Source organism: Nuphar pumila, chromosome 13, assembly GCF_984573655.1.
Source record: "Nuphar pumila chromosome 13, dmNupPumi1.hap1.1, whole genome shotgun sequence".
NCBI classification, from domain to species: Eukaryota; Viridiplantae; Streptophyta; class Magnoliopsida; order Nymphaeales; family Nymphaeaceae; genus Nuphar; species Nuphar pumila.
In genome coordinates, this window is record NC_143261.1 from 49,445,804 (window position 1) to 49,517,892 (window position 72,089).

Below are 72,089 nucleotides of genomic sequence, written 5' to 3' on the forward strand. Positions count from 1 at the left end.
TACACATGTAAAATGAGCTAATCTCCCAATTCCCTTTATTACCTTTGATTTAATGAATATGAGAAGCCGGGATCTCTGAAAATAGAGGGTTGTTCTTTCCCTATTAACAAGTTGCATAAATGCATTGATATCATTTAGTCAGGGTAAAAACTAAGGTATAAAACTATTGAACTAGAAATCATAGGTGCAAGTTTTATTGACTCAATCCGATTGAGTAGATATGTTCAACACGGCTTGGTTGCTAAGTGTCAAACTTTGGATGACTTTTTTTTCAATGTAAGAACGTGTTTCTTTGAGTCATGGAATTTTGGCATATTATGAGCCATTGATTTTTGAAGTCCTTGGAAAACCTACTTATATGTTGTGAGCACATAATTTAAATCTGTAAGGTTATATCTGCAAAAGAAATCGACAAAAATATGAAAATAAGGTGTTCTTATTCACTCAATAATTTTGTAACTTGGCCATGAAGACGTCTTTGGAATGATTTGTCAAGTAGATCAACATGCTTTGGATCTAGACTTTTGATGTAACAATCTATTTTTTTTGCTGTGAAATTTTGGTGTATTGTGTGCCATGCATTGATTTTTAGGTTTCTTTGAAAAACTTGTTTATTATTCTTAAAAAAAAAAGAAACAGAAACCCTGTTTATACATCAAAACCTCCTTATCTGATACATAATATTCCATGAATATATTAAAAACTCAATGGCTTACTTGAGAGTACGTTATCCTCGAGCGTTCAAAGTTAATCTTGACCGTGACAAGAACCAAGACTGATTTTTGGGTTTGGATCCAAGCAGGTCATCTCGTGGATCTTATCTTGACCGGTACAAAACCATGTTTGAGACAACAAGTGGGGAACAATGGACCAAAAAGAAGATGAAAAAGTTGAATTGTTTTCTTTCAAAACCTAAGCCTTCCTCTTCTTTTTTGTGGCCACATCATGGTTTAACGGTTATCTTTTCTCAAAACTAGGGCTCTTGACAAAGTTGGGCCTCTCTCTCTCTCTCTCTCTCATTAGTGTCAACTTAGTGGGTTTGGGCTCGTTTCACACCAATGAATTCGTGAATGAATGAGGTGGTTTTCCCCAAGTTTTCAGAAAAAGAAAATTTGCATGGAAGAGCCTTTCATGAAAATCAGCTACTTTGAAACTCTGTCGGTTCTTGTTCGACTTAAGGAGTGCACAAGCCATTAATTAGGGTTTTGCATTTACCAAGTTTTTTTTTTCCGCTATTCTGGTAGGAGCAGCTAGTTCACGTCAACTTGTGTTGGGACGTTGCAGGTTCAAAACCCTATATAACTGCAGGGTCTGCCTAACCCAGCTTGCCTTTAAAAAAAAAAGTTTTTTTTTTACGTATCATTTAATTTTACTTTTGTTTGCTTTTCTTGGTCTGCATTGCTCAAGTTTTGTTTTTTTGTTATTCAAATTTATTTTTCTTTTCGCTTTTCTTGGACCCTTTTTACTGGCACATGACAAGGAGTCAGGCTAACTGCATGAAAATCCCACGACATCTTGAAAAATGACTCCCGTATCCTTGTTTTGAAACTTTTCATGAAATCTAGGGTATTCTCCGTACATTGTTAAAAAAATATATTTTCTGCCGTACGTTAGCCAATTTTATATTTTGAAATTATAAAAGCCCTTTCTTTCAAAAAATATATATAAATAAAGGCCCTTAAGCATCATGGTCAAGCCTCTTTGCGACTCTTGTTTTTCTATTTGTGTTCCACCTAAGGCTTTAATACATAAATACATCTAATCTGGCGTGCCACCTCAATATTAAGTCTTTTATTGACAGTCTTTTATATATATATATATATATATATATATATATATATATATATATATATATATATATATATATATATGAGTGTGAAAAGAGGATGGTCCACCCACTAAATCGTTCACCCCTTCTCCACTCTTATTTTTTTGGCAAATCTGACCCTATAGATGTGATCTCTATGGTTGAAAACATATGCTTAGATCAAAGTTTTTTTAATGTGTATGGCTTGTCGTTTAGTTTGTTTGCTAGAAATCATACTTTGTTTTTTTTTTAATAAAATCACGGTCTTAAGATTTTATGCATTTTAAGCCATTTATTTATTACACCCTTGAAAATCGTTCTTATATATCGCATGATATGGTCTAAAACCATGTAGATCATACCTGTGGAGCTTTTTTGACCATCTAATCATTTAATTGGACAGTTTAGTGAGCGGGCATAACAAACCTTGAGGCACGTCATCCTAACATATATATATATATATATATATATATATATATATATATATATATATATATATATATATATATATATATATATATATATATATATATATATATATATATATATATATATATATATATATATATATATATATACCCTTTAATGCATTTATGTACATAAAGGGTATATACCAAAAAAAAGAATGTACATAACATGGTCAATCTACTAAGAATCCACACCTGGATCATGTGTTTTCTTTAAAAAAAATGATGTTTGGAGACTCAAAAATTTACAAAGATTTTGGACCATTGATTTTTCAAACTTTATAAAAACCAACGCATATATTGGAATCAAACGCCTCACAGCTGATTCCTATAAAATCAAGTACTTAGATCACATCTGTACCCTCATAATTTAAAAAAAAACCCCAAAAAACTCATTTAGCATGTGGTTTAGCACCGACCCATGCAAGGCAGTGAAAATGGAGTATCCGTGTGACATGGACTTAAAACACAAAAGATATGAAATCCTCTCTCCAATTATCATGATGGCTTGTGGTTTCAAAAGGCCAATAATGTTGCCATGCATAACTTATGAACCAATGACTTTTTGCCACTTGTCATTGCACCATTGGAGGAGAAAAAAATAGTGGTGGACTTTATTTTGAACTGGTGGGAGTAAGGAATCACCTTCAAGACTTTCGAGTCCACCTTTAGCTCAATGGCAGCTTCATACTTTAATCTGTAGCACATTGTGATTAGCTATTATCAACCTCTGCAATTAACAGCTAACATGTTTTCGACAGAGTGCAACTCATAATAAGCTATAATTAATTACCTTAATTAACAAGGGACTCGTGTGGTGAGAGTACTAAATCGAGATGACCCACATAATTAATTGCCCTAATTAGCAAAGTGTGTGCCATCTTGCAAGCTCGAGTGCATGTGCTGATATTGGCCCATAGAGACAAGTTTGAAAAGGGATCCCAATTTTTTTTGTGAGAAAAATTATTGTTTCTTGCACTTTTATTGATAAGTATGCCGTAAATCACGATCTTCATATTTATACGAATTTTCACAATATTTGCTAACCCTTATGGGTAAGGAGCCCTCTAGTGAAAAAATATAATTTTTTTTTTAGTTTTTTGCACTTCTGACCTTCCAGATGTGATATACATATTAACTTTAGTAGAAACTAACATGTTTTTCTGACTTATCTATAAGATTTTACGAGGGTTGAAAAATAAATGGCCTACTCACCTACTCTATCAAATTTTCAAACCTAGAAAACATTCTTACCATCCAAGAGTCGATTCCTACTATTTTGACTATGCTGAACACATCACATGAGGTCAGATTTGGTCAAAATAACCTTTCCTTGTGAGTTTCAACTAGACACAAATCAAGTCATTCGACCTCATGGACCGTCGATCTGAACCTGCTCACCACATGGCAAGCATCATTCATTCAAGGTTAACGTTGTTCCTCAATGCTGTGAAGAAAACAAGGACATGTCCTGGCGGTCTCTTCATGCTCTTCCGGCAGGCACTGGGAAGCCCTGGCGGGCTCAGTGGCACTCATGTACATTGGTGTGCGGGAGGGGTCGGAAAGGGGGGCAGCCGGCGGGAGGATGGTGCCCACCAGCAAGATCAAGAGGGTGCCCCAGCGAGCACAGGGCCACTGAGGAAGGCAACTGCAGGGTCCTGTCGCCAGTGAAGAACAGCAGCAGAGGGCGGCAGCAGTAGAGGAAGGCCCTCAGGATTGCCCCAGCGAGCACAGGGCGGCCCGGAAGAGAACGTGAGGGTGTAGCTAACTTCACTCCCAGCACCCATTTTCATCTTCACTCTCATCATCACCATTCCAACATTGGCTCCAAAAGAAACTATTTAATGATGGAGCATGTAATTATTCTGAAATAACCCGTTCCTAGCAAGTTATTGTCATATGGAGAAAGGAACTAGTTAGTAATCTTTCTTTTTTTTATCTTGGCAAAGTTGTCCATGTTTTTAGGGATAAAACATTTTCCAGGATTTTTATGCATCAAATACAAAAAAAAAAGAGAGAAATTTCACATGCATACTCTTTATATATGTCAAATGCACAAGTCCAAGCAGTAGATTGTTCAATCACATTTGAAATTCATAAGATTAACTTGCGGATTTGGAAAGACCTACAGATCTGGCATCAATAAGTTGGCCATCTCTTTTTGAAGTTTCCACGGAAAGGCTTGAACTGATCCAACCAAGCTATCCATATCCTTCTTAAGAGAGAGACGCTATTTTCCAGCTGGTCATATGCTTTCATAGGCAAGCTGGGGTTAGGCGGGTCCCTACCAGTTTATTTAATTATAAAGCAAATTACATAAAAAAAACTCCTTAAGAGGGTGCCAATCGGGGGGATGATCCTTCCAAAATTTGATCATTCCCCGCCTAGCTAATGTAGCTTGGTTCCTGGCCAAGAAATTCGTGTGTTTTGAAACATATACTATTGTATCTACCCCTTTCCACTTTTTTCCAAATAGCTCTGTTTTCCTACTAAATGGCATTTAGGGTACGTTTGATGGCTTATCCATGAAATTATAGAACAGAAAACAAATCAAACCTAGTTATGATCGTTCCTTAACAACTTTACCAAGTCTAACATTTGTTTGGACTGTACTTAGATGGTGTCCTAAAGTTTTACGTTTGTTTTACGTTGTGCGCAGACAATATGGACAAACATAGATAATGAGTAGAATTACTTTGTTTTGAATTGTATGACCTGATCCCGGGGGAGCAGGTTATATGTTACCCCCCCCCCAACAGGGCCGGTAGCTACATCTCATGTTCGGAGGGTCCCAATGAGCGCCACATATAAGATACAGACCGGCTAATATCCTCATGTGTGTTCGCATCACATAGCATCGTAATTTGGTGCCGTCGCAAAGACTTAAGTACCCTTTACCGCCATTCTCTTCCTTTTCCTGAAACGGACATAAATGCCCTCCATCTAAAAAATGAAAATGGCGGTTCATAAAGAAGACAAAACTGCCCTCTATCGTGATCGCGCCAAAATTTCCAGCAAAGTTTGCGTATGTAGCAAGCTTTATGTTGTAGGATTTAAATAGTTCAAAACAATTCATTTTTGCCCTAAGCAGAAAAGTCTACCGGAGCATACTTTGCCTTCATCTGTTGTTGTCGGATCATTCGTTGCCTTCTTCTGTTGCCGCCGGAGCATTCTTTCTTTTGCTCTGCTACCGCCAGAGCATCCGTTTCCGTCTTATGCGCAGTCGCAGCATCGTTGCCACCATCTGTTGCGTATACGTTCTGACTGTTTCTCACTCTACAGTCGAACTACCCAAAATCCTATCGTTTCGGTGAGTTTCGTTATGCAATCTGAATGTTGCGATTTATACAACGCTTTGTAAGTTTGAATTGACGACGATTTATACATTCAAAGCAATAGCGATGTGTGTTTATTAAGATACCTCGATTTGTACATAAGTTTGTTAAATCTTACAACGATGTGTACTTATGAAGCCAAATATTGCGACGATTTGTAATCATGATGATCGTTTAATGTGTTGTGCATGTTAGCAATGTCTGCGGCTCATCAGAGAAGAAATACCCCATCGTTCTATGGGTTGTGTATTAGAGAAGTGATCTGTCAGTCTCATCTATCTCAGTTTTTTGAAAGGTACCAAAATATACTTAAGATTGAGAATGATAAAGACAGAGAACAAGCGTTGAAATTGTATTATGCGGAGGATTATCCATCAGATATCGAGGTTGCGGACCAAAGGAAGAATGCAGAAGAACTAAAGATGCAGAAGAAGGATGACTAAGAGAAGGCAAAGCAAAAAAATAAGGAGGAGAATGAAAAGAAAAGGCAAAGGAAGAAGGCTGATGAGAGAAAAAGGGAAAAAAAGAATGAGAAGGAGAGGGAAAGACAATTGAACAATATAAAGGAGGATGCTAAGACGGAAACGCAGAAGTTGTTGTTGGAGTATATAGCAATGCGAAACAAGGTAAAGCTACTGAAGGAGGCGGAGGAGAGGTGGAGGCAATTGAATAAGGAGGAGGAAGAGAAAGAACGGAATAAGCTTCAGGATGAGGAAGAAAAGGAAAGGCGAAGAAGGGAGAAGGAGTTTGAGGAAGAGAAAGAAAGGCAAAAAAAGAGGAGTTTGAGGAAGGGAAGAAAAAGCAAAAAAAGGAGAAGGAGGATGAGGAAAAGAAGGAAGGAGAAGGAGGAAGAGGAAGAAAATGAAAGAGAAAGGAAGAAGCAGAAGGAGGAAGTAGAGGAAAGAAGGAAACAACATGAGAAAGAGAAAGAAATGCGGCGGGAGGAGAAGGAGGACGAGGAAAAGAAAGAGAAATGAAGGAGAAGGTGAAGGAGGAAGAGAAGAAAAGGGAAAGGAATGAACAAATTAAAAATCAGACGATACCGGTGATAGAACTAGGGACGATAGAAGTGGAAAAGCAGTGGGAGGCAGTGGACCAACCAGAAAGGCCTAGGTTGGAGGGATTGGTTGAACAAGAGAAAAGTGCGATCAAGGTAAATAAATTCGTCCTGTCTGTGAAGATTTAATATTATGTTTAACGATTTTTGTATAGCGATTACTGTGTTAGGTATTAATATGTATAGCGATTATTGTGATAGTGTGTGTGCAACCAATATTATTTATAACAATTAGTAGAATATTATTTATAAGTACAAATGGTACTAATTTACAATTGGTAGGAATAATATGTTATTGTGTGTTACAGGGAGGTCAGAGGAGAAGTAGAGCACCAGGTGAAAAGCTCAGATGTCAGTGTCAGTGGCATGTAGTTCTGTCGTGGTATGGTCAGCTGAGTGCATATCAGAAAGACCAATTATGAAATATGCACTTCGGTAGCCTTTTGGAGCAGCAATATTTTGAAACTTGCTGGAAGACGATGACCCACCTGGTAAATAAGTGGAATGATAAGACGAACACATTCCAGTTTGATTCTTTTGAGATCACCATGACCCTAGAAGATGTGGCGCGGATAACTGGCCTTAATTGCGTTGGCAATGTTGTCCTATTACGGGATTCAAACTATAACGCAAGAAAAAAATGCACAGCCCTTTTAGAAATGTCCATGGACGAATGAAGACAATGTATTTCTGGTGGAATCAATTCCACATCAATGAAGGTCTCATCTTTTCATAATAAATGGGAAGGTTGCTCCGCTACTTATGCATCTGAAATAGCTGACCAAGAGTTGCGTGGCTTCCTTCTTTATTTTTTGGTCTTACTTTATTTTTCGATTGTTCTGGTTCGAGAATAAGTTACATGTGACTGCAATACCTAGAAGACTTAGACGAAGTCGACAACTATGCATGGGGTGCCGCTATACTCGCACACTTGTACAGTCAACTCTACCGTGCGAGTAAAGGTACAAAAATAGTAGGGGGATTTTGGTCATTTGTTTAGGTATTTGTTTATTACATACTTAGTACTTGTAGACTAAGCTCATTGAAGGTTGTAGTGTTACTAATATATTATTTTTATTAGGCTTGGGCGTGAGAACATATTATCTCATTGCGTCCACATTATGGCCCTGCGATTTGTGGTTTTCCAAAAATCGGTCGCTGAGCTAGAATAAACGTCACAGTTCATAATGCTAAGTCCATTTTAGATGGGCTGCAACTAAATGAGGTAAACATTCTAAAATTGTTTACAATCGGTTCAACATTTATCATTCAGTATTATAAATCGTTGAAATGTTTAGCATTCTTAAGTAATCATCGTTGCAGGATTTTGTCTTTCTTAGTACATATCGTTGTCGTCATATCATTCTTAAGTAAATTGTAATATATTTGTCACTCGTTATTAAAAAGAATTATCAATGTATAAGTTTTGTGAAGACCGTATGGGGATGGGGAGGACGATGACCAAGACGTTATTGCCGAAGTTGCTAAATTGTATGACCGCAATTTGTGGCTGTTTTGCAATTATAAAGCCGAGTTGCAGCATGGTAGTCGAGTTCTCCTATATCTGGCTTGGGGCAATCTATCCCAAATAAGCCTTTGAAAGTGAGAAGGAAGATGAATAGTGGTAGGGGCAAACAATTTGATCCCTTCTATTTCCAAAGGTATTGGGAACCTATGCGGCAAAATCTGGAGATTGAGAAAATTGGGAACTCATGCCTCCCAACTGCCCCTTTTCATATTGCATCCCAGCATCTACAACCCGTCTGTCGTCCCCTCTGGCTGCAACAACGATTCCCTTAGTAACAAATCGCGATAAAGAGCGAACACATGTTACAAAAGAGAACGTTGTCTTCGTCGAAAGGTTCGAACTGATGGAAAGGGAGAATAAGAAATTAAGGACGGATGTAAGCAATATGGGGAGACAATTGAACTCAGTGGTAGAGATGATGACCAATTTTTTTAATCAGATGGACGCAACCAAGAGGCCACCGAGGATAGACAGTCCACCAAGAAAAAGAAAGAGACGAGTTCTCTATCATATTTTATCTGATTCGTCAAGTGCCACGGAATAAACCCTAGCTATTCTTTTTTATCACGATAGTTATTGTTTAATTCTTTTTTATTACATCTAACAGACATGTTTCGTCTATGGATCTCGTAAATAAATAAACTTTAATCGAAAATAGATGTTTGTTGTTCAAAAATCGTGGCATTGCCTAACCTCCTTGATTGAATGAAAATCGCAATATAACTCGCAATATAACTCGTCGTTTTTGAATGAAAATCGCAATAGATGTCTGATTGACATGAGTAATATTGTTCACAAATCGCAATATAACTCGTCGTTTTTGAATGAAAATCGCAGAACACATGCAATTTATGCGGTCAACAATGTCCCATAATCGACGTTAGGAAATGATTAAAATCAGCATCGATATAATAGATCATTTTTGTTCAGCAGTCGCTGTATTTGTCTCCGTCTTGATAGAAAAGCGCAAAAAGGATTTGCGATGTATGCCGTGAACAATAATTGAACAAGTTCTGACGTTGTAAATTATAACAGTCAACAGCGACAAGAAAAGTTTGATGCTCAGAAATCGCTATAGTTATTTGTTGTAATTCTATAACTGTCGTAACATGACATTTTTTTATTGTTTAATTCTTTTTTATTACATCTAACAGACATGTTTCGTCTATGAATCTCGTAAATAAATAAACTTTAATCGAAAATAAATGTCTATTGTTCAGAAATCGTGGCATTGCCTAACTTCCTTGATTGAATGAAAATCGCAATATAACTCATCGTTTTTGAATGAAAATCGCAATAGATGTCTGATTGGCACGAGTAATATTGTTCACAAATCACAATATAACTCATCATTTTTTAATGAAAATCGCAGAACACATGCGATTTATGCGGTCAACAAGGTCCCGTAATCGATGTTAGGAAATGATTAAGGTCAGCATCGATATAATAGATCATTTCTGTTCAGCAATCGTTGTATTTGTCTCCGTCTTGATAGAAAATCGCAAAAAGGATTTGTGATGTATGTCGTGAACAATAATTGAACAAGTTCTGACATCGTAAATTATAGCAGTCAACAGCGACAAGAAAAGTTTGATGCTCAAAAATCACTATTGATGATCATCAGTAAATTCAAATCGCGCAATAGGTTAGCTGCCAGAAGCGGTACGATATGGTTCCTGCTCAGAAATCGCTCATTTGCAAGGACACCTTAAATGCAAACCACGAAATAGAATTGCAATTCATGAGGTCAACAATGCCTTATAATATTTGGCTTTCGTAAACGAAATCATCGATAAGAAGATTTTGATGATCACAAATGGCAGTATTGCTGAACAACGTGCACAAAGCAGTAATCGAGGTCATAAGGCATTCTCATCCAATCGTCGTACTACTGACACGCCTCGCATGTTCTAGAGTACACTAAGTAGAAAGGGATATAGGTCATCAATAGGCTGGCCATGTAGGAAATGAAACGTCTGTTGCTTAGAAATCGCAATTTTCCTCGTCGGCAATGAATAAAAATCACAAAACTCATACGTGATTAATGGAGCCAAAAATGGCTGTTATAGCTCAACCTCCTTGAATGTGATGTATATTGTCAACAACCGTTGTACACGTTAATTTCAATTGTATGCAATTAAGAAAGGTTAATAATGTTTGGCCGTGTAATAGGTTAGTGATTCATGCAACCGCCAATGGCTTGTAATAATCGCCCTTTGTAAATGGTGTAAGTCAACATCAATTTGCGATGTATGCAGACAACATGACGGAACAATTTTGCCGGTGTTAAATGATAATAGTCTAAAGCGATAATGAACGTTTGTTGTTAAAAAACTGATAAGGAAAGTATGTGTCATGAAAATATCGATGTATCCATATATGATAATCAATACAATAATCATCAAAGAGTATACATACCTGGACAACGGGTTTGGTCGGGTCGGGTTAATCTCACACTCAACTATTGTTATAATATGCAGTCGAAACGCCATTTTTTTATTTATTTAAAACGCAATCAATTAATTTGCGTGCAATTTTTGAAAAAGGACGATATGTGAAACGACATTTCCTTTATATTTGACTGACACGTTGATTCCGTAGCTGTGTCGCAAAGGGGTCATCGATATCTTCGTCCAGGCATGACACCGAAGAAGAGGATGATGGGAGCAATACGACCAGGCATGACGCCAAAGAAGAAGACGACATATAGACAGTGAGCGTCGACGAAGAAGAAGACAACAACATCCACAAGACCAACACTAGCGCTTAAGGCATATATTTTTTGAACCTCGTGACCGGTTTAGGCAACATTTGTCTTTTTATGTCATATATTTGATTTGTGTTGTTTACTGTAGAAAATAATTTCAATGTTGAATTCTGAATACTATGCTCATGGTGCACTCAATGCAACATCCACAGGCAAGGGTGGGCGACAACACCCTAAAGAGTTCGAAGAGAACATCAATCAGATGCAAGATGAATTTGCAGACGATAACACTATCAGTAATTTTGTACGTATGTAACCACTATCATTTTCTAGGTCATCGGTTTGTATGTTTTGAAGTTCATAAATTTTTGCAACCAGACAATGTGTGATTTCGTCAATTATATTCAAAGCAACGCAACAAGCAATATCGTACGCATCATCACCCCTTATTTCATGGTATGTATGTTCTGCTATTGTTTTATTTGCTTTTATGACTTACTCACGTTTCTTGGTGGTTAAACCTTACTATTTCGTGCAACAGACGTACGTCCGACGAAAGCCATGCAGCAGTGGATTCGTAGATGCACTACCTTATTGGAATACCGATGATCACTGCATATACTTTTCGAATTTTGAAAAGGTAAGTGAACACACTTCTACTCCAAGGTTTAGTCCTAACATCCCCATCACGATATGTCTATGGATTTATAAAATATTATATCGATTCGCAGATTTTACTTCCTACACTCTAGCAAAATCCCGAACATTGGGTCTTATACGAGATGAATTTATGAGAAAAACAACTATAGTGCTACAACTCATTAGGTGTAGAACGTGACACTATGCATTTGGTAAGCTTCTGTCCATAGGTGACTCGTATCTATTTGCGGTGGACCAGATTTTACTATATTCTCCATTTATCACAGGCGGGATTTCTAAACGACGTTTTGGGTGTCGACATTGCCGAGTGGATGTTGCTCTATGTTGACGATGCTCCTTTACAAAGTAATGAGTTCGATTGTGGCATATTTATTATGAAGCATATTGAAGCAATATACAATGGAGAAGAACCTTGTTTCGACACTGTATGAGCTTTGTATCCGCTGTTATTGGGAAATCCTTTTATATATTGGTTTCACATTACATATTTTGTTTCAGGAAGATACACCGGAAGTACGCATCGAACTATGCTGAAATTTGATTAAGTTTAAAAAGTCGACAGACATAAATAATCAGCCAACAAGACTACTTACAAAGGAAACAAACAACACGATCCAGAAAAGTTTAAAAGGATGTAAATAGATTTTGTAACAGATTTTGAAGACTGTCTACACCAATTTTCGTAGGCAAATTTTGTAAGACTACAAATATTATAAATTTGTCTCGGTTGAAATATAATTTGAACTTTACTAAACACGCTTGTAAATCGTTGTACTGCTTCATCTATGAAAATTAAATCGTAACAAAAAATAGTTTTGTGTTGTATGCGGTGAACCAATGCTAGTAATGCTGCTCTTCAGTAATTAAAAATATTGCACAACGAAAGATATTTTGTTGTTGTTCTGAAATCTTTGTATAACTCACACTCCGTGAATGAAAATCACATAAATAGATTTCCGCTTTGTGGTTCAAAAAGGCACGTAATGTTCGCCCTTGATAAATGGCGATGTAATTATCGATAAGAAATGTTTGTTCCTCAGAAATCGTTGTATTGTTGAACTTACGAGAATGAAAATCGTAATATATATGCCCCATTGTGAATGAAAATAGTGCATAGCTAGGAGAGATGCTTGATGCTTAGAAATCGTTCTATTGCTCAATCTCATTGAATTAAAATCACAAATGGCGAACCAGTCTGAACAATGTCTCATTTTCTGTGAAGGGTTTAGTTGGGAGAGTGACTCGGGCTGACCCATTGTCGATGTGTAAATCCATAATCTACACCTAAGGCGATTTGTTGGGACGAGGGTGGGCGAAGTTGTGGATTTATATAAGACAAAAAAATATTTCTAAAATCAAACTCACACGATACGTGCTACCGTGATTTGAACTATTATGTCCAATCACATTGATTAGTTTTGTATACAGCTGTATGAAATGACATTGTTTAATTTCATTAATACGGAGTGTATTTTATTTGAGATTTGCTCACTGTTTTTGAAAACTGTCGTATTTATTTAAAAACTGGCGGAGGGTGATAGGACATTTCATTTATATATGAATGACACATCACACAGGTTAAAGATGTGTTCCACTTTGCTTCGTGAATAAGGAACCGACAAACCGACAATTTCTGCATAAACGACTTGTTCTTGAATCGAGTGTATAACCGGCTTCGTCGCAATTGAGGTATCTGTCTAGACTTATTTCAGATGTCCGCAAACTCATAATTAAAGAAAATGCCATTTCACAGTCTAATATATATATATATATATATATATATTACACAAGATTTCATGGTAGTAGCAGTCAAGATGACGTTAGACCACGATTTCTGAACAACAAACCTATCTTATCGTTGTGTAGTATTTCTAATTACGAAAGCGACATTAATGGCTCTTGTTGACCGCATTCATCGCGAATCTCTTTTGCGATTTTCATTCTGTGAGTGTGAGCAATAAAGTGATGTGTAAACATCAAACATTTCCTATCGATATTGACTATTATCATTTCGAACATTACAAGCCTTTGTTGATTGCATACATCGCAATCTAATTTTGTGATTGTCAATTATGCGGGTTGAGCGCACATCTTTTATCAATTAAATGATTTCATTACTTGCGCATGTGGACAATATAAATTGTATATTTTTCTTGCGATTTGCATTCAATGACGACGAAGAATATTGCGATTTCTGAACAACAAACGTTCCTTATCACTGTTGAGTATTATTATTTTAGGGCGAACATATACATGTTTTTTTAGAGCATGCATAATTCATGTTCGTTGTAAGATATGCGCTCATGATAAAGGTCAAAAGCGGTAGGATATGTTTGCTGATCAGAAATCGTTCTTTTGTTGACACTTTAAATGCAAACCGCGAAATAAGATTGTGATTCATGCGGTCAACAATGGCTTGTAATATTTGGTCGAAATAGGATTGATTACACACAAATTGGTTATACTGTTTCTAAAATCTACTTGAAATAGACGAACATGAAATTACTCTGGCGTGGTGGGCACCGCTGTTCGTTGCCTTTTAGATCCTCGTGGCGGCTACGTTAGTTTCTCCTCCGCAATTAGAAATGTCGTCAATTTTTGGCAGAGTTCTTCGCAAAATCCAGGTATATCAACCTGTAAAAAAACTGTAATGTGAAACCAATAGACATGCATTTAATCCCCAATAACAGAGGCCAAGAAATGACATACAGCGTCGAAACAAGGTTCTGCACCATTGTATATCGCTTCAATGTACTTCATTACAAATACGCCGCAATCAACGCCATTATTTTATAAATGAGCATGGTCTGTCGTGCGATAGATCCACTCGCTAACGTCGACTCCCAAAATGCCTTTGACGAAACCGATCTAAGAATAATGCGGCCGAAAGTAAATTCATGACCCCAGTACATGACACGATACTCCTATAGATGAAATCTTACGAGATGGGAAATGTCAAGTCGTAAACCACTGTCAACATCTAACGAATTGTAACACCATAGTTGTTTTTCATGTAAATCCATCACGTATAAGACCCAATGCTTTTCAGATTGCCAGAGTGTAAGAATCAATATCTGCAAATGGATCGTAAAAATGTTGTTAGCACTGTTATGTTGTAACCTTGCACTCTAGGATTGTTTACTTACTTTTTCACTTGACAAAAGGTTTTTGCAATGATTACCGTTAACCCAGTAAGGTAGGCCGTCTTTAAATCCACTAGAGTATGGCAAACGACGTAAAATAGTTTGTAAACCGAAACATTATTAACAGCAATGATAAAATACGAATCAACTGAACTAAATTAATAACCAAAAACAATATAAAATACAACCGATATACCATGAAATAAGGGCTGACGATGCTTATAGTTTTGCTTGTTGCGTTCTTTTAATATAACTGACGAAATCGAATATAGTCTGTTTGCAGCAAATATGATGTTAACGTACGTACACATGGCTTACGTATATAGATAACTCCTACTAGTTTTATACAAACAAAATTATTGATCATGTTGCATTGTGCGAATTCATCGTGCATCTGTTTGATGTCCTCGAGGAGTGATTGATTGAGTTTTCGCCCAACTTCCTCGGTGGATGTTCTACTGAAATGAATAAGGAATTTGCAATAAACGATATTGAAATTACATTATACAGTACACAACACAAATCGCAAAAGCGGCATGAAAGAGACAGATTTTGATGGAAATGGAGATGATGTGTAGACAATATACGCCTGATTCGCCATCGTTGGTCGTGTAGCTGTCTTCGTCTGCCTCATCGACCATACTTTGCTATGTAGCTGGTTACATGTTCGAGTGACGAACTCCAAGTTTATAAAGGAACCGTCGGGTTGACTGTTGCCCGTTCACGAAGTAGAAGATAATCACATCATCCAGTACTTATGTGACTATTTATGAGCTAAAAGATATATTGCTCAACTACCGTGATCAATAAATAATATACGATCAATGAAAAATTTGTCAATGCATGTTTTGTTGTCCGTATGAATCACATATATGTCCTGCGATTTAAATTCAATGACGACGAGAAAAAATGCGATTTCTGAACGACAAACGTACCTTATCGTTGTTGACTATTATCATTCAACGGAGAACATTACCATGTTTTTTTTATAGCATACAACGCAAATTTATTTTGCGATTTTCAGTACAGGAGGTAGAGAATTACAACGATTTGTGAACGTCAATCATTTCTTATCGATCTTTACTTTTATCATTTCCGAACATCGATTACATGTCTGTGTTGACCGAATAAATCGCAAATGTGTTCTCCGATGTTCATTTAGTTTAGGGTGTAGGGTTTATGTTATAGGGAATCGGGTTGAGGCTTCATGTTCAATTTTCGTATCGATTTGTACTGTATTATGTTATACGTACATCGATTTCTGTATTGAAATCATTACTTTGTTATAAATTTCTCATTAAATCGATACACAGTATTTGAACTACGAATCGTTGTAAATATGTATTAAGCGTATATGAATGATTGTTATAGATTTCTCTTACAAATCACAGTCGGATGACTGCACAAATCGCTATACAGCGAATACGAAATCGATTCACGGACCACAAATCATCACCAACAAATCAAAATCCAACGATTACGAAAGACTTCCTCGGCAAGATCAGTGGATGTCCTAAGAGTTCCGCTGCGGTCCGAATAAGAAGGGAAACCCAATAATTTCTCAGTAAACGAGCTCAGTTGTAAACCCTAAACTCTTAACAAATCCGACAATGTGGAAATCAGGTCATGCAAAGAGGCATGACAACTTAATTAATAGCCCAAACGAGATTCTTGTGTACCAGTTTTCTCTTGCAAATTCATCAGAGCTTGTCATGAAACAGAAAATATAAAACCCTGCCTTAAGTTTCACAAGAAATGCAAACCTCATCCCAACATTGATTACATACCAAAAGACTTGTAAAACTGAAGCTATCGTTGCCGAAAATCTGGTTGGGAGGAATGAAGGTTAGCATGTTGGGTATTATGTATTTAGGGTATTGTTGCATGTTGGACATTACACGAGTTAGATATTGACAAGCTTCACATAATGGGAAGCAATATAATGTCTTACATACCTGTTCATGAGAAGGGCTTTGTTGCTTTTGATTAGAGGTTCGTTGTTTCTTATACCTTTTCTTGCCAACCAATTCTAGTGCACCCTTTGTCCTCCGACGACTGCGATCAGAGGCAAGTTTTCTTTTGATATCCTTCGCTTCATGAATATGTTCATCATAATCAACAACGTTCACTAATGACTTGTTGAAGATGATGTTTAGGCTATGGCGTAACTTCTCAGGAGTGTCAAGCGAAGCATGATTTTCACCTACGATGTTTGATCCCATTATCTTCGACTGATATTCATTCGCTGCAACGGACTGAAGGTTAATTAACTACACGTTTTCAAGTAACTCTCTTGACGATTTTCTCATGCATACATAGTCTTCTTCACTTCTCGATGTCAAATCAGTAACATGCATAAATGACCTACACAGTTGTTGGTAACGGAAGGCTATATGGTACTTCTCGTCGACACCAGATTTACTCACATTGTCCATATCAAGCATTTCAATCTTTGCTTGTCTTCTCCATCTTCGCATTACATAAGACTCTGATATTTCTTGTATCTTCTTTTATTAAGTGCCTTTAATGCATGACAGCATAAAATACCTTTGAATTTCAACTCTTACATTGTCCACATTGTACGTAACATGTGCTTCTTGCCTTTTGTGATGTTTTTCGCCCTCCCATAAAATACGGTATTTGCGCATATTCTCGGTTTGCATGGGTCCTTCAATATTGCAATTCATGACATGAAACACATCTTTCTTGATTCATTCAAATATAGTTAGTGTATACAGATCTGCAGGTCGCATTAATATTTTCATGCCAAAAGTTAGAGGTCGTGTATTGAAGCATTTCACGTCTTGTTCAAGCTCATTCTGTCTTAGACCGTCTATAAATAATTCATATTGTTCCATGAAGCGAAACATTGTTAAACATGAATACAGGGTTTTCTTCAGCGTGACATGCATAGATTCAGCTCTTTGTGTGCTTATCGTACCTGCACAAAAGTATTGTCTTCCATATGTCAATGCTCACTTCTCTTTTTCTGCATATAAATTTTGTAACCACAGACAATCTTCAAGGTCGTATGTCTGAATCATTTCCTCTCAATCAGACATAAAGGTGATCTCGTCTACGCTCTCAAGTACACACCTAGTAAACTTTTTATCAAACCCTGTATTCTGATTAAATATGTATCCTATGTTATTTGCTGCATTTTGAAAGATATGCCACAAACATAGGCGATAATGTGCATCTGGCCACACATGAAGCACTGCAGCTGCAATTGCGTGATCACCATCTGTAAGTACAACTCCGGGTTGCTTCTCGTTCATTGCCTATGTAAATACTTTGAACAACCACTCAAAGCTTTCCTTGATCTGATCATACAAAAACGCACCGCCTAATATACAACTCTGTGAGTGATGGTTCACTCCGACAAACTGTGCAAATGACCATTGTTCAGTATTAATCTTTACTGTAGTATCAAATACAAGCACATCATTAAAGCATTCATAATCTACTCTTGACTTTGAATCGGTCCAAAACATATTCACAGCATATCCATCTTCATCCAGTTGCATTGCACTAAAGAAACCAGGGTCATTGCTTGATTTCTTCTGTAAGTAATCAACCAAAGAACATATTTCTTCATTCATATTATATGTCATCTTCCTTCTCAAGTGGTTTTTTAGATTCAAAGGTGTGAATGACACATTATCGCGACCACCATCTATGTGGGCAAACAAATTATATGTCTTCCTTGGTGCAATGCCGACACTATAGGCTATTTCAGCCATTGCAGCATGCGCTACAGTTACTTTACGATGTGACCTTAACATAAGAGTCATAAATGATGCAGATAAATCATGATTATGATCACTGATTAAAGTACGAACTAGAAATTTCTCATTCGAATGTCTTCTCAAGATCATTCTCGCTTGACATTCACATCTTGATTCTGGCATACGCCTTGTTGGATTTCCCATTGATTTCTTCCAACTTTGCTTCGAACAAACATATGTCTTTCTCACAACGACACCATGTGCATTTTTTGACTAAGAAAACCTTCTCACACTAAAGCCAACTTTTAAGGCATAATCATTATAAAATTTATATGTAGCTTCCTCATTATTAAACTGCATTCCTTCTACCGGAACATAATCAAGTGTACTTCTATGTTCATTCACAGTGCCTACACTTTTATTATGTGTACTGTCATGATAATCTACCTCATTATTGAATTATATTTCTTCTACTGGAATATTCAAATCAAGAGTGAGTCTAATGCATGCACCATTCTTATCATGTGCATCATTAGTGCAGATGTTAAATTCTTCAGTTGCGTCATTAGTATAGATGTTCAATTATCCATATCTTTCAATTGATTGAGCTAGATCATCTTCATTACAACCTGATGATAAGTTCAACAATGTTTTAAGCAATATATCAGTTATGTTGTCAGCAAAATAGCAAACAAATCGATATTAACTAACAAAACAATATCTCACAAATCGGTAGTATGTTACTAATACAGCGGTTTGAGATACAATGCATATAATGAGTGAATGTAGGATACCTGATGGGGTAGAGGCTCTTCCTAGCATTTGTAAACAAGCATTCTTGTCAACAGGTCCTAGCGTCTTACAAATATCGATAAATTTCCAACCATCGTAAGAACAAGATCTACCTGCAGTAACAAAACAATGCCTTAATGGCACACAAGACGACATGTGTTCTTCATCGACAGCATGATGAGATGGAAAGCTACTCACGACGCTTTAATGGCACTGGTCAGAATGTTTGTGCGTCATTGCTTTCTTCCATAATGCCTAACGACAACGCAAAAAAAAAGAAGACACGAGAATGTTTTGTAAGCAATATATCATGTTGCGTTAGCAAGCGCATACGTTTACTACGATTTAATCAGGATGCATATAACAACGGATACCGATAAGGGTTAGCAAGTCAAAGAATCGATTTAATGAATGACAGTATAAAAGCAAGTGCGGTTTGATATTTGCTTATACTGAGCATCAAGTTGTCACTTATCATGCCAATAAAAGACACGAAATGTCGTACAAGTGTGTTGATAACGTTGTCAGTAGATCCAAGACGCTGTGAAGCGAGTTCAATAGAAATCGCTGATAGAGCAGCCATTTGAATGCGTGTAACGATGTGTTTTTGCACACACACGTTTTCAAAGTCTGTGTACAAATATCTTATGAATACATATTACAAAACATATAATATCTTACAAATCGATATACATATCGAATAATATATTGAAAATTGATACGGCAGTTCAGCATAATAACTTACAAATCGACAATACAAAACCATAATATCTAAAAGGTCGATAAATATATGGCACAATAAATTACAAATCGATACGGAAGAAATTGAGCATAATAGCAAACAAATCGATATTAATTAACAAAACAATATCTCACAAATCGGTAGTATGTTACTAATACAGCGGTTTGAGATACAATGCACATAATGAGTGAATGTAGGATACCTGATAGGGTAGAGGTCCTTCCTAGCATTTGTAAATAAGCATTCTTGTCAACAGGTCCCAGCGTCTTACAAATATCGATAAGTTTCCAACCATCATAAGAACAAGATCTACCTGCAGTAACAAAACAATGTCTTAATGGCATACAAGACGACATGTGTTCTTCATCGATAGCATGATGAGATGGAAAGCTACTCATGACGCCTTAATGGCACTGGTTGGAATGCTTGTGCATCATTGATTTCTTTCATAATGCCTAACAACAATGAAAATGAAGAGAAGACACAGGAATGTTTTGTAACACAAGGCAAGCACGAGAAGGCGACAATGTGTTGTAAAACAGGATAAAAAACAAGGCGGAAACCTCGACTGGAGACGAAAGCAAAGTTTGCGTTGACAATGAGAGCTATTGTTACAGCAGATGGCACAAGAGTTTAATGAATAGCGAACGTCTACACCTTAAATAGTTAACATCAAACTTTCTGGATGAAGGACTTTTTTGTCCTTTTCTCAAACCGTAGTTTGCCAACTTTTGAATGAAGGATATTTTTGTCATTTCCTCGAACCGTAGTTTTCCAACTTTTGAATGGAGGATATTTTTGTCATTTCCTCAAACCGTCATTTCAAGACAAGAAAAGCAAGTAAGGGTGATTAAGTCTTTGCAACAACACAAGAGTCCGATGCAAAGTTATGTCAACATACACAGGAATACGACCCCATGTGCGTAAATACGTGGCGCTCATTCTCCCCCCCCCCGACGTGGGATTCAGTGAATCATCGGGGGAGAGCATACACCACCCTCCCCGATCTCGGATACCATTTTACGTGTTTTAATAAGTTTATTATGGATTTTGGCCCGAATATGAATCCAATTAAGAAGATGTGTAAGAATTAGAAAAAAAAAAGTGGAAAAAAGAAGAAGAAAGCTCCATGAAGCATATTAGAATTCCCACTTAAAGCAACAATCAAAAAATTATTTGTAGACGCAGGGCATTCATCAAACAATCTGCACATTTAAAGGAAAAAGAAAGAAAGATAATGGTAGTACAAACCAAAGATCAGTCTTTTACTGTAGCAGTTCACCGAAAAAAAGAAAAAAAAAATACCAACAAATTTACACCAAGCAGAAATCAAACCCCACGTAAAATTCTTTCGTTTTAAAACCAAAAGGGGAAAATTCCAATATCAGATCTATGGAAACACCTGAACCAACTCATTTTAATTCCCTTATTTTGAATCATGTAAAGAAACAACAAACGCCTAAATTCTGATAAGAGATCTTGATTATCCAATCAAAATAAGAAGAAAACGAGTAGAGACACATCCAGGACGAAAAACAACAGAGAAAAGCAGAATATCAAAGACGGTGAAAGTAGAAAAAAAAAATAGCAGAGAGAGAGAGAGAGCAGGGAAGGGAGGACTCACCGTCTAAGGAAGGGAGGACTCACCGTCTAAAGAGGGAAGAGAACGACCATGAGGAGGAAGACGCAGACGAGGCCGCCACGTAGAGAACGACGAGAGCAGGGAGGCCACACCCGCCATGGCCATGACCGAAGAGGGCTAACGCTATTGGAAGCGCCCAAAAACTTTTCCCTTCTAAGACTCCACCATCAGCCAACAACCAACAACATCCTGACGATCACAGGAATCCTGAAAATCCGCTTGTCATCGTCACCACCATTGCCCCTTCTCAGACTCTCCGCCGGCTGCCCCCCCCCCCCCCCCCCGCCCTTTTGAGCGCTGCACAGGAGAGAGAGAGGGGAAGGGCGCCCCCATCGAGCCGTATATTTTTTTTATGTGTTCCCCATCCCTGTTCATTTCGTAACAGGGTGGGGGGGTGGAACGCTGTTTACCACCAAAGTTGGATGCGGCGGAACGCCTTGTTAAAAAATATGATCCAATCGGCCGCGGCATTCCGCGAAACGTGCGATCAAACAACCCCTTAACGAACAACTGGTCCACAGTCTCTTATCCCCTGTTGCATACGACACACCATTGGGATCCCCATTCTCTTTAACCCGTCATGGGTTAGGAGCTTGTTCTCCACCGCAAACTGTGTATTGATGGTTGCCCTCGGGAAAAAAATGTTCTTTCATATAGACTTCCCAACTTGAGTTGATTGGCAATTTATCTCTGATCAGGTGCCATACTTCTTTCGCAGAAAAACGATTACATTCAGTCCATATCAGATAGTCGGGTTCCTGTGGGTTCCACTTCTCCTTCTGTACAACATCCATCACAACCCTATCCATATGAAGCACTGTTTGTTTAGTCCTACATTGCAGCCAAATATGTGGTTCTAAGACGTTGCAAAGATGGATCCCCTTTAAGGACTCGTACATAACTAGGGTGTCAACGGGTTGGGTTTGGTTAGGACCCAGACTTGGACTAGATTTTTGGTTATGGTATCAGATTCAGACCCGGGTCTAATCAGCTCCGTTATAAGAAAAAATATACCCAGTAAAACCATATTTTTTTTAATCTTTTTTACATTGAAAATTTGCGGGTCTTAATCGGAACTCAGGTCAGGTCTGGGTCTGGTATACAATTTCACAAACTATACTTAGATCTATGTATTAATCAGACCTTCAGATCCAGACTCGAGTCTTAATCGGGTCTTCTTATTTATCACCATACCCGGATCCTATAGGGTTTGGTTCGGGTCAGATCCGGGTAAACCAGGCCCATTGATACCCCCATACATATTCGGTAAGGTTTTGAAAATGGGGCCCACTTCACACCATGGATCAAACCAGAACTTGATGACATCCCCCTTTCTGGCCTTCCACCTCAAACCTCCTGTGCTAACTTTGGCTCCCCTTTTGATCCCAAACCAGGCATACCATCCTCTGGACTTTGGTCTAGGAACCCAAATTGATTCCCTATTACAGTATTTTGATTTAATTAGCTGGGATAATGGGTTATCCAACTGAGTAACCACCCTCCACATCAACTTCGCCAGGCAAGCAGCGTTCAGCTCTGCTAATTTTTTGATGCCCTGACTGCCATCATCCTCCAGCCTACAGACGGAGTTCCAATCCAACATATGAACACGCACATGTGATGCTCCATGTCGAACCACAGGAATCTTCTTATTAACGGTTCTAGTTCAGCTCTCTACCTACCACCTGGGCCCAGGAGCATCCTGGCTGCAAATGCAATTTGAAAAGACCCATGCCGCTTCCACCATCATCACTCTAATGCGCTGCTTAGCTGCCTCGGCAGTTCCTTCTCCACCATTCATTGGCACCTCCACCTCCATCACTTCTCCAGGGTGAAAAAACTTGGTATTTGGTTACTTTGCCCCTGCTAAGGTTGGAACTTTGCATTGGACCTCTCTCTCTCTCTCTCTCTCTCTCTCTCTATATATATATATATATATATATATATATATATATATATATATATAAACAACAACTACACCTTCATCATAAAACAATTGGGGTCGGCGATATGAACCAAAAAAGAAAATCATTCTGGGTCTTCCACATGAATCCTTCTCCTCCAATCATTTTTATCCAATGCCATGTTCTCGGTGACGTTCAAAGCATTCATATCCTTTCTTATCATCTCCATCCAAGTCTTCTTATGCCTACCCCGACCTCTTTTAACTAATATATTTTCCTATTTCTCCATCTTTCTAACTCATCATTAGGCCTTCGTTGAATATGTCCAAACCACCTCAACTACGCAATTCTCTCTCATCTTATTTTCAATGGATGCAACACCTACCTTACGTATCTCCTTGTTTCGAATCTTATCTTTTATTGTATTTCCACACATTCATCTAATCACACGCATCTCAACTACACTCAATTTTTGAATACTTTGGCCCGAAACAACTAAACATGCAAATGGCTTGGGACCAGAACAGCTAAATACATGAACAGCCAAAAATTGCAAAACTTTCATCCTGGATCCGACCCATTTGCAAACAGCCCCTCTCTCTCTAATCATTGTGACCACGTCTTAAAAAATGCTCAAACTGGCAAGGATTTGGGGCCTCCTTTCAAAAGCTCCATCTGGAAAGCCATCTTTTTCCCGTCTTCAACATTCACCAATCGCTGCCACCAATTGAGAAAAATCTAATTCATCGGAAGAGGCAAGTAAAAAGAACCAGTCTCTCTGTATCAGCTCCCATAAGTAGAGCATTTTAATGATAGCATAGGGAAGTCACACTGCACCTTATATTTTCACCAACCTATCCAGGTAAAAGCAAGAAAATGGTCGGCATGAACTACCATGCCTGACATCACATCCGCTTTGATATAAACTTGGAAAGACGAATCTAAAGGAAAATTACATGTACCATGAAGTAAAGCAGGCTGGAAAGTTACAAAGTTCACCATGCAGTCTAATTAATACCCTCACTTGCCCATCAACGTTTAACAAAAATGAAGTTAAAATCCACAATTTCAATCCATAAGACCTCGGGAGAAAAACCGACAGCCACCATCTAAAATAATGGTCTTGAGTAAAATCAAACCACAGAAATGAGTCAGAACAAGTGAGAAAAGACGTGACATTCATCACCTGGGTAGTTTGCCACCACCCACATATGGGCCTATAGGATTTAGAAGGGTCAAACTTGTATTAACATCAAGTTTTAAATCCAAACATGCAGTTGATTCAGACTATGATTTCAAAGATATCTGCCAGCCAGAAAGACATAAAAGCAGAACCTGTCTAAAGAGGCCAACTAATAAGAAATGCATAGACCATTTAGCCAGAGAATGCTTTTCCATGTCTAGTGATTAATGGAAGCTTCAAATACAACAAATTCTTGCGGAATGCAACTCTTACAGGTTTGACATTCCTGATTCTTGCCGTCCATCACTGCAGTATACAAAACCTCTACATGGCAATTTAGGATAGATTTACTCTCAAGCAACAAGCATATTGGGACATAAACTAGGCTAACTAGTCTTAATTAGAAGTTGAAAAAGCAGTACATGATTCTATAGTTAGAATGTCAAGGAGCATAGCTTGACAGTTGGAAAGCCCTATCTTTAGGTAAAATGAAGCACTTTTGAGGAGACCAAAAATGGTGAAGACAGTGGACTTACATACTGAATCAGGAAATTATACTATTACTGCATGCAACAAACATGAGCAAAAAGAGAGCAGATTAACCTGTACATGATAAGAAAAGGATCTAGGAGCCATTTATCAAGGCATGACCCAAACCCACAAAATGTTCATTTTTAGATCTCCTAATTGTACTCATGAAATATGCCATGAAGTTGCAATTGGCTAGAGAAAAGAGCAGAGATACGATAGGACTTACACCTCCGATGCATAGGAAAAACTCCAAGGCTGCAAAACTAATGTTTGTCAACTGACTTTGCCTGTTGTTGGATCTGCTGAAGAAGGGATGCTGCTAGTTGCAGGGTTGCCTGAAGACGCTTCTGTGGATCAGATTCGACCTCTTCTTTTCCATGCTGCAACAGCTTTTCTGGAGCTTCAGGGTTTCGTGTCTGCATTTCCGCGTCATCTATTAGAGGGACAGGTTGACTCTTTGATGCATACTGTGGCAAGTGCTGAACTTGTCCAAAGGAGGAAGTTAAAAACTCAGAAGCAGCAGAAGCATGGCCCTGAGGATTGGAATTCTGAGCAGCTCTGTACATGTGCTGAGGCTCATGTGACACAGAAACCGGTTTGGGGCTTTCTTTCAGTGACGAATTAGGCAACAACTCAGATGGCTGCTTCCGCATGAGAATAGATGCCAACTGTGCAAGCTGTTCAGGAGGGAGCTGTGGAACCGACATGGGTGAAGACAATTGAGGTTTGGCTTGAGGATGAGAAACCGTACTGCTAGCTAAAGAAGTCAGATTCTCAGGAATGTATTGTGCTGGGCTTCCTTCACCAAGCCTTTTCTTCCCTAAAAGATATTCTTGTGCTGCAGAATCTTCAGAAGAATGCCCGTATGAAGGATCAAAGGGAATATGATCCCCAATCCCCAAACTTGTTTTCCAAATTTGAGCACGTGATGGAAAGGATTGATTTTGATTATAAACTTGATCATATTCACTGACAGTTTCAGATAACACTTGCGTAGTGGGGTCCCCAATTGATGATGATGCTGAACCCAATGAGCGTCCAGCATAGGAAAGACTGTCAAGTCCATCAACCTTATGCAGAGAGGGCAGGGGATAACGTGCTGAATAAACAGGTTCTGAAGATGCACCTGCAAACCTTTGATTCCAAACTGATAACTTGGAATCTGGTGAAGGCACCTTTATACCAGATTGGTCTTCATGATATGTAACTTCCTCTGCAGGCTGATGCATGGGTAGCAGATGCTTTGAACTCATGGATTCCAATGGATGTTGAAAAGAACTGAAATTGGTATTGGCATGCTGAAACCTTAATATGACACCAGAGATGCTCATCTTCCCTGGAACTTTCAGAACCTTCTCAGAAAAGTCTGATGGAGGAACAAGGAACAGTGTAGTCTTTTCACCCAATTTAGCCACTGCAGCTCGCTGCTTCTCTCCAAGATAATGCATAAATTCGTTGTAAAAAACTATATCACCATCACTTTCAGGAACAAAGAAAACAACACCAACTCCAGTCGCTTGAGAGAAATGTTTCACAAGCATATCCAGGCCAGTTCTAGCAGTGCAATTTAAAAACTCTGGCCTGCAAAATGAAATGAACTACTAAAATTCCACTAGTGCACAGAAGGTGAAACCACAAACATCTACATAGATATATACAAAGACATCACAAATCAGTCAAGTTGATGTTGCATGAAAGATACATGACACTAAAGGGTGAAATCAATGGCTAGAGTGCATTAAGTAACACAGCTGATTATATTGATTAATGCATTCCTAGCCTACCACATACACAATTATTGATGGAAATATCTGGGGGAGAAACACAAGCTAACCAATCACATTACTTACAATCTAACATCGAGAACTTTTCCCACCGGAAAGCAACGGGCACGACAGATAGGAGTCCCTCCCTTTGCTATTGTGCCCTGCCATTTCCATTCCTCATCTAAAGAAGATCGACGTGGTACATGAGAAAATCTGTCCCACTGTGCAGATCTCTTAAGAAGAGGGCCAGGACCTGTTTCAACATTGTCATTTGAACTCCATCGATCACCCTTTTCCAGTCCAGGTATCTGTTTAAGGCTGAAAGAATGAGCCTCAGTGTCATTATCATACATCTTAACTTCAGGCATTACATGGAATGGCTTCTGAGGACCATGTTTTCCTAGCAATGAGTTTGAGAAGGGATATTCTGGAAGATCTTTATCAGGAAAATACCCCACCTTCAGTTTCTTTCTTTCCCTGAACAGTGCATCTTCATCTGGCAAATCCCAAGAATGCTCAAAACGAGGGCTATCACGATGTGCTCCTCTTGGTGGGAGACCTTGAAAATGTATACCCTTTTCAATCACATTACTTTTGGGGAAGTCCTGCATCTTTTCTAGAAATTCTGATTCAGATCCATGCACCTGAAATTTCAATTTTTCATGCATGCCAACAATATTATATGCAGAACCCTGGCCTGTTCGTGTGGCTATATCCTTATCAGCAGTATTAGCACTAAAATCTCCAAACTTCCTTTCAAAATTTGAAGCGAAGTGTGGAGGCGTCAAAAGGAAATCCCCAGTTTGATCAACAATATCTCTCTCCTGGCGAACTGCACCTAGAGTTCTACTACTATATCCAGGATTGCCAGATAACTTGATAGGTGGAAAGAAAGGATCACTTGAACTCTTTACACGCTCTGCTGGACCAATTTCATTCTTTGAAAAGCAAATGTTCACACGAGGATTGTTGAACAGTTTCCCCTGGAGAGCATCTTTTGCTCTGCAAGCTGCCACTATACTCCTGAATTTCACAAAAGCATAACTACGTCCTGGAAATGTGGTGATTTTCTCAATCTCACCATAGGGAGAGAAAGCCCTTCTTAAGCTCATCTCATCAACATTAAGTTGCACTGGAAATCCTATCCATAGCACCTCGCTAGGCTCTGCACCCCTTTCCCCCTTAGACTTGTCAAAATTAAATGTCTCCAAACCAGCACCATAAATTCTTGAATCTCTTCGGGTAAATGAAGCTCCATGTTCAGCAGAGTTTCTTTCATAAGGATGCTGCTGGAACTCCCCACCTGGTGAAAATGATGATAACTGTCGCTCCTGTCATTCCAGAGCTCTAAATTAACAGTGAGAATATATTCTCAAAATTAAACATTTAAATTACAATAAATCAAGAAGAAAGTCAAACGCCAATGTGACTCTAAGCAAGCAAGAGAAAGCCGTTGCAGAAATAATGCTTGAGCATATGATGCATATCACAGAGGGCATCTCATATCATTCCATCAAACATAGCTGCAGAATAAGAATTCTTGTCACTCTTAGCTTCTGCAGCATATCTAAAAAGTAAATGCATCAGCAGTAGTTTTTACTAAATTAAGTACTTGGTGGTCCATCCACAACATACATTAATTTATGTTTTTGCACATCCACCGACATTAATATGTTCACAGAAAAAGGGAAGGCATTTGATTAGGTAATGCTTATAAAATCTAGAAGTGCATTCTAAGCAAATCCTTGGAAAAGGAAAGAAATTTTTTTCCCTTCTCCAGCACTGCAACATAAGAAAGACTACTTGGAAAACCCATTTAAGAGTACAAAGACAGGCATGCACCAGGACATGAGGTACTTCATGTTAGAGCCATGGAGTAGACCACTTCATTGCATTTAAACCATATTTCTTAAAACTAATGTCAAGAGAGCATAGATTTCAGTTCTTGAACTTTAAAAGCTACCATTTAGGCAATTAAGTTATATAAGTGGACTATCAAGTCAAACGACTAATCTCATAATAGATGGAATATTTTAAACAGAACAGCATTGCTGCAAATGAACCTTACTATCATGAACAGGAAAAGTGCTTGCCTAGGTCATATTCTGGTTATGGTAGGAATGTACTCCAAATATCAAGGGCGTATATGCTCGGAAATAGCAAAAATGCAGTACTATTATCTATGTCACATAGGTGCGGATGCGGATGCGGATGCGGATGCGGATGCGGATGCGGATGCGGATGCGGTGATGCGGCACTTTAAAAAAACTTAGGTGTGGTGATGCGGCACTGTATATGTATATATGGGTCCAGATCTGGACCCGTATCCTTGTATCCTCACGTAATAGGTTATCACTGGAATATTGGGTCTGGACTGAAGAATCAGAGACCTGATCCAATCTGTGTATTATATATTTGCATTAAGTGATTGGGCACGACGCTTTTCACTGAAGAATCGTGCTACCTGCTGCAGTCTTCTCCCTTCTCCCCTTTCAGCACTGACGAAGAGGAACTTGACATACACAGGTGTGTGGTTTCTTTCATGGTATCAAAGAGGTCGAAGCCTAACGACCAGGTCGAGTTTCTCTTCCTTCTCTTATTCTAAATAGTTTCTCCTCCTCTTATTCTAAATCAGATTCCTAAACAAATTTTTCCTCTCAGTTATTCTTTCTTCTCTCAACGCCAATCTAAATCTGATCTTTCCCTTAAACAAAATTTTTTATCTATACCGATTCAGGTCACGTTAGCCTGACTTTCCCCTTTCTTCCAGAAGTGGCAAATCAAATCTGATCATATCAGATCAGATTTGATTCTTTTGAATCTCGATCGCCACCCATCTCTTCCCTAACATCGGATCTGATCATTCAGATCAAATCTCATCGTCTGAAAGCAGATTGAATTTATTTTGATTGCGTCAAATCGAGTTTTTCCTTCTCTCGTCAAAACTGAATATGATCATATCATATCAGTTTCTTTTTCCCTTCTGCTCTCGTTTTATATCTGATTTTTTGTTTTAAATCAGAAATTGTTCTTTTCCTGCACATATCGTTTGAATCACGATTTCTCTACGTCAAAGCATATAACTCAAGCACGAGTTGATTTTTTTTTCGATCAGATTTGCACTCGTTCCAGATCTTGATTTCTGCAAAGCATTTCTAAAGGACTATTTCAAGACTGTCCGCGCAAAAAAAAAAGGGCCAGACAAGTCTCTGTTGCTTGGTCATTGAATAGCTGAACAATTTTTCTTACCTGACCTCTTCATTCAACTCGTGAATTTGTGTTTTCCTATTATTATTCTTCGTCAACTCGTCTCTTTTTTCATGGATTCCCCATCACTTTCGTCCAGTTTACTTGGCCAACTCATATCTGAGAAATTGAATAATTCCAATTACTTGACCTGAAAGAGGCAAATTTTGCCTTTTTATTCGTAGTTTGGACCTCTCTGTCTACCTCGATGGAACGATTCATGTACCATCTGAGTTTATCCTCCAGAAAGAACGAGATGATAAAGGGGAAGTTTCTAACAAACTAGTTCGCAATCCAGAGTTTACAACATGGAAAAGAAAAGATTAGGCGGTTGTGGCTTACATTACCTCTATACTTTCTCAAGAGGTATTAGTGGTCATTCCAGATGAATGTTTAGCTAAAGACCTGTGGCAGATACTAGCGCAAACTTATTCACAGATTTCAGAGGCTAGGATTCTTCATTTAAAGAGAGAGTTTTAGCTCTTGAAGAAAGAGAATTTATCGGTTACGGAATACATGAACAAAGTCAAGAGCATCACAGATCAATTAGCGATGGTGGGTTGTGTAATTCCTGACAAAGAGAAAGTTCAACAAGCGTTGAATGGTCTTGGGTCTGACTATCACATGTTGGTCACTTCGCTTTTATGCCTTCCTTCATTACCTAACTTTGATGATATGCAGGCGAAACTACTGCAGTATGAAGTTACTATTAGAGGTGAGGAGTTTACTCAAAATAGCAATCATGAGGTTCTCGTCGCAGGCATGGTGGCAGGACAAGGACGTGGAGGCTTTCGAGGTGCAGGGGGACAAGCAAGAGGTAATCGAGGAGGTCGTGGATTACTTCTCATGCCTAACATGTCACCCAACTCACTCCCAGGGAACCATTCTTCTAGACATATACCAACGTGCTTTCAGTGTAATAAAAATGGGCACATTAAGGCAAATTGCTAGCATAATTCGCAAAACAAAGGCAAATTTAATGGAACCGGGCCTTCCACTAGAGGACAAGCAATGGATGAATAGGAGAATGTGAAGAATCTCTTGATTTCTGCTCTTTCCGAGTTAAGTTTCAAGCAGACTGAGCAGGGAACTTGGTACATTGACTCTGGGGCTGCTGCACATGTGACAGGTGATGTTGGTAAGATTTCACAATCTATCCGTTATCGTGGTAAATTTACTATTAAGACTGGAGATGGTGCCCTCCATTCTATCGCTCGTGTTGGAAACACTTCTCTTCCACTCCCAAATTCTTCTCTTCTTTTATCTAATGTTTATCACTCACCCAGTATTGTTAAAAATATTGTTTTTGTTTCTAAACTTGTTGATTATACAAATTCTTTTGTCGAATTTACTCTTTCTGTATGTGTCAAGGATCTTCTCACGAAGAAGACGCTCGTTGAAGGAGAACGACAGAGAAACATGTATGTCCTCAAGGAGTCTCCTTCTGTTCGTGTTGCTCCAATAAACCCACAGTCAGTTCAAGCAGTGTCATTCAAAGATCTGTCTTAGTGTAATAAGCCATACATTTGGCATCGTCGTTTGGGTCATTGTAATTGTTCATTTATTGGAAGACTTATGTCTAGTGGACTTGTTCCACAGTCTAGTTTGAGTATTGAGTTTGATATTTCTCTTTGCTCCCGTTGCCATTTATGTAAGAGTCATGTTCTTCCTTTTCACTCAATAAATCAAAGAGCTTCTGCACCTTTTGAAATTGTCTATTCTGATGTTTGGAGACCTGCCCCACAATCTTCTTTGTCGGACAGCCGCTACTATGTAATTTTTATTGATAGTTATTCCAGATATACTTGGATCTACTTTATAAAGACAAATCTGAAGTGTTCAAGCTCTTTCGTGCATTTTGTGCCTTAGTTTGTAATCAATTCTCATCTCAAATACAACATTTTCAATGTGATGGTGGGGGAGAGTATCTATCAAAGGAATTTACTGAATTTCTCCAGGATAATGAAATAAGTCGTCGAATATCTTGTCCACACACACCGCAACAAAATGGTGTGGCGGAAAGAAAACACTGGCACATCGTAGAAAGTGCATTAAGCATGATACATGGTACTCATGTTCCTTTAAGCTTGTGGACGGAAGCTTTTCATTCTGCCGTGTACGTCATAAATCAATCGCCAATGAAATTGTTTGCGAATCAATCTTCTTATTTTACACTCTTTGGGACTCACCCTGATTATAATGAATTGCGAGTGTTTGGTTGTGTATGTTATGTTCATATTGACAGTTCTCAACGTGACAAGTTTCAAAATAAGGCAAGCAAGTGTAAGTTTGTTGGTTATGTTGATCAGTACAGAGGTTAGCGTTGCTACAATCCCACTACTAGTCGAATCAGAGTCTCACGAAATGTTATGTTTGATGAAACTTATACTAAGAGCCTGGGAAGGGTAGAAGAACACAATGTGGATGATGAAGGTTATCAGTTGTGGCTTGCTGAAGTATTCGATCAAATGGCCACACACGATGCTTCTTCATGTCATTCCATATCGGTTGAACAGAATAAAACTGATGTGTGTTCACAAATGAAAGAATCACCAAATACCCAGGGCATTATGCCTACCATTTTAGATGTTACCAAGTTCCAAGGAGCGGTCTATCTACGGCGAAATAAAGACAATGCTCAGCGAACCGATGTGCAACCTAGAAGACATGAGAGGATTCGTCATCCTTTTGAAAGATGGGTTAGTTATAACAACTTCTCTACAGACTTACAGTTATTCATCTCCCAGGTTGAAAAAACAGGATGAACCTATTAGTTTTTCAGAAGCATCTATGTCACTCAAGTGGGTTGAAGCCATGAATGAGGAAATGAAAGTCTTACATGAGTGTGGAACTTGGGAAATTGTCCCTAGACCACAACAACAACAACAACTACGCCTTCATCCCAAAACAATTAGGGTCCATCAGATAAAAATGTTGTAAGGTCTAAATGGGTCTATAAAATAAAGTATAAACCTGATGGATCCATTGAGTGTTACAAGGCAAGGTTGGTGGCAAAAGGTTTCACACAAGAATATGGGCAAGATTACAATGAGACCTTTAGTCCTGCAAGATGAGAACTATTCGATTAATTTTGTCTTTGCCGGCAGTATAGATGGAATCTTAGTCAGCTTGATGTCAAAAATGCAAACTTGCATGGTAGCCTGAAAGAAGAGGTATATATGGAACAACCATCTGGTTATGCAGAATACAGCCCCAGCACACATGTTTGCAAACTACGAAGAGCCATCTATGGGTTAAAGCGGACTTTTCGTTCTTGGTTTGACAGTTTTTACCTAAAAGTTCAGCGATACGGTTTCATTTGTTCTCACCTCGATCATTCATTGTTTATCTTCGGTGATCGTCAGGTACGTACCTTGGTTCTTATATATGTGGATGACATTATTATTACTGGGAATTCAAATGAACACATAGAAGCCACCAAGGACTTACTGAGTCGGCAGTTTAAAATAAAAGATTTGGGAGTCTTACGTTATTTCTTGGGAGTTGAAGTGGATAGACAGAATGGATCTCTTTCATAAACCCAACACAAATATACCTTGGATCTATTGAAAAAGGCAAGCATGACAGATTGTAAATCACTATCCACTCCTAGTGTATTAAATCACAAGCTATGCAGTGAACCAAGTGTCACAATTCATGCATGACCCACGAACAGAGCATATGAATGTTGTTAAGAGAATTCTTCGATATTTAAAAGGAACTCTTGGAGATGGTCTAGTTTATAATCGGTCCAAGTTCAAAGGGGAGCGACATCGAGTGGATGTTTACACGTATGCAGATTGGGCTGGAGATCCAGATGACAGGCGATCAGTTTCTGGATATTATGTTTTTCTTGACGGGAACTTGATAGCATGGAGTAGCAGGAAACAACGTGCAGTTGCACGATCCAGCACAGAAGCTGAGTACCAGTCTATAGCGGCTGCTACAACAAAAGCTACATGGCTGAGACATCTTTTGATTGAGATCGGAGAATCTAATATGCCCACCAATCACTTTTGTGATAATCAGAGTGTCATACAAATTGCCTTCAACTCCATTCATCACAGTCGTACCAAACATATAGAAATTGATCAACACTTTGCTTGGCAAAAGATCGAAGATAGGAAAGTTGAGCCAGCCTATGTTTCCACAGCTGATCAAATGGCAGATTTGTTTACTAAGGGTCTTACCAGCATCCACTTTTGGTTTTTGAAAAACAAGTTGTCCATGGTACAAAACCATGCACAACTGGAGGGAGACTATTAAGATTGTATATGTATATACGGGTCCAGATCTGGACCCGTATCCTTGTATCCTCACGTAATAGGTTATCATTGGAATATCGGGTCTGGACTGAAGAATCACAGACCCATCCAATCTGTGTATTATATATTTGCATCAAGTGATAGGGCACGATGCTTTTCACTGAAGAATCGTGCTACCTGCTGCAGTCTTCTCCCTTCTCCCCTTTCAACACTGACGAAGAGGAACCTGACATACACAGGTGCGTGGTTTCTTTCATATAGTCGTTGTGGTCCCCAACGGTCATTAATATGACCGTTGGGGCTCCCCAACGATTATATTGGGAGCCCCAATGGCCCCCTCTTAGTTGCTTTTTCCCCTCTATAAATGGATGGCCCCTCCACTCTTGTAAGTGCGGCTTGTACTCATCTTTTTACCTCTCAATAATATCTCCTTTGCCTTTTTGTCATTCTCCCTTAGTGGGTTTGTGTATTGTGCACATTATGTGCTTAGAATTCTTAGCTCTTTGTTAAACTCTTCTAAGAGTTATCTTGTTATTTGTATTTTCGTATTGTTCATTACATGGTATCAGAGTCAATTGGGTTCCTTAGTGATCTTGGAAGTATTTTTCTAAACTCTGTCTCAACCCTACCTCTCTTTGCCATCATGGAGCACGACAGAAGAGTTGAACTTTCTTTCAAGCTCAACGGATCAAATTATTTGATGTGGGCGTCGGCTATGGAGAATCACCTTCGTGAAAAAAAAATTATGGGGCTTTGTGATGGGGACTACTCTTGAACCAACATTAAAGCTCACCACGATTGAAGGTGGCATCGAGAAGGCCCTTGATGGTGAAGATCGCATTAAAGCAATCAATGAGCTTCAAACTAAGGTAGAAGATTGGGAAAGTAACCACGCCAAAATTTTGGCATGGTTCATGAGCAATGTTGACATAAAAATTTATGCCAACATTGCTAAGTTTAGAAGCTTGGTTCTTTCTTAAGGGTATGTATACCCAAAAAGATTTAGCTAAAAAATTCAATCTACTAAACAAAGGAACATGAGTGTAGATTATTTTAGTGTTTGTCTCCCCTTTGGGATGAACTTGCTCTTCTTGAGCCCAAATGGGCTCCGGAAGATATTGAATTAAGAAGAGAAAAGTTGAGAAAGAACATTTCTTTCAATTTCTCCACCGTCTTAGACCGGAATTTCAACAAGGGCATCCCTTCTTCATAGAAGCAAGGCCTTACCTATTGAAGATGCTCTTGCCGAAGTGTGCGAAGAGGAAACTCCTCTTGGCATGACTCATAAAAGTGATGAGATTTTGGTTGTCACTAGGTGGGGATCCAATGTTAAACCTTATAGGCCTCCCACTTTGCCAAAAATAATGGCTTTAGAAAGGGTGTCATTTATCACTATTGTAACGCGTCATATCAAACCGGTTTGTCCTAAGCTCAAAGGAAAAGTGATCGCGGTTGGTGAAAATGTCCAAAATAAAGAAGAGGTGAGCAACAATGGAGGAGACATTAAAGACACTCTAAATCAAATTTCGAAGGCACTTCAACTTCTCAAGTGTTCCTCTACTTCGGGAGCCGCTATAGCAACCTCTTCATCTCCTCTAAGTATGTGGATTTTGGACTCTGATGCTTCTTTTCACATGACACCTCATAAACACACCCTTTCTAATGTTCATTCAATTCCCATAACATCGTATGTTTCAACGACCGATGGGACTTCTTTGAAAATTGAAGACATTGAAACACTTGATTTAAAACATTCTCAAAATTTCTTTGTTTCAAAAGTAAGGGTGGTTCCAAAAATCAATTTAAACTTATTTTTTGTTTCTCAAATTATCGATCAAGGGTGCCAAGTCTCTTTCTCACCTAAGGAGTGCACCGTGCAGGATCTCCAGTCAGGGAAACTGATTAAGCAAGGCCATAGGAGGGGCGATCTGTATTTCATGGATTTTTTTACACTACCATCCAAGTCATTTTGTAATTTTGTAAATGTCAAAAGTATAGATGTTTGGCACAAGAGCCTTGGCCATCTGAATTTTTCAAAGAGGTCTCTCTTCTCTTTTTTGTGAAATTCTTGTAATGAAAAATTTATGACTTGTAAATATTACATCTTTGGTAAATCAAAAGCCACTCCTTTTCCTCAAAGAAGCTTTGTCTCTACATGATCGTTTGAATTAGTTCATTCCGATGTTTGGGGACCTTCTCCTATCATGTCTAAGGAAAGTTTCTCATATTATGTAATCTTTGTGGACAATTTCACTAGATACACATGGATTTTCTTTTTAAGTAAAAAATCTGAAGTGTTTTCCATCTTTAAAGATTTTCATGCAATGATCAAAAATCAATTTCTAAGTAATTTGTCTATTCTAAGATCCAATTCTGAAGGAGAATATATGTCAAATGAATTTCAAACTTATTTGCGACAAAATAGTCTTGTCCTAACACACCGCAACAAAATGGCCTTACGGAATGAAAACATAGGCATATTATGGAAACAATTAGAACCCTTCTAATTTCTAAAAATATTCCAAAATCTTTTTGGGTCGAAGCCGCTTTAACTTCAACATATCTTATTAATAGAACTTCTTCGTCATCTTTAAAAAATGTTTCTCCTTTTGAAAAACTTTATAATGTCTTCGGATTTCAAAAGGCTAAGAATTTTTTGTTGTAAATGTTATGTACTTACAAAAATGATAAGCTTTCCAAGAAGGCTATTGAATGTGTTTTCTTAGGATATGATAAAAAACAAAAGGGATACTGATGCTTTGATATATCAAATAATAAACTTTATATCTCAAAAGATGTTACTTTCCTTGAAAAAGAAGATGGTTTTGCAAATATTGAGCCAAAAGAAAACAATGATTACTCTTTCTTATTTGATTTACTATCCCGACAAGATGAATCAATTGAGAATATTGAACCTCTCAATGAAGTTGAAAATCAAAATGATCAAATTTTTTACAATGAAAGAAATGAATCTCATGAAAATATAGATGAGCATATAACAAATAATACTCAAGTTTATACCAGAAGAAGTAAAAATACTCATCCATGTGCTTTTGATAAATTTTCTCAAAATATGTCTTTAGAAGAATCATCTCAAAGAAGGTCAAATCATATTTCTAAAGCACCAAATAGATTTGTATCTTATGAGTCTTTTTCACCACATTTTTGAACTTGTCTATTAGTCATTCACTCTTTTTATGAACTATCTCATTACAATGATGCTAAACAATATGCACATTGAAATGAAGCCATGGAACATGAACTTAATGCTCTTAAGAAGGCCCAAACTTGAGAAATTATGGATCCTCCTCAAGGAAAGAAACCCATAGGATGTAGATGGGTTTTTAAGGTAAAAACAAAAAGTGATGGATCTTTAGAAATATATAAAGCTAGATTGGTAGCTAAATGATATGCACAAGAGTATGGGATAGATTATGATGAGACATTTGCTCTGGTTGCTCGAATGATAAATGTTCGAGCTCTTATTGCAATGATTCTATAAAAAAATGGCATATTTATCAACTTGATGTTAAAAATATTTTTTTAATAGAGATCTTAGTGAAGAGATTTATATGGATCCTCCTCCTGGTATGAGTTTAAATGAAAAAGTTTTGAAACTTAAGAAAGCATTGTACGGTCCTAAACAAGCTCCCAAGGCTTGGTATGATAAGTTTAGTAATGTACTAATTAACTTGGGTTTTGTTTTGTGTTATAATGACACCGCTCTCTTTGTTAAGAAAACAGGTGATTCTATTGTAATTTCGTTCTTTTATGTTGATGATATGATCATCACAGGAAGTGACAAAGAGGGAGTAAATGACATTAAATCTATGATAAAAAAAATTATATGTCTGACTTGGGTTTTCTGAGATACTTTCTAGGTATTGAGGTGGCCTATTTGCAACGAGGATATATTCTATCCCAAATAAAGCTGACAGCAGACATTTGTGCTAAGTCAGGGATTTCTGATGATAAAAAAGTAGAAACTCTTGAAGTTATAAATGCCAAATTAAGACTCGAAGATAGTGATCTACTTGATGATCCTACTCCATATCGACAATTAATTGGATCACTTACTTGTCTATCAGCCGGTCGGATATTGCTTACGTTGTACGTTGTTGATTCTGTAAGCCAGTTTCAGCATGCCCCTACGACAGTTCATATGGCCGTTGTCATGAGAATTGTGCGATATATCAAGAATATTATCTCTAAGGAACTTTTCTTATCCTCCTCTTCCTCGTTTGATTTGATTGCTTATACTGATGCAGATTGGGGAGGTAATCCTAATGATCAAATCTCAACTATTGGGTTTTGTATTTTCTTAGGAGACTCGATTATCTTTTGGAGGTGCAAGAAGCAGCAAAAAGTATCTTTGCCGTTAACTGAAGCTGAATATCGTGTCATGGCGACTACAACCATGGAGATTGTATGGCTTAAAAGTCTTCTCGGTGATATGAGGGTTATCATCTCTTCTTTCAAGATGTGTTGTGACAACAAGAGTGCGATCTACATTGCAAGCAATCATACTTTCAATGAGCGCACCAAGCATATTGAAATGGAATGTCACTATATTCGAGATGAATACCTCAGGAGAACTATTACATTACCATTTGTTACATCAGAACATCAGTTGGCTGACTTCTTCACCAAGGCGCTTTAGACTCCTCGTTTCTTGTTTCTCCTTAGCAAACTTTCGGTTTTCTCCTCGTAAAGTTTGAGGAGGGGTGTTATATATATATATTCTTCTTTATGTATTAATATCAAAATACTTGATAGAGTTATTTTGGTAATTGCACTAATCCATTTATTTTTTCTTAGGTTTTTTCCTTTTTCACTTTTTGTATTCTTTTTCTTTTTTTTCTTTTTATTTTTTATGTAATTGGGACCATTGGGGGCCCCACCAATATAGTCGTTGGGGTCCCCAACGGCTATTAATATGATCGTTGGGGCTCCCCAACGACTATATTGGGAGCCCCAATGGCCCCCTCTTAGTTGCTTTTTCCCCTCTATAAATTGAGGGGCTCTCCACTCTTGTAAGTGTGGCTTGTACTCATCTTTTTACCTCTCAATAATATCTCATTTGCCTTTTTGTCATTCCCCCTTAGTGGGTTTGTGTATTGTGCACATTATGTGCTTGTAATTCTTAGCTATTTGTTAAACTCTTCTAAGAGTTATCTTGTTATTTGTATTTTCGTATTATTCATTATAGTTTCATCAGCGGTAAAAACATTTGATCCATTTGAGTTATAACATTCGAACAACATATCAATGTTTGGTGTCATATGAAAGGAAGCACATGAGTCAAGGAGCCAAAGAGATTTACCAGGGTCGGAGATGCCAACGGAAGATACGACAGCTCCAGTGGATGAAGATGCTCCCTTGAGCAGAAGTTGAAGTGCTTCCACCAATTGCGTTAAAGACATGCTTCCGATGAACAGTTCACTTGATTCTTGAGGAGGTCTGACGGGAGCAACCTTCTTTTCATATGGTTTCTTCAACTTCAGACAATAGGTTTTTACATGTCCCGCTTCTCGACAATAGTAACAAATTACTTTCTTTTTTTCAAACTCATTTTCATTTTTCTCATCATTTGTCCTCCCATAATTTGGAGGTTTGTATGTGTGAACATGATTTCTCAGTCTAGATACGGCTAGAACTGAGTCATCATCACTCTGGTGATTCTATTCTTGAGTTTATTCTCCTCCATGCCCAATTCCTCTATTATGTTTTCTATTGAGGGAACCTTCCCTTAATGAAAAAGAATGGACTTGTTAGATTCAAACTCCGATCTTAGTCTATTAATAAATTAGAAAAAGTGTTATGCATTTATTTGATTTTGGCGGAGTTTTATGTCTTGTGGGCAATGTCACTTTGGCTCAAGAAGAGCCAACTCTTCCCATAATTCGGACAAGCCATTGTAGTATTTTCTAATAATTTTGTCTCCATGAACCATATTCCGAACTTGATTTTGTAAATTGTATACATGTGTAATATCTTTAAGAGAATACATTCTCTTAAGATAGTCCCACGCATCATTGGCATGTTCAAATTTTGCAAGACTTGAATACTTCTTGATATCCACGGTACTTATGAGCCAAGACATAATCTTGGCGTGTCTCATTCTCCATTTCATCCACTTTTTCTCGTAAGTGGTAATGGTTTTAGTCTTTTCTACCTATGTAAGAGGTATTTCTTTCTCACCTTTAATCTTTGTGAGAATTAGTTTAGGTTTCAAATTGGTCTCATCCACTAATCTCTACAAACATTTTCCCCATATAAGGTGTTTCATAATTGAAGCCCATGTAACATAGTTTGAATCGTTGAGTTTAATGGTTTTAATGGTGACATTATCATTGTCATCCATTTTACAAGGTTTTGAAAGAGAAGAAAGAATGTGAGTAATAAAGAGATAGAGTACTAGAGAGAATATACTTCACCACCGATGGTAGGTACGAATGCTCCTCCAAGCTTTCGCACAAACACACTTTCACATAAACTTGAAGAATAGCATCACTTCTTTTCCAAGTTTGAAGTGGCACGCTTTCCAATGCACCAAAAAATTGGCTTGATCACAACCAAACTCTGATACCATTTAAGAAAATGAGAACCACAATTGAATCTTCAAGTGATTCTCACTAAAGAGATCTTTCACAAGAACCACGAAAGTTCATAAAGAATGCACTCACAAGAACCACTAGGGTTCATACAATATACCCAAAAAAGGGTATTCAAAGCAATGGGAAAAATATAATCTTTATTCAAATGGGAAAACACCCACACCAAAAGTAGTTTACAAGGGGGGAATAGCCCCATATTTATAACATTCAAAAGAGGGCCACTAGAGGGAGTCGTTGGGCTCCCAACGGTTCTAAATAGAGTCATTGAGTCCAACGACTCTCTAGTACTCTTTGCTTTTTGACTTTGGTCAAAAAGTAAAGAGTCCAAATAGGTCCAAAAAGAAACTAAAAAAACCTATCCTAACTAGATTCTAACTAAAATGCATAACTAAAGAAAAAGAACTAAAAGAAGTCACATTAATATGTTATATTTTTTAACATAAACAACCATGTGCATTAAAAAAATATTCTACCCTAAACAACCATGTGCATTAAAAAAATATTCTAACACCGAAAGTCAATCCAAAGTACCAACTAGAAGGTTATCTAGAATCTCAAAACTACCTGAGAAATTTGTGTCTTATGACTCCTCACCTAAGTACAAAGCATACATTGTTTTAATTCATTCATATATAAAACCCTCTACCTATGCTCAAGCCAAAGAAGATCATCTATGGGGAGAAGCCATGAGAGTAAAACTAGAAGCTTTAGAAAAGGCTAAAACTTGGACTATTCAAAACATCTCACATGGAAAGAAGCCCTTGTCTATGGGTATTTAAAGTGAAAACCAAGAGTGATGGAATTCTTGAAAGGTACATAGTTACGTTAGTTGTTAAGGATTATTCCCAAGAATATGGCATAGATTATAAAGAAACTTTGGTCTCAATTGATAGGAAGACCACTGTTAGGACCTTAGTAGCCTTAACCTCTGTTAGAAAATGGCTTACATACCAGATGGATGTAAAAAATGCATTTTTAATGAAAACCTAGTTGAAGAAGTATATATGGAAGCTTCATCTGGTGTAACTATTCTTAAGAGAAAAATTCTTCGTTTGGACAAAGTTTTTTATGGTCTTAAACAAGCACTGAAAGTCTGGTATGATAGGTTTAGTCGGGTCATGCTTGATATTAGATTTTGATCTTATTTGTTAAGATTTCTTATACAGGTATTATCATTCTTCTTCTCTATATGGACGTTATGATCATCACCGAAGGAGATAAACAGAGAATTGAAAGCATTAAAAAACTTCTCAAAAAGCATTTGAAATGACTGATTTAGGATTTTTAAAATATTTCTTAAGGATTAAAGTTGCTTACTCTCCTAGAGGTTATTTATTGTCCATTCTAAGTTTGTCTTTGATGTTGTTTTCAGGTCTGGGATCACAGATGACAAGAAGGTTGATACTTCAGAGATTGTCAATGTAAAAATGAGAATTGATAATGGGGAACTACTTAAGATCCTACACCCTACAGACAACTAATCGGAGCTCTTTATTATCTCTCAATCACTAGACATGATATAGCACATGTTGTACATATAGCTAGTCAATTTCAGCATGCTACTACTTTTGTTCATATGGGAGTTGTTTTACGCATTATTAAATATATTAAGCATTTTATCTAATGAAGGCTTTTTCTTGTCTACTTCATCTACCTTGGATTTAACTGTCTATATTGATGCTGACTGGGGAGGTGATTCTAATAACAGACACTCAACCACAGGTTTTTGTGTTTTCTTAGGTGAATCTCTAATTTTATGGTGATATAAGAAGCATTAGAAAGTTTTTATTTCCTCAATAGAAGTTGAATATCGGGTCATGACTACAACGATGGAGGTAGCCTGGCTTAAAAGATTGATGGCCGACATGAGAGTTCAGATATCAGGAGCTTCATGATTGTACTGTGACAACAAAAGTTTCATCTACATTGCCAACAACCGGACCTTTCATGAGCGCACCAAACACATCAAGATGGACTGTCACTATGTTCGAGAGGAGTATCTAAATGACACTATTGATCAACCCTATGTTATATCCGAGTACCAACTGGCAGTATTTTTCACCAAACCTCTCGTCACTCCTCATTTTCACTTTCTTTTAGGCAAACTTTCGGTTATCATACAGTAAGTTTGAGGGGAAGTGTTAAAATATATATATATATATATAGGAAATATGTATATACATATATATGTATACAAATATATATTATGTATATATTTTTTTGTAAATGTTTTTTTGTATTTTATTTTTTTTCTTCTTTTTGACCAAGTCAACATAGTGTTGACTAGAAGGCATAGAGTCGTTGGACTAGCTCCAAAGGCTCTATGAGCCTCTCTTGTTGTATATAAAAAGGGATGACTCCCCTCATTGAATGTATGCATTCTTGCATTCTCATGTTAATAAAATATTATTATTTTGTATGATTCTTATGTGACCATTGTGTAGGTTTTGTGAGAATACCCTTTTGTGGGTTTTGTGTGCGGACTCCATAGTGAGCTTCCTCTTGATGATTGTCCACTTGTGTATCTATTTGGTGGACTTTATTGGTGATATTTAAAGATATCATTTTGTTACAATCTTAATCACATAGAGGTGTTTGTTTATTACATAACATTCGACTAGACTTGTCTTCACTTCAACAATGTAGCACAATCCTACCATGGAAATCTTCAACCAACACACCATCCCATCCCATAAAAGATAATATACACCAAAATCTATCACATATTTGCATTGTTGCATTCACAAGGTTTTTATTATTAACCATGGATCCTCTTCCAAACTAACCTTTTCACTAAGCCGGGATTACACGCATTCAATTTTTGTTTTATTGATCTTAAACATCTTTTCTCATAGGCGACCTTAAACATCTTTTCCCATAGGTAATTCCTCCAATATTCTAGTTCCTATGTGCATATTCCCTAGTTTGGTTAATAAGCACTGTTTTATTTACAAATAGCATACATCAAGGAACCAGTTTCTAAATAGAGGATACAACTTCCTGTATCAACATACAAATAGATATGGATAAATTTGTAAGGATGCCCAACCCAACCTTAACCAGGAACATGAACGCCTCTCTTCAAGGTACTCTTAGCACACATATCCTAGATAATTTTATAATATTCATAAAGGATCGCTTTGTTCCTTAACATTGAAAAATTAATTGCTTTTGAACTTCGTGGCAAGTTTACTTCATAATTCACAGAAAGATATTTGATTGTAGAGGCTTGTTGGGATTTCCTCACTTTCTAAGAACAGGTCCTAGTCGATTATCAAAAAAAAAAAAAACAGAACAGGCCCTAGTTTCATACTTGTACCCTAGCGGAAGAAGCTCCAAGGTTATGTACCATTCACAATATGGAACCACCCACATGTCCTGTATGCAGTTGCCAAGAAAGTGCCCCCCACATCCCACATCAACAAGGCCTGTCATGCTCTCTCTCAAATTTTTTAATAGGTTATCTTAATAGAAAATTGAACTTTGTTGTAGACCTTTTTGCATGAAACCAATAGATTGTCAAAATTATAATTCATTTTTTAAGCACTTATTTATTTCTCTTTCCTATAACTTTATAGTATGATTCATAAACTTAACATATTCTCAAAAATATAATTCATTTTCTAAAAATTGCTTTATTATTCTTCCCTATTGCATTCTAGTATGGTTCATAAATTTAACAACCTATAGTTAGCAAAATTCTGAATGCACCCCTTTTCATATATAAGGAACAACGTATTCTTTGATTTGGCATAAATAAGGACACTTTTTTTCTTACCATCATTACTAAAGTACAAGCCAAACAGAAGCAACAGTCAGCTGCTTAGACTATCTACAACATCGTTATTTCCTTACACTGGTCTCCAGATAATACCAGATGAAGTTTAGAAAAAGATAAAGATAACAGCCTCTGAGTCAAACAATATGAGAACTGAGAATGCAATCTATACTCATTTAACAGGATTATTTGAAGATAAATTGGAAGATAATAGGTGACTGACTTCTAGTAATATTTTATATGGTACAAGTAAAGCTTAATCCAAGAGAGATGTTCAAAACTTTGAGTTACTAGTGTAACTTCATGATGCATATAAATTAATTTCCCAAAGGAAGCTCTTCCGATCTTCCTCTACGAGACATGGCACAAATAAACCTTCCAAACATGTAAACCATAATAACAAAGGCATTTGAAATTCAGTGTAGCAGTATCGTAGAATGAAAACTAGCCTTCCCAGTTGTAGTCACCTGCTTTTCTGAATCAGGCCTTACATAGTCAACTCTTAGCTCCTCTTTCCCAATTCTTTTCCCATTTAAACTTGCAACCGCAGTGCCAGCATCATCTGCCTTCACATAATCAACCCAAGCAATGCTTTGATCCTGATCAAACTTAAAACGTTCAAGCACTCCAATTTTACGGAATTCATTCTCCAATTCTTTTCCAGATACAGAGGGACAAATGCCAGTCACATGCAAATGCCGACTGGGCTTAGCCTACGCCAGAAAGTAAGCAAGAATAATTTTATGACTTTTATTCTGCTAATAACGGAAGCACCACATAAAACCAATGGTACAGAGAAAACTGCATTGATCACAATTCAATCTTCTCAAGTAAATTGAACTTGTTGCAGTAACAAAATGGAAATGAAGGTCAATCTCTGCTTATATGAATTGAAAAAGACATTTTAGATTTTCAAAATAGAACAAAGTAAATGGAAGACCCAAAACATAAGATAGATTAAAAAATACATTTTGTCGAGAGAGGTACCTAGGATAAGCAAAATCTGGAAGAAGGATAACGAGTATAAAGCATTTTACAGAATGTCACATAAACCATATGCTGACTTTTTCTTTACACAAATTGAATAAGCAAACTGTTGCAATATGTAAACTATATCAGGGAAGTACATCATGATTCAAATGAATTCATATTAAATCCTGCATATTGTGAGGGGAATGTTTCCCCCATCTATAAAATCCAACATCAATGTGCCAGGCAATCACATGCCTTTTACTTCAAGCAAAACTCCCTTTTTCCAACACTATAAAACAAATTTATCAAGTTATTTTTCCATATTTTCAGGACCAAACAATATGGTGCATACAACTGATTTTCCATCATATAATGGATGCTGGATTGACCTGAACATATTGTATGGTAATTGGAAAGTAGTATTTGGACTAGGTCGCAATTTGCCGAGAATGTTGGCTCATGGCCAAATTGTTAACTTGTGTAGCTATTTATATATATATATATATATTTCCTTTATATTTCTATGTATTTTTCTTTCTCTTTGTAATAGGTCATGCCTATTAGGGGCATTTTTTTCTTTTTCTTTTTCTTTTCCTTTTCTTGTAATAAGCCATGCCCATTAGGGGCATTTTTGTATTTTGTTTTTTTATTTTGAATATGTTCTAGCCATTGGGACTAGCCCAACTAGCTGTTGGGCTAGTCCTCTTACTCCCTCCTTTCTCTATTTATATGGAGTCTCTCCTATGTGTTTGGTATGCTTGTCTTAAGCATTTTAAGTGTAAATAAAATATTATTGTTTATCATGCTGTCTTGTGTATATTGTGAGTGTACCGGTGTGGCCTTGTATTTGCCCATTAGTGGCTAGTGTATTGCCTTTGTGGCCTTGTGCATGTGCACTTTCTTGTATGCTCTTAGAAGCATTGTGAGTGTATTTGTGTTTGTGTTTCATTATACATAAGATTAAGATCTTGCAAACATTGATTTCTTTTTTTGCAACTAGATTGTGAAAAATATGCTCCAAAGGACACATTAGAAGTATATCAATGAAGCCAATCAGAAGAAGAGGCCAACCCATGTACCAACTACCAACACAAATTGATGTCATAAAAAACTACATATACATTTGCTTTAATTCAGTCAAATCAATGAAAGACTAAATTAGCCACATATGAAATCTTTTATTCTTTAATGGAAAACTATTTTTTAATTAAAAAGCTGACGAAGGGTCACAAAAACATAAAGCAAACCAAAGAAGGAAATTTTCCAGTCCCACGAATCCTAGGATAAAATAAAGTAACCACCAGTCCCAGCCAGTAGATTTAGCAACAGGATAAATGGGCCCTCGTACACTGCAGCGAATTCCAGTCAAACAGCAGTGTACATATTCAAAGATTCTCCTATTTCTCTTGAATAATGTACCACCAGGCCAGTGATCTGCACTATTTCCATATAAGAAACCATTTTTTCTTTTTTATTATCACCCAAGGAGCTAACTACTCCATTCCAGACAGCTACATATCGAGGTTGAATCCCCATAAGCAATCTTAAGCAACTAAAACCATATTTAGATGCTCAAGTATGGCTTGCTGATTTATATGTCAGTGATTAAGATGAGGGAGAATCCTCCATAATTGGCACTACTTGACCAAATATTAAGCCTTGCTTCCAACACATATTCATCTATTTAACTTGATATTAATAGTTTTCACTTTTCATGATTGAAAACATAGCCATAATTAAAAGTTGTTTTGCTCTGATTTTGCTTCAGGGTCAATAATGAATATAAATCATACGTGATTTGACCAAATTTTGTGTATAAATACCTCACACATCCACACACATTTACGCATATGGCAATCTTCATCACAATTTAAATATTTGTTGATGTGTGAGAGGGCCTGTGGGATAATTGCTAATTACACCTTGTCTCACTTATATGAAGATCCACAATCACTGATAATGCAATATCTTAAGGTGCACGTGTTAATTGCAAGTACTTATTGTATTCTTTGATTTTGCTGAATCATGTGTTGCCTTCACCATTTCTGTCAAGACTTGTTTCCTCAACTTATGGGTATGCATTTATAATGTTGCCTTTGTTTCCTCTCATTTTTTAAGCTAAATGGGCATGCACTACCAAGAAGATTAGAGCAGATACATGGCACCCGATCACAAAAGAACATATGGTTTTCTTTTCCCTTCTTCTTCTTTTTTATTTGGGGTGGGGGAAGGTGGGGGGGGGGGGAGGAAGAGAGAGTCACGTGGTAATGCTACCAAAATTCATGTGCATTTATGCAAGCAACAAATTGACAAAAGCAAGCTGTCAACATCTATTGCACAAGCCTTATTCACCATCTTTTTGGTAAATTTGAAGTGACACATTTAGCAGGCGAACAGTCTTAAAGTAAGAATTTTTAGATCTTAGATAAATTATGAGACTTTGTTAAAAGGAAAAAAAAAGTGTCCCATTGAAAATGTACTTATATACCAGAGGATATTTTAGCCAACTGAGTATGGAACCCAAGCTATGGACTAATTTGAGAAACATACTTTTGCATTCACAAGAACTAACAGATTGTGCAACTGTTGAGACAGAACTCCTGCATAAAACTGTTATTATATTAAAGAAGTTCAACCACTTCTGTCCTCATAATGATGAGAGAGTCAAGTAACTTCAGCACTATGTTCAGTTTAGGATACTATAATAGTTAGCTTGGGCTTATGCTGCTACCAGAGAATCAAATGCTATCATAGGCAACATTACCAGCAAATGGAGTTTATATTTTTAAAAGCTGCATTTTTTACCAATAACCAGTTACTGAAGTCAACCACCATGCCCATCAACCTGATACTGTGGTTTAGACATCCCAGTGAAGAATGAATCATTTATGATAGCAGAAGCAACTGCACAATGCCCTCTCCAAACATGAGGCAAAAGCGTACATCATTGCCCAAAGTGAAATACATGATATATCCTTAACTTTTGCATGGTAATGCTAATCATTTTTAGTGTTGTGATCAAAGCTAACAAGCATTAAACCAAAAGTGCCATTTCATCAGTCGCTTGTGTCAATCTGAAAAGCAGGCACATGAGTTAATCATTGTGCTTCCTATCAAAAGAAATATTGCATATACATGTTATAGTGGCAATTCAAATTGAAGAAGACATTGGTTTGTGATTATCTTACATCGGTTCAACTTGAAGAAGATATTGGTTTGTGATTATCTTAAATCGATTCAAATTGAAGACATCGGTTCGTAATTATCTTACATGCAAAACTAGATGATGTCTAAGAATATTATTCTTGCCACTTGTTATAAGTCGAAGAATGTGCTACCCAAGAATAAAGATGCATGCTTGAAACAAAGTTCCCAAATTGTTAAATTTTCAAGGTCATCTCCTAAATAATAAAGGGTGCTAAACACCTTGCAATCGAATGCTCTAGCTAAAGGCACCCAGTCGCCTTCATAATAAAGGGTACCAAACACCTTGCAATTGAATTCTCTAGCTAAAGGCACTGAGTTAACCTTTTTTCAAATGAATAAAAGATCTTATTAAAAATTTAAGATATAGTGACAAGAAGTCACAAAGCCACACAAAAAATCAAGCCTTACAGACCAGAACCATCAATTACAGCATTCCAATTATGCCAGTACCGGCCTAATCAATATTCACCTTTATCCCTCATCTCTGTGTTGTATACAATCAAATAGAGCACCAAATTTTCAGATGAATAAAGGTGCTCGGCTAACTTCACCTACTTGTATTTAACTTTTCGTGGTAGGTTAAAATCATTTGAGCTATACCGATGATATAATATTAAAATTCTACCTACATGAAAACAAAAGTCTAATACAGTTATAGAACTTCAATTTCAGAGAACACCTTCTCACATCAACAATAAGAAGACAGCAGAAACAGATGCTAACATCAACCCAGTCAAAACGGAAAGTTTCTTCCTACTTTTACCTTGATATATAAAGGCAACGAGAAAATTGTTACTGCTTAAGATGAAAAATGCTGAGACTGACAAGTGAGGGCCTACTTAGTTGTTGAGAGCTTCTTTTTTTTCATAAAATGTGAATGTTATCTTCCGGTAAGATGGAGGCTGGTTCAGTTACACTGGTGCTCATTGGAATCAAAATTTCAAAAGGGATACTTTCTTATTGAAAACCCACCATGGAAGAGCCAAGTAGCTTAAGTGAATGATGCTGGTGCAGGACATGAAAATTTTGGTGATCATTCGATACGAATGATAATGTGCTCCATGTAATGAAAAGGACGGTTTGGGATTGCTGATGAGAAGAGTAATGAGATACGGTAATCACAATGTTGTTCATCAGACATGATTTGGTGCAGTTAGTGCTGCTTGCAATAATACAACAGTGATTGTAGTGGTAGGTCATGGTACACACTTGTTCAATAGTCACCATCCACAACAGTACAACAAGGATTGTAGTGTTAGGTCATGGTGCACATTTGTTTACGTAGTTCCATGGTTTGATGATGGTTGGGCACACAAGAAAGATGATACTGCTGGTGCACAACCATGATAATGCTCACACACGTGCATGATTGGTAAAAGCCAAGAGCAAGGAATATTGATGGGATCTAGCCTATCACTTGAGGTCATTATAATTGAGTTGAGATCAATCATATTTTTTTATAGAAATCCAGAATAATAAATGTGCATCACAGTCATTCATCTTAAGCATAAAAATCATATGCGTGAAGTCTGGGAGGAAATATGGAGCAAGACGTAGTCATTGAATGTAATAGGAAAAAAGAACATTTTCAAAAATGGAAAAATGCAAATACAAGTTATTTGCATGTTCAGATGGTTAAGGAAAAATATTCCTATACTCTGTTGGCTTCTAGTATTACAATCAGAGCATTGTTTTTAATCATTAAAATTTTGGAGGCTTCAAGGGGTGCAAAGCTGTTAGAGGTATAGTGTTTGTTGTATGTCCAGGGGGTAGAATGCGAGAGTTGTGTAGAATGTTGTAGGTCCAAGGGATGGAAAGCTGTGCAGAGTATTGTGGGAACATAAAGGTAATGCCGTTACACAAAGCCAATTTATATTTGTCATGCTTCAATAACTTTGTAGAAGCCCTCCAAAAATGTTAGTGAGATACATGTTAATGCAAGCTGCAAATGAACTAACCAGAAAGTTTATGGTAACCATGAGATCTTGCAGCCCTTATGCTCATAAGCTTCTAAATTTTCTTGCAAACACTGCAACATTCTGATTGAAAACCATAACAGACAACAAAATTGCCACAACAATAATTTCTAAGTTCCACATGCAATGAATCTCGCCCAGAGAAACTTGCACAGATAATCAGTTTGTGATATGATATCAGAAAATGCACAAGAGTACACTCAAAATACACAGAATAAAACCAAATCCAGACAGACAAGACAAAGGCAAATGCCATAAACCATTGTATTTATCCATTTTTGACAATCAAATCTCTATTTTAATGTATCCAAGAGTCTAATAAATTTCAACAAACCTGCTCCAGAAACTCTATAGGCAAAAAGGGCTCACTACCAGTTCAATCAACAAGTAATTGCTAAATACCATCAGGGTTCTATCTAGCCAATAAATTAATAAATTTGAATAGCAATGTCATCATCCATCATGGTGACATTTTCCCAGATGCAGTTATAAATGTGAAATGAGTGTAAAAACTAAAAACACAAGATATTATCATCAATGCAATTTTTTTATCAGTACTTTCTCCATTATGCAAGAACTTAGAAAAAGCACATAAAATGACTTGTCTAGTCAAATGCACATTTTGCATAGAAGAACCCAACAAAGAAACTTACTTTCTAAATGCATAAATACCAACTATTAACTTCAATACATTACTATGAAAATCCTGCACATAGAACATGATATTGCCCGAAACACCTCCTCTAATAAGGAGGCAAAATATTCTTAAAGCTCCACGTATATGCTCAAAACATATCCTCCAACATAATTTTTCATTTCAGGCATGAGAAACAAGCTGGTATCCTGCTAAATGCATTAGTTTGGTAAAAAACAGTTCTGCAGGAGAGAATGTAAACCATATAGTCTGGACGAAAAACAGTCACAGCAGCTTCTGAAGTTTGGGCCGTGTCGTTTACTATTAGTAGTCAATCACATACGACTTGCTCAAACATGATTCTAACATTAATATAACATAATATTAGTGGATAATAGCATCAAAATCCTGCATAAACTTTTATAATCATGATATCATACTGTGCATCACTGCCTCAAGATACCGCCAATTTGATACCTCTAGCCATTATAAAGTAGAATCATCAAAAAGTGTAATATGTATAAGTTGAATTGTACCACAGATGGATTCAGTTTGCAGTTTAATTATTCTAAGTGTTTGAATTCACCGTAAGCCTCTTGTCATTCACTTATAGTGTAGATATTCATGTATATAAGTTGAATTGTACCACAGGTGGATTCAGTTAGCACTTGCAGTTTAATTATTCTAAGTTTTTGAATTCACCATAAACCTCTTGCCATTCACTTAATAGTTTAGATATTCATGTTAACTTCAACATTTCAAGTAATGATTTGTGTGGTAGGATTGAAATGAGACTGGTGGCATGTACATATCAGCTGCCAATATAGAGCATCCTCAAAAATTTAGCAAGTTTTCATTGCGTGAGAAGGAACTTAGTTGTTGTACCATGTGGTGTAATGTTCATATCAAACTGATTGTAGCAACACGGATTGTGTAAGGGCTTGTGCCTTTTTTTTCCTCTTTTTGAAGCTTGATTTGTGCTAAAGTTGAAGGACAGGTCAAGTTTCATGCTTGGTATCAAGTGAAGTTGAATTCCGTACATGTCAGCTAAAGGATAAATAGTTATCAATTTATGCTGCTTAAGTTTGATTATTTGAATGTGCAAGCTTAAAAAATGTCTTCAATTAGGATGGTAAAGCATTAGAAATAACTTGTGAAGCCATGTAGCTCTGTGATTATTGAGCAATAGGAGAAAGAACTGTGCATCAGAATTTCTGTTTCAGGGTCACACATTCCACTTTGATTGGTTACATGTGTGTTCCACATCCATGCTCTTGCAGATTGTATATGAAAGCAGCCTCTCATTCTGATGGTATTAGCATTGTGAATTCTGATAACATGAGTTTTTCTAGCATTCAGCATTGCTCATTAACCATAGGTGCATATATATGGTGCCAAATGTTTGTAACCGTACATTTGTAGTATATAAAAGTGTCAAAGCCATCTGAATTATATTTAGAAAATGAATTGCATTTGAGAATAACGAAAATGAATAAACTTCAATTGATTAGAAATAATTTTATTTGATTTTATGTGGAACCAGAGGAAAAGATGAAGATGAGAAATAGTCGGGTAACATAAGACTGTAATATGCACCTATAAGTAATATTCCTTTGTTGTAGATCATGCAGTGCTAGCTTATTGACTAAAAACTCATGTTATAATTGTAAATGGCGTGGCCGCCGATCTTTGCAACCTCAATACAGTCATTCCCTAAGTCTCAACTACCAGATAATGATCTGCATTGAAACCTAATGAGAAACTGTATTGACAGAGAAAGAACGATTGATTGGACAATAAACGTGGAAATAAATAAAACCGTAACAATGATAAAACGGATTCAAAACTAACCCCCTTCGCAAATTCAATTTTCAGGGCGAAACCGGCAACAGCAACGCCTTGAAGTTCTCGCATTGCGAGAGATGCATCTTCCTCTTTCCTAAAGTTAACAAAAGCATAGCCCCGGTTGGGATAGAGGGCTATGCTCTCGAGCTCGCCGAATCTCAAGAACTGTTCCGCAAGAATGCTCTCTGTTATACGTGGATTTATATTGCCCACCCAGAGATGTCGAGACACTTGCGATTCGTTGTGATCCGTTCTGAAATTGCTCTTATCCTCGAATCTCGGTGCATACTCGCTATGGAATCTGTCTCTTCCACCCGCTCTAATCTGCATACCAACAAAACACCCAGTCAAAAACAAAACACGGAGATCTTCCACCTCATCCAAATCGCCTAGAAATGACGAAATAAATTTAGTTTATTCGAATCGAAATATATTATGCACACCAATGCTAGAATATATGTTCCTTTTGCAACGAAAACAATAACGCATTAACAATCTTTCAAGCGCAGACGAGCAAATGCATGACCTATATTGAGAACCCTAGTGAACAAACACAACAAGAGTTGATATTACAAGCGAGATAATCACAGTTAGACAAGCTAAACACAAAAGCAAATAGTTACTAGACTTTATATTACAACCAGAATTACAATCGTTTACACTGTATATGTAGAGAGAGAGAGAGGGTGAATTGAAAACAGTCCTGTCATGAATCAAAACAAAAATCGATAATGAAAAAGAAATCAAGCGATTCATGGGCCCCCCAAAAGGAAAAAAAATGCAAACAAAAAGTACTTGCGAGAAATAAAACCCTAAATTCTGCGATAAAATGGCCAAACCCCAAGGGAAAAAAATACAAAGACACAAAATCAAATAGTAAAAAGGAAAATAAAAACATCAGAATGAAACGAGTTCGAAACCGGAAACGCCCAAAACTAAAAATTCCAGCGAACACACAAACCAGAAAAAAATCAGCAAAAATATAAGAAAACAGTAAGAAAAAAAAGGGAGAGCACAAGAAATCCATTCATGAAACAATAGTCCCTCCGTTGTTAAGCAAATTTTACAAAAAATAAAAAACATAAAAAGAGGATAAGAAATCAAATAGAACACCAATTAACCTCACCCAAAACAAGAAACCCTAGAATGCTCGATTGAGACCATTTTCTGATTTTCTGTCCCCGAAGAAACCCTAGAATGCTCGATTGAGATCTTAATTCTTACCATCTTTTTCAGGAGTTCCCGTTCGAACCTCTTGAAAGAGAACGAAGCAAGAATGAAAGGAAAAAAAATCTCTCTTGCTTCTCTCCCTTCCCTAACTAGACGACGGTGACGATTTTTTTCTTTCTACCTCCCTTTTTTTATTTTTGCTCTCCATGGTTTTTATCGCGTTTTTATCAGGCACCCCGATCAATCATCCAGATCGGGCCGGCACGGAAAGGAAAAAAATAGGGCGGTCTTCTTGGTCAATGACCCTTTGCGATCGCCCGGTCAAAGCTCGATACGTCAAATTGTTGAGCGAGGCTAAGTAAGTTCAGATGGCCAAGTCGAGTTAAGCTCAGATGTCTCATTTGTGGTTCACTTTTTTTTTTTTTATAGTCCAAGTGAAAATCTCCCATCACCGGCCGCACATTGGCTGGCCTCCAGTTGGTAAAACCCTTGACGTCGCCGGGGAGCACACTCAGCTTTGATCTTGCAACAAGGGACACACCACCACTGGGTTTCAAACTTAAGTTGTTGAGTCAACTTAGTGACATTTACAAGTCGATCCTACCATATCAGCGGAGCCCTTCAATCAGATTACTTTAGAAATCGGGTTAGATTAGGATCAGCATTTTAAGTCAAATTTAGAATGAATATGAATTAAAACTTTGATCCGCTTGCATTTTTATATGTATAAATTAGCTTGTTTTTCTTTTATTTTTTTTATAAATTCAATGTTTTCACATGTATATCAGATTTGGATTCAACCTTACTTTATCCGATATGATTTGAATCTCAATCTGGGTTCAGACCTATTATTTACATTTCAGCTTTGGATTAAGATCTGGCAAGATCGACCTGTTTGCATTCCTAACTGTTGGACTCATGAGCCTAAATTGAACTACAACATGTGGCAAGTCTATTCACGTTGAACCACCCATGTCAGGTAAGGCTCAACATGTGTCCAGCCCACCAAAATTCAGGCCGAGCTGCCTCGTGGCTTGTGGGTTGTCCAATGCAATGCTCACTCTTTAGTCTCTCTAATTTTTTTGCTTGCATGTTTGGTAATGCATCATGAGATTTGGATTCTCATGTGAAAGTGAGAATCAAAACCTTATTGGGCTCAAGGGGTTTGGTGCAGTGAAAGAGGCTTGTGCCATTTTCTCATGAGTGTCGAACTCTTTGCATTAATGAGGGTTAAGGGATAAACCCTTGCTCAGCAAAAGTTACGTAACTCCACGTAGGCAACGGGTGCGTCACGGGTTTACATAGTTAGGAAAGCAACCGTCAGTAAAGCAGGCATAGCCAGCACGAATTTGATCTGAGGGTGGCTAATCTAACATCAGAAAATCAGTGGTGGGAAAGTGGCTCTCACTTGCCTTTGCAAATGAGAGTCTTTCTTGTTTGAGTATGAATCAGAATCACAAACCCCAACGGGAGCACCTAGTGCACGTTACCTTGCAAGTTCAAATCCCAATGTTACCGTTGTATGGCTGGCAGGGGTCAGCCTAACCCCAACTTGCCTTTCAGGAAAAAAAAAAAGAATCAGAGTCACAAGAGGCTTTTTGTGATTCTGGTCTATATAACTCCGAAATCTACTTTGACTTCCAGTCACTTGTGACTAGGGATGTCAACGGGTCGGGTTTACCCGGACCCAATTCGGACTAAACCCTATAGGGTCCGAGTATGGTGACAAATAAGAAGACCTGATTAAGATTCGGATCCGGACCCGAAGGTCCGATTAATACATGAACTCGGGTATAGTTTGTGAAATTTCATACCAAACCCGAGCCCAACCCAAGTTTCGATTAATACCCACAAATTTTCAATGTAAAAATGATAAAAAATATTTTTTTATTGGGTATGGTGCAAGTCTAGTTCATGTAGTTCTTATCAGGTCCGAGTATATTTTCTCTTATAGTAGACCCAATTAGACCCATGTCCAGACTTGATACCATACCCAAAAATCTGGTAAAAGTCTGGTTCCACCTGGGTCCGAACCAAAGCCGTTGACACCCCTACGTGTGACCAGCATACCAAACGTATAATGCCTCTTCATGTTTTTGGTTTGGTTACCGTTGGGGCCTAGTTTCAGATAATGAGCACTGCTAATGCAAAGCAAGCATTTTTACCTAAAAATACATACTTATAAAATACTTATATAAGGGCAAAGCAAGCGGGATATCCAATAAAGTTCAAGGTAAATTTTATATTAATTTATGAGGTAGCCTATTAACAATTTACAAAATAGTTCTTACCTTTAAGATTTTGCAAATTCGTACCCGCCTTTTGCAACTATTAGGTTGGTGTGATACGGTGGATGTAATGCCTAAAAATCCCAAACTTATAATCTTTTAAGAGAAATTTAAATGCTTGGCAATCAATCTTTTTTAAAGTTTTAAAATAATGGTTCAACGAAAAATGGTGTTTGAAATAACAAGTTAACGGACCTTGAGCGCATTACAGGCGGATTTTCTTTTACACAAAAGATTTATATCTTTATATAAGCATTGAAAACACAGATTCAAAACAAGTTTTTTTATAATTAAAGTTTATACAAAAAAGAGATTTCAAAAGAAACTCTTATGCAAAATTTCAAAACGTGCTCAGGAACGAAATATAAGAGAAATAGTGAGATCTTGATATCATCCCATCATTGCACCATCGTCTGCCATACCGACCTAATCATCACCTGTACCCCATAAAATAGGTCAAACTTATAAAAATATGGTAGATGCATAGATATCAAACTTCAGAACAAACTAACATATATGTGTTCCTTTTGTGATGTGCATATCAGAATAAGTAAAATGAGCATGATAATCTTGTTTCGATAATTAACTGACCTAAAGGTACACACATGATAAACGTAGAAACAATTGAGATTATCCGGAGATTTATTATTCTATGTATTTTGATACTCCAGACAACTAGCTAAGTCCGCTCCTAAGGAGACGGCCAATGACTGAGAGTGAATTCTTCAGAGACATACATGACAAGGGATGCATCCTAACTTCTGCAAAAGCCAATGAGATCTACCATCTACGATAATTTTTGGTAGCCTCATCCCCTAACTCCGATGACCGGGGACACTGAGTCATTGTTACTTAAGGAGCATAGTTGTTAACTTGTCTATCGGAGTTTTTGCATCATCCCATCCTCTCTCTTGACGAAACCAAAAAGATGAATGAGTATGTCAGGTTTTATTTTAGCTGACGACTCATTCTATATGCTCTGATCTTTTAAACCAAATCGAACATCTTGCATGTGAAGGCGATCATCATCATTTATGTGTTTTTTTTTATTATTATCGTGCATTTTCACACTACGAGATTACCATAAACCTCTCATTCAATCATCATAGTACGTGTTCTGCATGTATGATAGTATCACTACGATGAGAGGGATATCGGTTCTTATAAAGAAACTCTAACATTATTTAGAATTTCCAAAGTCCCGTGCTTTAGGCCAGGAAATATCCAAGTCATTTTGGATATCAAAAAGAAGGATTGAACGTACGTGCTACCTAGGGCTACGTAGTCGAAGCCTTTTTGTTATATAGGTTTGAAAGAAAAAAACTTGATTATGAACACACATACACCAAATACTTGTTTTGCTTTTCGAGATAGCAAATAATACAAGCTTCAAATCTCACATGTAAAATCCTTTTAAAAATAGAGATTTGGCAAGGATGCATAAATCTACGTCTTTAAATATATGCAAGTATAATATAAAGTAGGCAAGAGTACGCAAAATTGCGTACTTTATAAAGTTATATATATATATGTATATAATATATATATTAAAGCATAAGCTTGTGCACATTACATTGCGGCAACAAAGTAAATGATATAAAGCAAGGCACGATATGCGAAACCACACATCGAGCTAAATAAATTGTGTAGGCGATGCACGATGTACAAAACTATACATCGACTAAATAAATTGCATAAGCGATGCATGATGTAAGAAACCATACATTGACTAAATAAATTGCATAAGCAATGCATGATGTACGAAATCATACATCGGCTAAATAAATTGTGTAAGAAGTAGCTTGTGTACATTACAACATGGCAGCAAAGTACAACAACAACTATGCCTTCATCCCAAAACAATTGGGGTCGGCGATATAAACCAAAAAAGAAAATCATTCTGGGTCTTTCACATGAATCCTTCTCCTCCAATCATTTCTACCCAATGCCATGTCCTCGGTGAGGTTCAAAGCATTCATATCATTTCCTATCATCACCATCCAAGTCTTCTTAGGCCTACCCCGACCTCTTTTAACTAATATATTTTCCCATTTCTCCATCCTTCTAACTAGAGCATCATTAGGCCTTTGTCGAATATGTCCAAACCACCGTAAATGATTTTCTCTCATCTTATTTTCAATGGGTACAATGCCTACCTTCTTACGTATCTCCTTGTTCCAAATCTTATCTTTTATTGTATTTTCACACATCCATCTAAGCATACGCATCTCAGCTACACTCATTTTTTGAATATGATGTCTCTTGACAGCCCAACATTCCGTACCATATAGTAAAGCGGGCCTAATAGTCATCCTATAAAACTTTCCCTTCAACCGCAATGAGATTCTACGATCGCACAACACTCCAGTTGCACTTTTTCATTTCATTCACCCAACCTTTATCCTATGATTTACATCTTCATCAATTTCTCCATACTTTTGAATGATAGATCCCAAATATTTGAAACAATCATCCACCGGTATTTCTTGCTCACCAAGGTTCACTACACTCCCATCACTACTTCGTTGCTTACTAAACCGACATTTCATATATTTTGTCTTACTCTTACTTAACTTAAAACCTCTTGCTTCCAATGTTTGTCTCTATAATTCTAACTTAGCATTAACCCCAGCTCTAAACTCATCAATCAAAACAATATCATCAGCAAACAATATATACCACGGCACATTTTCTTGAATTGATCTTGTAATCTCATCCATAACTATAGCAAATAGGAAAGGGCTTAAAGTAGATCCTTGATGTAACCCAACCGTTATAGGAAAATTGGTTGTCACCCCTCCACAAGTGCAGACATTGGTTACTACTTCTTCATACATATCTTTAATTATACTAATGTACTTGAGATAAACACCTTTCTTCATCATTGTCCACCAGAGAATGTCCCTACGTACTCTATCGTATGCTTTCTCCAAATCAATAAAAACCATATGCAAATCTTTGTTCCTCTCTCTATATCTCTTAATAAGTTGTCTAAGAATATGTATAGCTTCCATAGTTGATCTTCCAGGCATAAAACCAAATTGATTCTCCGATATCATGACAACCTTCCTCAACCTAGACTCAATCACCCTCTCCTAAAGTTTCATAGTATGACTCATGAGTTTTATACCACGATAGTTTGTGCAATCTTGTATATCACCCTTATTCTTATATAGAGACACCAAAGTACTCTTCCTCCACTCATTAGGAATATTATTTGTCCGCCAAATCTTGTTAAAAAGATTTGTCAATCATTCTAAACCTTTCTCTCCCAAGCATTTTCAAGCCTCGATAGGTATATCATCTAGGCCAACTGCCCTTCTTGATTTCATTTTCTTCAAAGCCTCTGCAATTTCTTTCTTTTGAATCTTGCGCATGAAGTCACGATTCATCTCATGAAAAGGAATGGAGAAGTCTCTAAGATCCTGAGCATGACTTCCATTAAATAGATTATCAAAATAATTTTTCCATCTCTCCTTAATCTCCTCATCTTTGACTAAATCCATTTGTGTTTCATCTTTGATACATCTAACCATACCCAAATCTCTCAATTTCCTCTCTCTCATCTTTGCAAGCCTATAAATATCCTTCTCGCCCTCTTGGGTATCCAACTTGTCATAAACCTCCTTATATACCTTATCCCTTGCGTTTCGAACTACTTTTTTAGCTTCCTTCTTTGCTATCATATACTTCTCCAAATTCTTATTATCATGACTCTTACTTAGATTTTTATAACACTTTCTTTTAACCTTAATAGCTAATTTGACATCCTCATTCCACCATGATGTATCCTTACCTAGCGGTGCACCGCCTTTAGACTCACCCAATACTTCCTTAGCCACCTTTTTTATGCCACCCGCTATCTTACTCCACATTGATTCTGAATCATCCTTGAGACACCAATCAACTTCCTTAACTACTTGCTCTACAAACATTCCTTGTTTAGCTCCTTTCAGTGCCCACCACTTAATTCTAGGATTTATCATATGTCTATCCCTTTTACGACATTGTCTAATTCTAAGATCTAAAATCAAGACTCTATGTTGTGTAGCTACACTTTCTCTCGGTATAACCTTACAATCGATGCAACAACCTCTATCTCTCTTTCTAAGTAAGAAAAAATCTATCTCACTCGTATTAACCCCACTTTTAAATGTTACTAGGTGAGACTCCTTCTTCCTAACCAAGTGTTTGTTAATATCATATCATAGGACAAACCAAAATCTAAAATCTTTTCTCCACTTTCATTTCTTTCTCCTATACCATAGCCTCCATGGATACTCTCAAATCCATCCCTACTAATGCCTACATGTCCATTAAGGTCACTGCCGATGAAAAGCTTTTTTCCATAAGATATCCCTTGTACTACTCCATCTAAATCTTCCCAAAATTGATGCTTAATGGAATCATCTAAACCTACTTGAGGTGCATTAAAACTAATAATATTAATAATATCTGTACCTAATACTAATTTAATAAGTAAAATCCTATCACCCTTCCTACGAACCTCAATTACATTATTTACAAACTCACGACTCATAATAATCCCTACTCCATTCCTATTCTTATTTATTCCTGTATACCAAATCTTATATCCCCAATGTTCTATCACTTTTGCTTTCTCACCTACCCATTTGGTCTCTTGTAGACATAAAATATCAATCTTTCTCTTACACATAACATCTACTAACTCTACCAACTTACCAGTTAAAGACCCTATGTTCCAAGTGGTTAACCTAATTTTATGGTCTTGAACTAACTTCTTTACCCCCACCCGTCCAACAAAGTGAGGGAACCCTTGCCTATTTGACACCACACCCGGGCGTCGGTGTGGCAACAAAGTAAATGACATAATTTAAATGGACAAGAATATGCAAAATTGCATCCTTGAGTTAAAAGCATATATATAATATGTATAAGTTTGAAGTATTTCGTCATTTGTCCTTGTATGCAACTTTCCTCTACCTCAAAGATGGTTTGATTTATTGTCTCGTTCATCGTGCCAAAGTGGTATGCTGCAATTGATTAAACTGTGTTAAGTTCCTAGATTTTGATGAAAGGTGGTGACAATTGTATCATAGCGGTCAAACTTGAATCAAGTTTGAACAGACCGGATTGAGCCAGGCTTGGAGAAACCGAGTCAGACTCAGCGCACACAAGTCGGCTTGGGTTACAGGGCTGACTCGGGCTATGCTCAGTGATAGCAGAGCTGGATCTGGCCCCCAAACAAGATAGGACTGAGCCTAGGCTCGGTCATTCAATTGAGAGAATTGAGTTGGGCTCGATTCAAACCAAGCTCAGCTCGGTAGAAAGGTCCAGGTAGGAGGGTAGCACCCTCTTGCCTCTTGCTGAAAAAATGAGACGGGCAAGAGGGATGCACCCTCTTACTGCAAAATATAAGCAGGCAGGAGGGTCACACCCTCCTGTTGGAAGAACAAAAATAGGAAAGAGGGGAAAGAGTCGAGGGAGGCTTAGGGTCGGGCTTTGGGTGTTTTAAAAAAAAGAAAATCCCCCTATGGGGGGTTTAAATAGAACACGAGGGGGCAAGGGGGGGGGGGTAATGTGACCCAGATCTGAGTTGGATCCGCTCGGATCCAACCTGGATCAATTTTTTTTTTAAAGACACCTCTTAAAAGAATTTTGTCTTCAAAATTTCCTTTAAAGGTTATCCGCAAATATCATAATCTAAGTTAATCGGGGTTGACAAAGATGCATACATTCTGTGGTGTAAACCCAAACATAAAAGCTCTTGAAATGATTAAGACAACTCACAATGAGTTCCTGGGAAAAACTTTGGGCTAACCACTTAGTTAAATAAAATTTATACGTGATTTCATTGATTAACTTTTGTCTCGCAAAATTCATAATTTTACTATATCATAAAAAGTCTTAACCTACGACTATTACAGTGTCTATTCGCTATTCTCTACTTGTTTGGTCATGGTAGCATAGACACGGCCAAACACTATTTTTTGTGGTTATTGCTAAAGTTGTTGTTGACTTTCAACTGCAGTTCATCTCTGCCAATCTGCCGCCTTCTTGTGATATTCTCCCATCTTCCAGCAATATAGACAACCTTCAGTATCTCAGGGGCATGGTTGTCCAGAATGAATATAGTTGCACGTTAGGCATATCTGATTTGGTTGTTGTTGTTGCTTAATTCTTCTATTTTGATTTTGCTGCTTGAATGGGGGCTCTGCATTTTGCCATCACCAAGTTGTTGTTTGTTGCCTCCACCATTCCAATAGACTTTTTGTCTTGTACACCCTTAACTGGCTTCCATTCCTCAAGGCCTTCAGCTGGCCAACTGCCTCTTGTTATGACTTTGTTTAAGGTGGCATTCTTCTACACAATGACCCACCTTACCACAAAAGATACAATTAATAGGATCTTGGAGGCACATTTGACCCGGGTGAGCTTGATGGCATTTCATCCAGTTACCAGATCCTCCTAGGTTGGTACTTTCGTAAACTAACTCATCCACTTTATGATTCAGGTTCTGGAACATTGATTGGAGTTGTTCAACTGCTCTGGTCAAGACATTTATTGCCTCGACCATGTCATTGTATGACATCTAATCCAAAACATATTTCTTTAATCAGGATAGATGCAAAAATAATTTAATCAAGAATACTTACAATGTAACGCTTAAAAATCTCAAACTTGTAATCTTTTAAGAGAAATTTAAATGCTTGGCAATCAATCATTTTTCAAAGTTTTAAAATGATGGTTCAACGAAAAATGGTGTTTGAAATAACAAGTTAACGGACCTTGGGCGCATTACAGTCGGACTTTCCTTTACACAAAAGATTTGTATCTTCATATAAGCATTGAAACCACACAGATTCAAAATAAGGTTTTTGATAATTAAAGTTTATGCAAAAGAGGGATTTCAAAAGAAACCCTTATGCAAATTTCAAAAATTGTTGAGGAACGAAACATCAAAGAAAGAGTGGGATCTTGATATCATTACATCATCACGACATCGTCTGCCATACCGACCTAATCATCACTTGTACCCCATAAAATGGGTCAGACTTATAAAAATATGGTAGGTGTATAGATATTAAAATTCAGAACAAACTAGCACTTGTGTTGTTTCTTTCATGATGTGCAGTTCAGAATAAGTAAAATGAGCATGATAATCTTGTTTCAATAATTAGTTGACCTGAGGGTACGCATAGGATAAACGTAAAAACAACTAAGATTATCTGAGAAATTATTATTCTATGTATTTTGATACCCTAAACAACTAGATAAGTTCGCTCCTAAGGGAACGACCAATGACTGAGAGAAAATTTTCCAAAAGCATATATGACAAGGAATGCATTCAAACTTTTGCAGAAGCCAACGAGATTTACCACCAAGGATAATTTTTGGTAGCCCCATCCTCTAACTCCAATGACCAAGAACACCGAGTCATTGCTCGAGGAGCGTAGTTGTTAACTTGTCCATCGAAGTTTTTTTATCATACCATCATCTCTCTTGACGGAACCAAGTGACAAATGGGTATGTTAGGTTCTATTTTAATTGATGACTCATTCTATATGCTTTTGGTCTTTTAAACCAAATCGAGTATCTTACCTGTGAAGGTGCTCATCACCATTTATATGATTTTCTTTTTATCATCATGCATTTTTACACTATGAGGTTACCATAAACCTCCCATCCAATCATCGTATTAATAATGTATCGTGCATGTCTGATAGTACCACTATGATGAGAAGAACATTGGTTTCTCAGATAGAAAACCCTAATATTATTTAGAATTTTCAAAGTCTCGTGCTTTAAGATGGAGAATATCTGAGTCATTTTGGATACAAAAAAGAAGGACCGAATGTATGTGCCACCTAGATCTACGTAGTCGAAGCCTTTTCGTTACATAGGTTTGAGAGAAAAAAAATCGATTATGAATACGCATACGCCAAATACTTGTTTTGTTTTTGAGATAGTGAATAATACAAGCTTGAAATCTCACATGTGAAATCCTTTTAAAAATAGAGACTTGACGAAGATGCATAAATATGCATCTTTAAATACATGCAAGCATAATATAAAGTAGACATGAGTATGCAAAATTGCGTACTTTATAAAGTTATATATATATATATATATATATAATACATATATATTAAAGCATAAGCCTGTGCACATTACAGTGCGGCGGCAAAGTAAATGACATAAAGCAAAGTCCGATGTGTGAAACTACACATCAAGCTAAATAAATTGTGTAAGCGATGCACGATGTACGAAATTGTATATCGGCTAAATAAATTACATAAGCGGCCTTTATATATTACAATGCGATGACAATGTAAATGACATAATTTAAACAGACAATAATACATAAAACTGCGTCCTTGAGTTAAAAGCATATATATATATATTACATATAAATTAGAAGTATTTCATTATTTGTCCTTGTATGCAACTTTTTTCTACCTCAGAGATGGTCTGACTCGCTGACGATTCTGAGCATAGGTTTTTAAAGGCTCATGCCTCGATAAATGTGTCCCATCCATCGCACTGAAGTGGTATGCTGCAATTGATTGCATTGTGTTAAGTTCTTAGATTTTGATGAATGGCGGTGATGATTGTGTCGCAACGTTCAAACTTAAATCCAGTTTGAACATACCAAATCGAGCTAGGCTTGGGGGAACCAAGTTAGACTTAGCACACACAAGTCGGCTCAGGTTATGGGGCCGACTCGGGCTGTGCTCAGTGATAGCTGAGTTGGGCTCGGTTCAAACTGAACTCAGCTTGGTAGATAGGCCTAGGCAGGAGGGTAGTGCCCTCCTGCTAAAAAAATGAGATGAGCAGGAGGGCTGCACCCTCCTGCCAGCGAAATATAAGCAGGCAGGAGCGTCGCAATCTCCTGTCAGAAGAACAAAAACAGGCAGGAGGGGAAAGAGTCGAGGGTGGCGTGGGGTAGGGCTTTGGGAGTTTAAAAAAAAAATAACCCCCCCCTGTGAGGGGTTTAAATAGAACACAGGGGGAGGGGGGGGTTGCGACCGGGATCCGAGTTGGATCCGCTCGAATCCAAATTAAATTTTTTTTAAGACTATGGTCTTACAGTCGAGCTTAACATGCTTATATATTAACAAAAATGATCATTGTACCCTCTGAAATGTGTGCTTCTTTTTTGCAAATCAGTCCTTGCTTTATTTGATTTTTGCAAAAATAGTCGTTAATGTGAGAAGAATAGTTATTTTTACTCACTTTTTTACAAATTAATCTGTCTTATTTACAAAATGGGCATCCCATGAGGGCATAACAATCAATTTGCCCGCCCATAAATGGTTGATAACCTCATGGACTAATTTGCAAGGGTTAATGAAAATGTGAGTCCAATTTGCAAATTCTGATAAGGCATGGACTATTTTGTAGATCGCCCATAAGGTGTGGACTATTTTGCAAAAAAAATCTCTCCCTTTAGGCTGGTAAACGTGCTGAATGAAAGGAGCTTGAAGTGTTCAATTTTATTTCATTCTTGTAGTGAGCTAAGCTAAGTGAGAGATCATAATCAGCTTGAATTAAACAAGCCAAATTCAAATTGACTTGTTTATATAAAAAATACATTGTTTTAGAGTTGGAGTCCCAAGCATGGCCCATGGAGCTGTGGGCCGGGTTGCCTGACTCATTGCCCACCTCTACTTATAGCTACACTCACTGACATCCAAATATGATGAGAAATCAGGAGGTGAAAGCTTGAATCTTTGAAAAGGTTACTTATGAGGGAATCCACAACTCCTTTAAAATTTATTTTCCTTGAAATTTAGTTTTTGTATTTTCTCAGACTACTTGCAAATTTTTCCAACAATGGTTCCCAAACAGAGCCTAAAGTTTTGAATTTTATAAGCACATTTAACTGATCAGAAAGCAACATGTTTCAATATGCTCTTCAGCTGTTACATGATCTTGATCAAACGAGATCACAAACTCTGAAGGTTAAAAGTTTCAAATTTATAAAAGTTACATTTATGTGCTTCAATTTTCAACATGCTCTTCTTCTTGACTCTTGTGTTGAAGTGGCCTGAATCAATTTTCAGATAATGATGGCTGGATTAATTAAAAGGTGATCTGTGAGAGTGCCAACATTCCATATGATTGCTCATTAGAACAAGAATGAGAAGTTGATAAGATCAAATAATGCTCTAATGAGATTGGCATCCAAAACTTTTCATTATTTGATGAGTTTTGTTCAATGTTTAAAAACTAACTTGAAAGAAGCCAAGAGTGCGAGTGCAGATTGCAATGTGTGCATATCTTCATTCACACTGTTTTCCATATACATATATAAAAGATACAACGATATGATAAGATCGCAATATAATCTTAATAGCACCCAACCTGCCTTCTACCAAAAATGGTGTGGAACCAGATAAGGCAAGGACGGTTACCAAATACACGTTAATGTGTTACCATACAGTGATGATTACCAAATACACGTTAATGTGTTACCATATAGGGTATATGATGAAAATTCCAATACTCCCCTTAACTTAGTCTTTAGCCGATGAAAAGGGTCTCGAGCCAGAGATGATAAAAGTATAGGCACTGTAAGTGAGAAGAAATGCACTGAGTACATAAATCACCACTTTGGATCTTGTCATGAATGACATGACAATCAATTTTGATGTGTTTTGTCCGCTCATAAAATACTGGATTAGCGACAATGTGGAGGGCATCTTGATTATCACAAAAAGCATCATCTGTTTGAAATGCGAGATTCCAAAATTGATGAGTTGACTTGAGCCATGTCAATTTGCAGCATGTATTTTGAATCACAATACCATGGCCTGCTTCAGCTGATGAGCGAGCCACAATAACCTAGTTTTTAGTTTTCCAAGAGATGGACTATCGCCAAGCATGATGAAGTAACCGGATGTGGATCAACGTGTCATAGGGTACGATGCCCAATCTGAATCACAATACCCAATGATATAAAGTTGTGATGAAGATGAAAAGAGGATGCCATCGGGTGTGCCTTTGAGGTACTATAACATGGCAGCCTTCATATGAGGCTCTATGGGTTGATGTATAAACTGACTGAGGATGTGGATACATGATATCTAGTCTCATAATGGTCAAGTACATAAGTCTACCCACAAGATGGCGATACAAAGTGGTGTCAGCCAAAGGTTCTCCCTCTTCAACGGTGAGCTTTAGGGAGGTACTTGATGATGCATAAAATACTCGTAATGATAATATATTTTTATAGAATAAATGCATTATTTATAGATTTAGAACTCTCACTTAGATGCATTTAGATGTCATTGAGCTATGGTTCAAATTTCGTTCGAATCGGACTTAAAACGAGAGAGAGATCGCATTTACAGTGCAACGAGTCAGACCTCGGGGCGAAATGGGTCAAATCAAATCCAAAAGGCCCATTTTGGGCCTTGGATCTGAGCAAGACGTACTCAATCAAACCCACATCAACCCAAATCATGTTTTTGAAAACTTTTACAGAAAACCACATCCAGAATAGGCGCCGAGCAATAAAGTCTATTTTAATCCTTTCTCTGGAATTTCCAGAAAAAGGATGCTTTGGCTATTTAAACCATGATTCAAACCCTAAAACGGGTTCTTGCTTTGGAATTTGCATTGACTAGGAGATGCCCTCTCCTCTCATCCGTCTTCTCCAGCCTTCCTCCCCTTGCTCTTCCATCCTTCTATGGCATTTTCGCCCCTTTTCATCATCTTCTTCCTCATCGCCCTATTTTCTTTATCATTTTCGCCTTTACTTCTTCTCCAGCCTCCATTTTCGTGCTAACCCCTAACTGTGGTTGTGTTGTGCAGATGAAGCAGCCATTGAGGAGTGCTGCTTCTTCGTGGTGTGTTGTCTGCACCACTAAGAAGACTGGTCTCTTCTTGTCGGTTTCCTTCCCCAACCGTGATAGGCTCGGATTGCCCTCCATCTTCGGCATTGCCCTCTTGAGCAACAACTTCAGCATCGTGCAGCCATAGACAGGGATAGCATGCGACGCCCCCAGATTTCCCGACTTGTAAAATTCTTTAAAATCCTTTGGATTTAGAGTAAACCTTTTTTTTTTGAAAAACGAGTACACAAGTGCGGAAGAAACCAAAACAAGAAAAACAAGCGGCGAACTCCGGGGCGGGTCGCAGGAGTGAAACAATAGTAAAGAAACAACTTTTATTATCATTTACAAAAATATACAAATCATCCCTTATACAAAACCAAAACTGTCAAGATCCAACAAAAGTCTCTAAAAGTGTGGCTTCAGAGTCCACTGCAGCACATCGAGCTCCATCGCACGCCTAAGTAAAACACCTGTATCCCCATAAAACGGGGCCAGTACTCTTTCGAGTTGGTGAGACAAACCAAACACGATATACCATGTGTGGAAAATGAAAGCACAGTTTAACAAGAACCCATAGCATGCTTAATTACAATAATTGAGCAATTACAGCATGAGCATGTATAAAGCAGTGATAAAACTACACATGGAGCAATATCGATAATTACTAGCAATAATATGGTATCTATCAAAAAACATAAGTAAGCAATGTATCAACATTTGTAACAAGGTATGTATCACAGAACATAAATTACTAAGGTAACATTACAACAAATTGTGATGTGCAAACAGAGGTGTAATTGTGAACGGTGCACAGGTACAAGTGGACAAGTATGTGCATTGTGCCATAATTGCAAGAACTAGTTGAGTGACGATACAAAACATTGCACATTATGAGAGACAGTTAGAAACATTTGTCACGGTAAAGCGTGACTCACAAGCTGTGCCAACGATCATAAACCACGTATTACAACCATAAGCGAGCACATCTCGCTAAGTGGGTCCAACACCCACAAATAACTCGCCAAGGAGTTTAAAATGTCGCATAAGTCTCACAAGACTGCGATTCATACCAAGAGCCTCAAGCTCCCTCATACTTAGGGAAAATATATGCAATTTGCCAATATAAGTGTATATTCAAATATCACAAATGTGAGTATGTAATATCATTCATTTGTGCAATCGCTTTCGTGTTAAAGCGTGTGTGGTCGTGTACATGTCATTCCAATACCATCAAAAACCACACCACAAACAAGTGTTATACTCTTAAATAAATATATAATATGCATCATGCATTGTAAGACAAGGAAAAGTCATATTCATTTATTCATTTTGTCCTACGCCATAGGTTCCTCAATTACGCCAAAACCTTATTTTGAAGGCATTCAATAAGGCGTTACTTGCAACATTTTACGTTCTATACAAGCGAACACATGCACTCGGCGAGGCAGCACACTACTCGTATTAGTGGGTTTGTCAATTAGTGCGCATATATCACCATTTAACATAAATTTGCATAGGACAAAGCGCCATTGGTTCTTACTATTACATTGTGAATACATAACTACGTACGCAATATTTTATTTGCTTTGGACCAATGCGTGGTTTTGTCTATGTCATAATACGTCCAAAATCATGAAATTGCTGGGTCATTTGGAACCCGTGTCATAGGCACTTATGCAGCCTCATGGGCTGCAGTCCGGCGTTGCTAACGAGACAAGGAGCGTGGCAAAACTGAAGGAAACCACGGCTGAGCTGCAGCTGTCCATAATAGGCTGACACTCTTACCAGCCACAACAGTGCCATGGGGCACCAAGCGAACACGTGCAGGCCCGGTTTGGGGTAGCATTGCGGAGTCGGCAAAAAGGTGAAGACAGCATGACATGCTGTCACATGATGCACGGACCGAACCGAAGAAGGACAACATCTATGATGTCCCGGGTGTGCTCGAACTTGAGCACGGTCTGGACCGTGAGTCCAGACCCAGCTGGCTTCAGCCAGCATCGCAAAAGAGAAGGGGTGCAGGCTTGCTGCCTGATCGTTGCAGCTGCAGCAAGGGCCGAATGCCCAAACTGGAGGCGCATGAGGGGCTGCCGCCCAAACTGAATGAACCTAAGGCAGTCCTTTGACAGGTCTGGACCACATTCGGTCCAGACCATGTCAGGCGTGAGGCTGGGAACCGAACCCACACCAACCCGAGTTGGTGGGTTCGGCTAAAGCTCAAGCTGAACCGAAAAGAGAGGGAGAAAGAAAGGGGCGCCCATGTTGGGGTCGGTCTGGGCTAAACCCTGCTGGACACGTCCAGCAAGTCTGGACCGTTCTACCCAAGAAAACAAAACAAAGGCTCAATGTCCAACATAAAATAAAATAGCTGAAAAAAAATGAGGAAACTTAATGTGCGTTCAATCACGGCTCAATCGGTTTGGCCAAAGCTAACAACACCCTCAAAGGGGCTAACCCGTATGAGTCGGGTTTGCTGGACATGTGGCAACCGTGGCCTCCTTGCCAACCGAAACAAAGCTTTAGAAAAGCCTTGCTGCTACAAATTAAACCATGCAAGCAACCTAAAAACGTGCTCAACCGCAAGCTCATTCACAATGCATGCAACCCATTCCGTATAACACATGAATGAGGAATCAAACTGAAAATGCTTAATCAAAAACTTATAACATGATGCATGCAAGCTTGTTTAAAGAAAACATCATCGTGGAACTAAAAATCAAAATGCTCTTAAACGAAGACCCACCTTAAGGTAGGTGAAAAAGGGAGACTTAAAAAAATGCAAGAACATGAAGGACACGTTTCAACGAAATCCACAAATGGTGTTTGAGAGGAGAGCTCACCTTCGAGGCTTTAGAAAATGGAGGAGATGGAGGAGGTTGGTGGCTACGGTTGAGAAGCTCCAGCTAGGTGCTCACCCACACCAAACACTCACGTTGGAGATAGAGGAGAGAGGGGGAGAGCAAGAGAGGAGAGAGAGGAGGCTCCAAGAAAAATCGCCCCTTTCTCTCTCTTAATGCTTTAAGTAGTTAGGGTTAAAGAAATGGATGGCTAAGATTTAAAGAGGAGTGATGGACGGCTGGGGTGCTCCATGCCCCCCCCCCATTGCCAGCCCTCACCCAATGCATGTCATGCATTTGAAATTTCTAAAAAGCTTTTCAAAAATGCCATTATAAAAGGGTTTCAAAAAGGCTTTAAATCTTGAAGGAATTACAAGGGCTGCCCCTAAGGCTAGCCAATCGGTTTAGCCATTTGAATGGTTTCAAAAATATTACAA

General features: G+C 37.6%; 1 protein-coding gene and 1 long non-coding RNA gene across 3 annotated transcripts; both read right to left on the bottom strand.

Moving 5' to 3' along the window:
* Positions 1-19,179: 19,179 nt before the first annotated feature.
* On the bottom strand, positions 19,180-21,861 carry LOC149818321 (uncharacterized). The gene is made up of 3 exons (XR_016427465.1): positions 21,614-21,861; positions 20,169-20,279; positions 19,180-19,479 (listed from the first exon to the last, which is right to left on the bottom strand). It is a non-coding gene; the product is annotated as an uncharacterized LOC149818321 (long non-coding RNA).
* A 3,371-nt stretch (positions 21,862-25,232) lies between these two features.
* Positions 25,233-54,889, bottom strand: LOC149818322 (flowering time control protein FPA-like). Of its 2 annotated transcripts, none has more exons than XM_089986500.1 (5): positions 54,757-54,889; positions 53,539-53,856; positions 45,366-45,611; positions 27,077-28,323; positions 25,233-26,807 (listed from the first exon to the last, which is right to left on the bottom strand). In XM_089986500.1, the coding sequence occupies exons 1-5, from the start codon at positions 54,757-54,759 to the stop codon at positions 25,490-25,492; spliced, it is 3,132 nt and encodes a 1,043-aa protein (XP_089842626.1). In that variant the 5' UTR covers positions 54,760-54,889; the 3' UTR covers positions 25,233-25,489. The 2 variants fall into 2 exon arrangements, with proteins under 2 accessions (XP_089842626.1, XP_089842627.1); XM_089986501.1 differs by having other exon boundaries at positions 45,390-45,611; positions 54,757-54,888.
* Between the last annotated feature and the right edge of the window lie 17,200 nt (positions 54,890-72,089).

What these genes read in the sequence shown, in the direction of transcription:
- LOC149818322 (XM_089986500.1), bottom strand. An exon ending in AAATTGAATTTGCGAAGGGG is followed by an intron (nt 45,612 to 53,538) that starts GTTAGTTTTGAA and finishes TTTCTGGCGTAG; the next exon opens with GCTAAGCCCAGTCGGCATTT. An exon ending in AAAGTTCTCGATGTTAGATT is followed by an intron (nt 26,808 to 27,076) that starts GTAAGTAATGTG and finishes TTCATTTTGCAG; the next exon opens with GCCAGAGTTTTTAAATTGCA.